Source organism: Camellia sinensis, chromosome 15, assembly GCF_055761805.1.
Source record: "Camellia sinensis isolate YWXY chromosome 15, ASM5576180v1, whole genome shotgun sequence".
NCBI classification, from domain to species: domain Eukaryota; kingdom Viridiplantae; phylum Streptophyta; class Magnoliopsida; order Ericales; family Theaceae; genus Camellia; species Camellia sinensis.
Genome location: NC_138975.1, coordinates 8,648,955 through 8,721,043, shown reverse-complemented (window position 1 = coordinate 8,721,043; position 72,089 = coordinate 8,648,955). Strand labels below are relative to the sequence as shown.

The window sequence follows — 72,089 nt, the reverse complement described above, 5'->3', positions numbered from 1 at the left end:
GTCTATCATACCAAGCTCGAGGGGCTTGTTTCAATCCATACAAAGCCTTGTCTAACTTGTAGACATGATTAGGACATTTAGGGCCCTCAAACCCTTTTGGTTGCTCAACATATGCCTCTTCTCTCAAGTACCCATTCAAAAAGGCACTTTTCACATCCATTTGAAACAATTTAAAGCCAAGAAAACATGCAACACCAAGCAAAATACGAATAGATTCGAGACGTGCAACTGGGGCAAACGTCTCATCATAGTCAACACCCTCTACTTGTGTGTAGCCTTGAGCAACCAACCTAGCTTTGTTCCTAACAACTGTACCATTCTCATCAGATTTATTTTTAAAGATCCACTTGGTACCTATCACATTCATGTCTCTAGGTCTGGGAACTAGAGTCCAAACTTTGTTACGTTCAAATTGACCTAATTCTTCATGCATAGCATTGACCCAACTATCATCTAGCAAGGCCTCTTTAAAATTTTTAGGTTCAATTAATGAAACATAACACATATGTGATACCTCATCCCGAATCTGTCTTCGGGTTTTCATTCGATCCGAGACACTTCCAATCACCTGTTGAGCTGGATGATTTAGTTTCACCCTAGCTGATGGTTTAAGCTCAGGACTTGCGGTGACAGGGGCAACAGGAGTGATGTCCCTTGGAGCACTCTTTGGACTTGACCTTACCTGTGAAGATGGTTCTGTAACCATTTCTTGTGATGGGTCCGCACCTTCTCCTTGATTTTGTGATTCCGTATCCAAGATTGGAGACTCATCATTATCATCCTCATTTGTTGCTGGAGTAGGTGCACCTGTGTCATCTATAACCACATTGATAGATTCCATTAAAGATGAAGTTCGCAGGTTATAGACTCTAAAAGCCCTACTAGTGGTTGAATACCCTAGAAAAATACCTTCATCACTTCGGGAGTCAAATTTGCCCAAAGGCTCTCTATCTTTGAAGATGTAACACTTACTTCCAAAAGTTTTGAAGTATTTTACATTAGGTTTCAAACCCTTCCACAATTCATATGGAGTTTGTAAAGTGCCGGGCCTTAAATACACGCGATTTATGACATACACAGCAGTATTTAAGGCTTCAGCCCAAAACTTAGGAGGAAGTTTCTTACTAAGGAGCATGACCCTAGCCATTTCTTGAACAACCCTGTTCTTCCTCTCAACAACTCCATTTTGTTGTGGAGTAATAGGAGCAGAAAATTCATGCTTGATTCCATGCATATCACAAAAATCCGAAAACGAACTATTTTCAAATTCACGACCATGATCAGTTCGGATTCTTATGATACGCCCAATGGAAACACCCTGTTCATTTTGGATTTTAGGGACTAAGGCCTGGAAAGCATCAAACGTATCAGATTTTTCCCTTAAAAAATTTATCCACGAAAATCGAGTAAAATCATCCACAGTTAAAAAAATGTATCTTTTACCTCCGATGCTTTCAGTGCGAGTAGGACCCATTAAATCCATGTGAACCAATTCAAGAGGACGTTTGGTTGTAAAGCTGTTCACCTTTTTATGAGGAGCACGGGTTTGCTTGCCAAGCTGACATGGTCCGCACACATGGCTCAAATTCTTACCTAGTTTAGGTATTCCCCTCACAAGCTCTTTGTTGGCTATCTTAGTTAGGTCATTGAAATTCATGTGACCTAATCTTTGATGCCACAAGTCAATGTTACTAATGATGGCAGAGTGACAAGTGAGATCATTAGTAGTAACAATCCCATAGCAGTTATCAGATGTGCGAACCCCATGTAAGACAGTATTTCCCTTTTTATCCAAAATTTCACATTTATTTTTTGAAAACAATACTTCATGATGGGAATCACACATTTGACTAATGCTTAAAAGATTTGCTTTAAGACCATCAACTAGTAGAACATTATCTATCTTGGGAAGACCAGCAACACTTATAGAGCCCTTACCAATGACTCTCGAAGTGCCGCCATCTCCAAAGGTAACAATTCCTCCTTTATATTTTTCAAGGGAGGTGAAGTAGGATTTGTTACCGGACATATGACGAGAACACCCACTATCAAGATACCACATGTGTGAGTCACGTGCTTTTAGAGCAGTGTGAGCAACAAAACAAGTCAAATCCTCTTTTCTAATCCAAATCTTTTTAGTCTTGGTGTTCAGCCTAGACATGTAAGGTTGTCTCCTAACCCAAAAAGTATTAGAATTTCTACCCTTTTGAGACACCTTACCAAACAGTTCAAAATAGTAAGGACGAATGTGGCCATACCTACCACAGTGATGACAAATAAAAATCGGTTTTACCTCCTTTTTGTTGATTTTACCAGCTTTAGGTAGACGGAGAGAGAGATCAGCCTGGTCTACCTTCAATTTTCCCTTTGCTTGAGTCTTCTTGTCATGTGAAGTAGAGGCCTGACCCTTGTGAGCTGTTGCACCATAGCCTAACCCGCTTTTGTCGCAACCCATTTGTTGAGACCCGAGGATGTCTTCTAAAGATTTGGAACCTTTGTTCCACATGGCAATAGTGGCTCTAGCAACCCGAAGCTCTTCATCCTTTTGACAGACTATCTCTTCCAATCTGGCTTGTGACAGCTCAAGACTTTCAAGCTTTTCTTCATATGTGGAATACACCTTCAGAAGTTTATTCCTTTCAGTTTCACAGGATAGTAATTTTCCACATAAGTCTTTCCTGTCACTCGAGATCTTGACGATATTCTGCTTTGCTGCTACAAGCTCTCCTTTCAGCCTGACATTCTCACTCTCACATGTCTTGAGCTTGAGAGAGAGTTTGTCGTTGAGTTTGGACAAATTCAAAGATTCCTCGTACAGCTTTTCGTAGGCTTGTTGTAGTTCATCGCCATTGATCTCATCATTATCCTCAGATGTTTCATCATCCTCTTTTTGCTCTTCATTCTCCTTGACCTCATCCAGTCTAGCAACTAAGACAGGAAGGTTGCTGGATGGTAGTGAAGGCGAATTTTCTCTTTCATGGAATTGGCTCAAAATTTCCCATGCCTCTTTAGCCTTTGTGCAATGAACAACCCGTTGCTGTTCTTCAGGAGAAATTGTCCCACGAATAGTGATCAGGGCTCTCTGATTGCTCGGATTGTCAGCCCTGTCTGTATCTTCTTCAATGGCCTGCCAGCCTTCTGGATCAAAAGCTCTCAGAAAAGCTCTCATTCTGATTTTCCAAAACAGGTAGTTACTCCCATCAAAGGTAGGAGCATGATGCAGGTTCTGACCAAGAGCTAACTCTGCAGGCTTTGGAAGAGTTTGAGAGAAAGTGGACCAAAACGCCATGAAAGCACTATCCCCATCTTCACCGGATTCAGGCTCTTCGGGTTCTTGCTCCGACCCGCTTTCATCATCCCAAGTTACGGTGTAGACTTTCTTCCGATTCTTTTTCGAAGGGCATTCAAGAGACATATGGCCAAACCCTTGACATTCATAACACTTGACCCCTGGTCCCCTTACAAACTTTTTTTCAGTAGTTTGAGCAAATTTTGGTGGAACAGTTTTGGGTTTGTCATTACTCTTATCTTTTGAAATAGGGGCTCTGAAATTCGGCTTCTTTTTCAAAAAAATTTTAAACTGTTTTGTAAGCATAGCCGTCATCTCAGACTCTAAATCAAATTCAGTCTCCGGAGGTTTTGCAGTCTCATGGGCACTCGTAAAAGCTATATTTTCTTTTTGATTTTTCTTAGAAATTTGGTGGGCTTCATAAGTCTGCAAATTTCCAACCAATTGATCGAGCTTGAGGGTATCAACATTCTGAGCCTCCTCAATGGCTGTCACTTTTGGTTGGAACCTCTCGGGAAGGGACCTCAAAATTTTTCCAACAACTTTTGCTTCCGGGATTTTTTCACCGAGAGTGAAACAAGAATTCACGATATCACTGAGTTTTGCATAAAATTCATCGAACGTCTCATCGTCGCGCATAAAAAGGGTTTCAAAGGCAGACATGAGACGTTGAAGTTTTGACCTTTTGACAGAGGTAGTACCTTCGTGAATTGTTTCAAGAATATCCCACGCCTCTTTTGCTATTTCACACGTGCAAATTCGACGAAATTCTTCAGGTGTGACAGAGCAGAAGAGGGAGTTGAGAGCTTTGCTGTTCCAACTCGAATTCTGGTAATCGGTTGTGTCCCATTTATCAAGGGGTTTAGGAATATCAATCCCATCAACGGTGATTGTAGGTTCACTCCACCCAAAGATTACGGAGTGCCAAACTTTCTCATCGATGGATTTTAAAAATGCTCTCATACGAGCTTTCCAATAAGAATAGTTTGTACCGTCAAGTAATGGGGGTCTATGAGTCGAGTTACCTTCACGAATAGAATCCATGATACTAATCACACAAAATCACACTCCTATAGTTTTGAAAAAACAAAGAGTGACCCGCTCTGATACCAATTGAAAATCCTACGTGATTTGTGATTAGATCAAGATAAACTTATTCCAAAACCCAATTAATTCAAAACTCTCAACCTAAAATCATCAAACACTTACGAGAGTGATTTTAGTTTGTTTGTTTTTGAGAATAAACAATAAATCGACACAAACGATTTTTTATGTGGAAAAAACCACAATTGAAGAACCTTCAATTGTAATAAAAAACCACGGGCGAAACGCCACTATCAATCCACTACTGAAGAACAAAAAGATTACAAAGATACAATACAAATTACCCAACCCAGTCAATTTGTCTCTGAATCTTCTGTAACTCTTTTCACCACACCTTCGTCACGGAATTAATCCTGAAGTTGATTCCACACCACAACTCCACTTGTCGAATTAACGACTGCGTAGAATCAAACGCCTTTTGAATTCTACGCTTTAATCTTCGGAATCCTCCGAAGAGAACTTTCTTGTAACTTAAGAAGCAACCTCCTTGATGTATGAATCTCAATGCATAAGTTCAGAACTCTCTCAAGAACATCAAGGAAAACTATGAAAAATCTCCAAAGAAAACTTTAAATACAACCCTAGTTCGTTTAGATCAGATCTAGGAAAACCTACTTCACAAAAACACCCTTAACAGCTTTAAATAGGAATCTGGATCCGCGATCTCCGCTCGAGCTCAACACATCCCGCTCGAGCGGACTGACCAAAAACTGCGTGCGAAACAAACTGAGATGCGCTCGAGCGTAGGAGAATCCGCTCGAGCGGAAAATCACACCCACCAGTATTTGTTGCTTGCCCTGACAAACTACTGAGACCTGCTAATATACGCTCGAGCTCACAAGTCTCCGCTCGAGCGGACAGAACAAAAACACAAAAAATTACATTTGAATCAACACAATGTTTTGTCTCCGGATTTGACAACATAGGGACCTAACAAGAATGACAGCCCAAATAAGAAGAAACCAACCGTGGTTTCACCAGAAACAGAGAGCAAAATATCCATTTGGAACAAAAGCCAAGTAGAACTTATGTATTATTTTTAGTTATGCTCAAAACTAATCAATGCAAGATTTTTTAAAAGCCAAGTATAAATCAAATGCCAAAAGTTGTTATTATCATCATCAGAGACATTTCCTCATGAGACCTACAAAAGGTTCTATCAAATTAATAACCAAAATCAAGCATTGAAATCTTCCCCTAATAATCAATTTAACAATCTACTTCACAAAAAAGCATTGAAATCATCCCCTGATAAGGTAACCATTGCATGATGTATGAAAATATAATGGCTTTATCGAAGCTATTATACTATTTCAAAAGAGGCAAAGAAACTTTATGATATACAAATTTAGATAACCACTGCATTCAGGCAACCACTGCATGATATACAAATTCAGATAAAAATAAACTTTATTATAGAAAAAGAGGCAAAGAAACACAAAAAGCCACACCTGGGAGATGATGATAGGACCACCTTGAGACTCAAACAACTTCTCATCCTTCGTCATTTGGATAATTTTTTAGATTAATCTTGAGAGAGAGAGAGAGAGAGAGAGAGAGAGAGAGAGAGAGAGAGACCTTGAAAGATTGCTGATGCTTGGAACATACTTCAACCAAACAGGAAAACCCCTAAAAACAAAAAAGCAAAATAAAATCAAACATTAAAATAAAAAACTTAGCAGCAGACCATGAAACAAACTCAAAAACATCACCATTTACCCCAATCAAAACATTACTAATTGGAAAATCCTTACCACCCATTCAAATGTGCAACACAAAGCTCATTGTCACCAACAAACTAAAAAAATTTCTAAATCACCACAAACCCAACATCAATGGAACTTAGCGAATGAAAAAAAAAAAAAAAAAAACACAAACATACTGAGAAAGAAAGTAAGAGAGGCAGACACAGAGAAAGATAGATACTCACATCGATTGTGCCTTTCTTAGCAACGTTGGTCCAATCCTTAGCAGCCACACCAGTCTTCCAATCAAAATCAATGGTGATCGTAGACTGTGGCTTGTGATCTAGGGCCCAAAAGCAAGTCATGTAATCCTCAGCCTCAGCCGCTTGAAAACAAAACCCCAAAAAAAATCTGGTGAGAAAAATTAAAAATAGGCCGTTTGTGAGAAAATGGAAGAAAGTGAAAATGAAAAGATACCCTGACAGTGATTTTGTGAGATTTGGAGAAGGGATGGGATCGTTGGGGTTGACTATGGTGTACTTGGCAATAGACATGGAATTGGTCTTGATGTCTTCGGCTATGCACTTGCTGTGACCCGATTGGAGATCGAATCGGAGTGATTGGGCGGTGTTGGATATAATCCCTAAGAAGATCAGAAGAAGAAAAGAGATGACTGTGAATCCATGAAGAATAGAGAGGGAGAGAGATGTATCTGTGAAAGAGAGATGAGAGAGAGATAGAGAGGGAAGGTGGGTAGGTGGGAAAGAGACAACGATGCTTTAGGGAGAGAAGTCTTTGGGCGGGAGATCTATTGATCTCAACCACTGACATAAATTTGGGATTAATCTCAGCCATTGGATCAAAATGCATCTCACATACATTTTATACATTTTCAAAAATCTTCTTCCCTTATTATATAGATATATATATATATATATATATATATACATATGGACAGGTGGCACATAGGGTTGGAGATCTGAGTGAGGTAATGGGTTGAAAGGAAAAAAACAAAAACAAAAACAAAAATGAATAATATAACTAAGCAACAAATAAAAATAACAAAAAAAAAAAAAAAAAGAAAGAAAAAGAAATGGGTTAGAGAATAATGGGTTGCACTTGCTGTTAAGCCCATCACGTCATGATGAATCCGATTTTTTATACTCGTGTCAATGACTGAATTTTAGATGATGATTACTACATAATAATAGTTGTCTTTCTAGATATTAGTAGTCTTAATTAATTTTTAATGATTATTTTTGAATAAAAAAAAACTTATCATGAACATTTGCTTAAATGGTGATGCTAAAAACATAATATAATATTTAGGAATTAAAATTGGATGGGGTGGATTAAAGTAGTACACTTTTTTTTTAATCTTTTTTATCTTTTTTGAGTTATATCATTTCTCAATTTTTTTATTTTTTATTTTTGTAAAAAATTAAAAAATACACTTATTTAGATCATCTCAAACAATTCATAAAACAATTGAACAAAGATCTTGCATGCCATTATTTCTTGTTTGTATTGAGACTTTATCCCAAATCTACAAACTTTCAAGTATGAAGGATGTTGGATTTATAAAGAACTCGAATAGAATATTCAGTTATTTTAAATTTAAACTGAAAATTTTAATAAGTTTTAAGATATATTTATATTTAATTTATTTATTTTTCATGTCAATTTCAAATCAGTGTTAATTAAGGGGGATTTTTTTTTAAGGTCCCGGTATTAAGATTTTATAGCATAAAAGACACACAATATTTTCATAATGTCTAAGGTCCCTTAACATTAATCCAGAGAAAATTCGATTCTCTGGATGAATTTTCTCTGGACTTCACAGAGAATTTCTCTGGTCGAATTTTCTCTGGACTTCACAGAGAAATTCTGGTTGACAGAGAATTTCTCTGGTCGAATTTTCTCTGGACTTCACAAAGAAATTCTGGTTCACAAGGCATCATTATTATTGAGAATTTCTCTGGACTATAAATCTGAATTGTTGAGAATTTCTCCAGACTATAAATCTGTAATTTATTGTAGGGTGCATTTACAAGGCTTCATTGTTATTCAGAAGCAAAAGAGAAACAATAATTATAAGAAAACCAGAGAATTTGAGAAAGATGAAAAATGAAGTTGGAAGAGAAGAGAAAACAACAATTTTCTCTGGTTGCCTCTTTAGGTGCTGAAAAAACTTCAGGGGCCTTATTCACCACAAGTTCAGGTTGTACTGAGACCTTTGGTTCTTGATCATGCTCTCTATCTGCCTCCTCATCACCTTCATCAAGAATGTCTTTTTCACTTCCACTTTCCTATAATTCAATATCATATTTGAGTGATAGTTTTCCAAGACTCGTCAATTTTTTGACCAACTATTAATATAATGTTACAAGTGAAAAACATATAAATCCTAAACTGTTCAAAACCAAGAAAACTTCACTCAACTCAATGAGTCTTTGTCCCAAATACTCAGGGTCCCTCAACATCGATTCGGAGAATTTCTTTGGAATTCAAAGAGAATTTCTCTGGTCGGATTTTCTCTAGACTTTATAGAGAAATTTTGGTTCACAGAATTTTTCTGGACAAATTTTCTGCATCAGATACAAATTCTATTACACGGCAAATCTCCATCTCTTCCAAACCAGGAAAGTATTAAAAGATAACAAAACAAAAGAGAACGAACCTATTAATCAAGAAGTAAAGTTACAATTGATATAGAGAAAATTGCAGTTCTCTCGTCTCTTTCAACTTCATTCATTATCTTTCAAACTAGAGAAAATTGAAATTTCTCTGAGTACCAAAGAAATCCAGAAAAAATTGTGTAGAGAAAATTTGTGTGGCTTTGTGTGGCTCTATCCAGAGAAAATTGTGTAGAAAAAATTTGTGTGGCTTTAAATGACTCTATTAAGAGAAAATTGTGTTATAAAAAATTTGTGTGGCTTTGTGTGGCTCTATCCAGAGAAAATTTGTATGGCTCTTTTCCAATTTTCTCTGCTTTTTTGTTGTTTAATTTTTTCTAGACTATAAGACATTCACTCAACAACCAACCAGAGAAAATTGAACAACCACCATTTTGACCAATTTTCTCTAGACTGTAAGACATTCATACAATAACAAACTGGAGAAAATTGAACAACAAAAAATAAGAGAAAATTGAACAACAAACTAGAGAAAATTTAACAACCACTATTTTGACCAATTTTCTCTGGCCTGTAAGACATTCATACAACAGGAAACCAGAGAAAATTGAATAAACACCATTTTGACCAATTTTCTTTGGACTTTAAGACATTTATACAACAGCAAACCAGAGAAAATTGAACAACCACCATTTTGACCAATTTTCTTTGGATTATAAGACATTCATATAGCAGCAAATCAGAAAAAATTAAACAACAACAAACTAGAGAAAATTGAACAACTACCATTTATCCAAAAGCAGAATAAATATATAACCAACAACAGGCAAGAAAATTGTCAATTGATACAAAATCTCAAAGACTAACTTGCTGACTCATGAATGGCTCTCTCAATTTTGATAGAAACCAAACAGGACATCAACCAACAGAAAGGTGGAATTTTTTTTTCCAAGAAATCAAATCAAACTCGCAATACAAATCAAAGCTAGATAATTTTTTTAAGGTATGGCACATCACTAGTCTTCCAAGAAATCAAATCAAACTCACAATACAAAAATTAAGAAATAGATAAACAAATCACATTAAGAATAAAATCTTTCTATTGATTCAAAATTGTGTTTTAAGGTATGGCACATCACTAGTCTTCCCACATATTGAGTTCAACGACACATGCACAAGTTGACATATGTACAAACATGTATGTAACCATATATGTACATATATTCAATTACAGTAATCATTTTACCCCTCCTTATCACAAAAGTTGGAGAGGCGTTGGTAGCCATGAAAATTGCATGTTTTCTGCAGAAAGGTGGCTACTGGAACCATTATTAAAACAACTGCTGTAAAGCTACTGGGACTACAGATTAATAACCACCCATGTGAGGTTTGATGTAACAGATCATTGTTTCATAATAAAGCACCATGATCTCTTGGTAGTAACAGTGTAGTAGTACTAGTTTTGAGCTAGAGTTTCAGATTATTGTTCTTTAACCCCCAAGCTCATAACATCACAACATATCAAGAGATGTCTGCATTTATACAGTACTTACCAAAATGGCTGTCAAGAGATGTCTAGAGAGAGAGAGATCTTCACATCAAAGAATAATTTATTTTTTTATAAATTTATGTACAGCAACAAATAATGACACTTGAAGAACTACAAGAATCCCAATCAAAAGCATAAAAACAAATTGCTTTCCAACAATGAATATATGTTTTCATGCAATGTTTTCATATCCTCAGTCCCTACAACAGGGCACTTAATCTAATTCCAGAGAAAAACAAGTTTACCTGTAATCTTTTTGTAATCAAAGGCAACATTTGTCATCTGGGTCTAATTCAGAAAACTCGATTGTACCATATCGAGCAGAAATATATCATACTTCATAGGCCTAGCATGCCAGAGAAATGTTGTTGTACTTTCTTTATTCTCTGTTGTATCTCGAGATACCTCTTTTATGGGGTTGAAAGGAGTTTGACACCAACGGCGACGGCAAGATCTCGATGACAGAGCTCGTATCAGTCATGAAAGCTCTCCAATCCAATACATCGGAGGACGAAGTGAAGCGGATGATGGAGGAGCTCAACACCGACCTCAACGGCTTCATCAATCTCAAAGAGTTCTGCAAGAGTGATCTTGTCTTTTGAGATCAACGAGAGAGAGAGAGAAGAGCAGCGTGACATATCAAATTTCTCTGTGATAGATGGGTGTGGAGTTTAGGGACTTTAGATATTAAAAAATAATATTATGGATCTCTTCTATTACTAAAAATAGGACAAAGACCTTACACTAATTTTCCCTTAATTAAGTGAGTAATTTGATTTTTTTTAATGCAAATCAAGTCGAGTATTTAATTGTTTAAACTTAACTTGATAAATTTTTTAAAAATAATTTAATTTATTTACCTAATAAGTTAATTTTAAATAAATTTTTAATTAATTAATCACCTTGCTTGAGTAACTTAATTCTACGTCATGCGGGCGGACGGTGGATTTGTTGGACTCCCAGTCCAAATGACAAGGCATACGCATGTAACTTCTATAAAAGAGTAATATTATATAAATTTATAATTTTTTTATTTATAAATATAAAAGTTATAATATTATTAAAGAATTTAATTTTTAAAATTTTATTATTAATAAAAAATTATAAAATTTGCTATTGTGTGTAATAATTTTTTATTATATAATTATACTATATAGGAGTAAATTACATTTTGTTTCTTTTTAATTTTACCATTTTTTTGAAATTTTATTTGTTTCCTCATTTTGATTATAAATATTATTTTTTATTTTTCTGAATTCACTTTAGCAGATAATCTTTGTTTAAATTTTTTTTAAAAAAATTTACATTTCATAAAATAATTACATATACATGAAAAAAATTAAAATTTTAATTATTAATATTTATGAAATTTACTATTAATTTAAATATATTTTTAAATATATTTGTTTTCTTTTTCTAATATTCGTGATCATGATGAGACGGTGGACCATCATGCTAATGCTGGGACCAACGTAGAGTGGAATTTTTTGAAGTTTAGGAAAATTATATTTCAACCGACTTGGTGGTCCAAATTCATTTAACGGCCCGAGTGATGGGACTAGACCCAATCACCAATCAATTAATATTGTATTTGGTTAAAAAATTAAAAAAAAATTAAAAAAATAAATAAAATGTGAATAAAATATACTTATATTTTATTTAATTTCATATATTTTTTTCCTTTCTCTTTATAAATTTTTTCCTAAATTTCTCAACCAAAAACGGTATATGAAAAGAAGTTAGGACAATTGTCCCATTCGTTTTTGAAAAATTTATATGTTATTTAATATATATATATATATATTTATATTATTGAACTAATTAAATTTTGAAATTGCACATTTAAATTAAAAATATTTTCATTTATAATTTTAAAATATTATTCAATTTGATAAGTGACAACATGTTTCATTTGGTTATGATTTAAAAGTAAATTTATTAGTTAAAGAATTTATTTTATTATAAACTCATTTATGTTAAAAAGCCTAATTTAACTACTCAAAAAAAGTTAGACATGTTTAAGTTGAATTTTTTGGTCATCACTTGTTATCTGAGTGGATTCTGAGTACTGAAAATCCAACGTACATTGAGACATTGATAGTGGATCGAGCTGTTAAATTTGCGACTGAACTGGGCTTGCACCATATTCATTGGATTCTTTGAAAGTGACATAAAATTAGGAAAGTGAAGCCCTTTTTGTGATATGCAATATCAAGCAATTTCAATGTTTGTTTTGGGATGTCGTTTCATAACTTATCCTCTACAAACTAGGAGGGAAGAGATCCCAGATTTACTTTACTTGTGGCTTTGATCTTATTAGATGATTCCGTTTGATGACCATTTTCCAATCTTAAAATAAAAAATTACTCAAAAAAAGTTACTCAGGTTTAGGAAAGTAAAAAAAAGTCAAAATATGTTAAATAAATGAATGTTTTTAACATTTTTTTTAATTTTTTTTTCTTTAATTTTTTTTTTTATAAACAAATTCTTAAAAAAGCCTAAATATTCAATGATGGTATCCCCCTACCGGAAATGGTTGTCATGTAAGTTTCGTTGGGTTGACTTTCGGCCCCTTACATACAACACATTCATGTTTGGTTTTTCTTATCTATGTTCTATTTTGATGGAATTTTTTTTTAAAATATTTTTAGAGGTGAGAGGGTAATTTTGGTGAAAATTAGGCCGAGCTATGAGATGGTCATAGTGGTCCACAATACAAAGGGTTGAGTAAAAAAGGCCGTAAAAGTTACTCCGACCCAAAAGAGGTATAGAATTTCTCCGGCCCAAGATACATATAAAAGTTACTTCGGTCCGGAAGCAACTTGAAGTTAGACCGGTCTTGAAGTTATACCGGTCGCGAATCGTTAGTTCGGTCTAAACCGTACCATGAATTGCACATGAAAGGCCGAAGTAAGGAGTAGAAGGAAGAACTAGTTCGACTCATTCTACAGCTATGCTTAGTCATGTTTACTTCGGTCGTATTAGAGTTCGGTCATGGTAAAAACCATCTCACTTGGCTTAAGCAGTGAGGGGGTGTTAAAGGATAAGCATTATCCTACAGGAGTATGAATCCTAGGAGGACTCTGCATGGAGGAATAGAAGTCCTACTAGGATTGTGCCACTCGAAACATATAAAAGCTCACAAACATCACCTTTGGGGAGGTAACACACAACTTTGCTTTCTGAATATACAGAGCTTTGTCTATTTGTCAAGTTTGCTGACTTAGGCATCGGAGGGGTTTCCGGCACACACCCGCCGGCTAGCTCACGTTTGTGTTTTCAGGTGACAAAGCGACGTCGTACGGAGGAGCACTGACTTAGTCAACAGGATTATACGAGAAGGTGTATTTCTTTCCCGTACAATTGGCGCCGTCTGTGGGAATAAAAGACAGAACAAAACCTCTTGATTAAAGCTTCTCCTCTTTTCAAACAATGGCACACATTGAAGAATTGCCGCAGTCCGCCGTCGATGGGCTAACTCCAGATGGAGGCGCAAGGCGTGAAGGATTACCTTCTGTCCCTCCCATGGCCGACTTGGAGTCCCAGCGACATAACTCCAGGAGAGATACTAGGGGAAGACGGACTCACAGCCCCCGTCAATCTCATTCTCAAAGTCCTGACAGGCAAAGGCGGAGGATTGACCCTCAAGCTTTGGAAGATCGCGTGAAAGAGCAAGATGAATTGATAAGAAAGATGGCGGCGGACATGGAGGCCTTGAAAGGCCATATGAAGAAAAAAGAAGTGGCGACAGGAGAGGGGCGCAAAAACAAGACGCTCCCTCGCCACTCAGAAAATCGTAGTAGGAATATTACACCCTCGCAAGGAGAGAGTAGAAGCCTCAGGACAGGCGATACTCAATCTTGGTCTTCCAGAACTCGTCACTCCAGGCCTGAGAGGACGAGATCTGAAAGGTCATACACTGAAGGAAGCACATATTGGCCCTCACATTAGCATCAAACCAGATCTAGACAGACGGAGTTACCCAGAACATCCGACTTACGAACTGTGCTCGAAGAAAAGGCACGATGCAAGGAGGATGCCAGGGCAAGGGATCCACACAGAGTTTCTGCCTTACAGCGGTTGGCTCCTCGGACGCATGGAAGCGTCGAGGTTGGAATGCCAATACCGCGCCCCGCCTACGAACCAACGGACAAAGCATTAGCAAGGCTGCAGACTTCGCCGTTTGTTCCGGCGATTGAAAACGCGCCCCTACCATCAGGCTTCCTTCAGCCGAAATTCACTACATATGAAGGAAAGACGGATCCCTACTCACACTTGAGCCACTTTCGCCAGGTCATGGCTGTGTACAGGCGAAACGAGGCCTTAATGTGTATACTCTTCCCGTCAAGCCTTGGCGACCTAGGCTTGACTTGGTTCGAGAAACTTCCAGAGGGCAGCATAGCCTCCTGGGCATAATTGGCAGAAACGTTCGTAACGAGGTTCCGAACAAACACTAAAACCCCGGTGGAGATCGACCAGCTACTCTCCATCGACATGGGCGATAAAGAGACCCTAAGATCTTACAATAGTCGCTACTGGGAGACATTCAATCAGATTGGGGACTGCCCCACCAATCTCGCCATTGCGCAGTATAAAAGAGGCCTTACAGTCGGAAACAGACTAAGGGACTCAATCACCATGACGCCACCCCTCACCATGGAAGCCCTGATGGAAAGAGTGCATCAGCACATCAGGGTAGAAGAGGATGGCGCACGTGCCAAAGCAAAATCTGGGGCAACCACAGTACTAGAAAAGAAGACCTCAGCAAAGGTCAACACGGTAGATCGAAGTAACAGAAACGGGCGTGGCAGACGAGATAATGGAGAAGACCCGGATAAAAGATGGTTGAGAATCCGCACTGTCATAACCATGGTGTTCAAGAAACCGATATATCGGATTTTGAGCGAAATAAGAGATGAGCCTTTCGTCAAGTGGCCAACCAAACTAGGGAAAGCACAGAAGGACTATGACGAAAGATCACGGTGCACCTTCCATAAAGAAAAAGGGCACCGAACTGAGAATTGCACACCATTGAGGTAGCACCTGGAGGAGTTGGTGGCGGCAGGTCACTTGGATAAGTACATTGAAGGAGGGACGCAGCCAGCCCCCCAGGACCATAATAACCCCAATGGGATGCCAATCGACGCCCCGCCTCAAGGCATTATCAATGTAATACATGGAGTTTTTGAACCTGAGCGTGTATGCGAGCTCAGGGGATCAATCAAAAAGGCTGAACACTTTAGAGAGGTGCTAAGTGCCCAACCTGCCATCAAGAAGGGGAAGACAGAGGCAACAAACGTCATGTCTTTTTCGGATAAAGACTTGGATCGAATATACTGTCCCCACAATGACGCCCTAGTCGTCACTCTCCGAGTCAAGGATTTTGACGTCAAGCTGATTCTGATTGACCAGGGTAGTTCATGTGAAATCATGTACTACGAAACATTTAAACAACTGAAGCTACAAGACAAAGACTTGGCGCCTGTTGTATCACCCCTAATTGGATTCAACTCTATGCCAGAATGGCCCGTCGGCAAAATAATTCTTCCAGTTAGAGCAGGAAGCGTGACGAAACAAGTGGAGTTCTGAGTATTGAAGGTCCCCTCCACGTACAACATCATCTTGGGCAGAACATGGCTGCATGACATGCGTTCGGTGGCATCATCCTACCACCAAGTAATGCGGTTCCCCAACGACACCGGTATAATTGAAGAAGTCTATGGAGATCAGATCATGTCAAAGCAATGTTTCGCCACGGTGAATGGCAGCCGCGCTGCCAAAGGATACGTTCATTCGGTGGAAGAACCTGAAAGCAATGAACTATTCGCGGATGTCGGCAAAGAGGCTGATCAGAAAGCAGTGGAGGACTTGGTAGAGATAAAAATAGATGAAAAGAACCCGGATAAGTTCTTTTTGCTCGGTTCGTCGTTGTCCAGCACTGAGAGATTAGAGGTCTTGGAATTCTTGACCTCTAACATCGAAGTGTTCGCCTGGACACCCTACGACATGCCAGGCATTGATCCAAACTTCATCAGTCACCAACTTAATGTCCACCCATCCGCCAGACCAATCATCCAACGAACACGCAGATCGGCACTCCACCATGCCGAAATAGTGGCAGAAGAAGTAGGTACCTTGCTGGAGGCAGGAGCAATTAGAGAGGTGCACTGCCCGAAATGGATCTTTAACACGGTCGTAGTGCCAAAGAAAAATGACAAATGGCGTGTCTGCGTCGACTACAAAACAGTCAACAAGGCATGCCCAAAAGACAGCTTCCCTCTACCACGGATAGATCAACTGGTGGACCTAACGGCGGGGCACAACCGACTTAGCTTTCTGGATGCATACAGAGGCTACCACCAAATTGCCATGCATGAACCAGACCAGGAGGTCACGTCCTTTACGACTCCAAGGGGACTATACTGTTACAAGGTCATGTCCTTTGGCCTAAAGAACGCAGGGGCGACATTCCAACGAATGGTCACCAAGATGTTTGAACCATTGTTAGGCAGAACAATGGAGGCTTACATCGATGACATGGTGGTCAAAAGCAAAGACGAGAATGACCATCTCAAGGGCTTAGGAGAGATGTTTGAAATCTTAAAGAAACACAAGTTGTGCCTCAACGCATCCAAATGTGCATTTGGAGTAGGATCTGGCAAATTCTTGGGCTTCCTGGTGACCAACCGGGGTATAGAAGCAGACCCCTCCCAGATCAAAGCAATCCAAGATTTGGAGAGACCAAACTCTGTAAAAGAAGTGCAGCATCTCATCGGCATGGCAGCTGCACTCAACCGGTTCATAAGCAGGTCGTCAGACAGACTATGACCATTTTTTCATGCCTTAAAGGCCAAGTTTGAGTGGGATGAAGAATGCGACCAAGCTCTGGAAAGCTTGAAGGAATATATGTCTTCCCCACCACTGCTTGTTACCCTAGTACCTGGTGAAGAACTCTTCTTGTACCTGGCAGTCTCTCAGCACGCAGTTAGTGCAGTGTTGGTTCGTGCAGAAGGAATCCAACACTTGCCCATCTACTATGTCAGCAAGACATTGCTGGGAGCCGAAACAAGGTATTTGCCACAGGAAAAACTGGCATTAGCCTTGATGATGGCCTTCAGGAAATTGGCACACTACTTTCACGCCCACACCATAGTCGTCCTCACAGCTTTCCCACTAAAAGCTTTGTTTGAGAGGGCGAACTTTTCTGGGCGAATTTTGAAGTGGGCAGTAGAGTTGGGACAATTCGACATCAAGTTCCAACCCAGGACCGCAATAAAAGCCCAATCTTTGGCAGGCTTTGTCGCAGAGTTTACTCCTGGAAGTCATCATATCTGCCCAATCGACCTAACTGACACCACCGAATTAGGGATGGAAGTTGACGCCGGAATAGTGCAACCCCTAGTAGAAGGTACTCAGTCAGACTCCAAGGCAGACCAGACTAAAGACAGCAAGGCAGAAGCTACACCAAACCAAGGCTCTCCAACACAAAAAGACTTGGTACAATCAGATAGCGAGGGACAGACAGCAAGTATGGACCTTGAAGAAAGCACCAGCAACATTCTTGACCCCACGACATCATTTGACCCCTCCACTTGCTGGAAGTTATTCGTTGGTGAGATGTGGAAGCTCTTTGTGGATGGAGCATCCAACCGGCATGGTGCAGGACTCGGCATAGTCCTCATCTCGCCAGACGGCCTAGTTGTAGAGCAAGCAATCAACCTTGGCTTCCCAGCATCAAACAATGAAGCCGAGTACGAAGCACTTCTCGCAGGACTCAAATCAGCATACTACATGATGGCTACCGAACTAATGGTCTACAGCGACTCACAGTTGGTGGTAAACCAAATTTCTGGCGACTATGAAGCAAAGGATGATAGAATGGCCAAGTACCAAGAATTGGTCAGAACAGAGATCAAGAAGTTTGATGTAGTAAGGATAGAGCAAATCGGCAGGGAGGAAAATAGCAGAGCAGACGAACTAGCAGGCTTTGCCTCAATGGCAAATACATCCATCGCTCATCCATTATTCATCGACTACTGTCACGACCCAAACCCGGCCCTATGGGTTTAGCACCGTAACCGGCCAGTAATCCGAGATTACCGAAGGCCTGCTGAACAGTAATACAGTAAAACAGAGTACAGGGCCTGGCGGAAGCCAAAACAGTAATTAAACAATGTCCAATGAGCTGCGACGGTCTGCATGCCAAAAAGATTTTTCATGCATTCATACATACACAAACAGTACAGTCTATACAGAATTTACAGTCACACAGTACAGGGACCTAATCCCTTGATAACAGTACGGTAAACATTCAGTCTATACAGGACAGTTAGACAGTATGAAGACAGGCGAGGGAAAACAAACAAAACACCCCCAAGCCATAGCATGGCAACTCGGAACCTCGCAGTGAGGCACAAAGGCTGGCTTGACAAAACTGGAGTTACCCTGACGCTCCTAGCTCCGATCTGGTGCCTGTACACCTACATATATATATGAGCAGTGAGCTAAAGCCCAGTGAATAACATAAAGCGTAAAGGGGTTTAGAATGAATGTCCTTACAGTAATGAAAACAGTTCAATTCAATCAGTATTTCAGTTGTTCAGTACAGCAAACAGTCATATGTGGTACATCCATTAGCATAACAGTAACAGTAGGTCTTAAAAGACTGAACAGTAATGATGGCCATCAGTCAGTAAACAGTAGTGGTTCCACGAGGGAACCGACAGAGATCTCTGTAACAGTAACAGTAAACAGTAGGTACTAAGGATGCCACAGTACAGTTCAGAAATAAAGGACATACATTCATTCAGTAATACCAGTTCAGTAAACAGTTCAGTTCAGTATTCAAAAGATATCAGTTGAACATATCTTTACACAATTGTTACTCACAGAGTTTGGGCTACAGTATGCTAGAGCGTGCCTCCCCAGTCGCCAACCCTACACAGTTAACAGATTGAACACACACTAAGCTACCCAATTGGGAACGGTAATAACTTAATTCCTAATGCCTCGGTGTGTTCTACATCTATATCCTCAACAAGATGCCTTAAACTAGGCCTAAGAATGCCTAGAATGGAATGAGGATGCAAAGATGTACATTTAAAAGCATTTTCAGAAAAATAGGGTCCCGCTCGAGCGCATGTTTCCCCGCTCGAGCGGTCACGCAACAAAGGTACACGCTCGAGCGTAAACTTACCCGCTCGAGCGTACTGTAAAAGTACTGGATGGGTGAAATCTCCGCTCGACGCCCGCTCAAGCTTGAGACAAGACTCCGCTCGAGCGCCCAATCCTCCGCTCGAGCGGACTGTAAAACAGTGCAGAGAGATGCTGGATGCTCGAATTCCACGCTCGAGCGGCATCTCACCCGCTCGAGCGGAAGTGCGAAATCTGGAAAACCCAGATTGCACCTCCAAGCTCAAAACCAAGTTCAAAAGCATCAAAACTCGACCTCTTGGGCTAAATTTCCAGAAAACACATGTGAACTCATAGTTAAACATGGTTCAAAACTCAATTTGAGAAATCAAAGCCCAAGGGTGTTTTATTCAAACCCAATTTCAAACCAATTTCAAGAACAATATGAACATGCAACATGCATGAATTCAAACCATTTTGAAGCTCCAATGTGATGCTCTAAGGAGCCAATTCTTTTCAAAACATGGTGAAAACATGGACCATTACAAAATTATGAACATGCATGTAACCTTTTGCCATGAACTCAACTCAAAATCCAACAATACTAACATGCATGCAAAGATTGAGCTTCAATTCACCATTAATGGACCAATTCATGACTTAGCTCTACAACTAGACACGAACCATGCAAGAACCAGTTCAAACACAAGAATGAGAAGATAAAATCCTTACCTAGAGCTTGTATTCAAGGTTTAGGAGTCCAATTAGGCAAATCTCCTATGATCTCTTCAAGCCTTTCAAGCCAATTCTCTAGAACAATTCCACTCTCTCACTTCCTCTCTCTCTAGTTCGGTGGTGTGCTCAAAATATGGCTGAAGAAATGTTTTGATAAAGCATACACAAGGCTCAAATATGAGTAAACAAAGGCCTCACTAGATGGCAAAAGTGTAATTACGTCAAACTCTTTAATTGGCTTATTTTAATCTAATTTAATCATACCTAATCGGTTTTCAGATAATTATACCATAAAATTACATTAATTATGAGGATCATAAAACACTGACCAATTCAGGATTCGGCCGCCGATAAGGCCTTCAATTAGCAGTTTAAACATATAAGCATGAACAGATAATCATACAGTCAAACAGATAGAATGCAATTCAAACAGATGTATTCATTTAATTCAGTTTAAAGTTCGGTCAGTCAGTTCAGTACTTTAATCAGTTCAATTATCAGTCAGTTATCAGTCATTATCAGTTCCGTTTAGCAGTAATTGGTGATTATCGGTAATCAATCAGTCATTAATCAGTAAACAGCATGAGGGTTGTTACAACTACTTACCAAGACCAATCATCGAAGACCCCAAAGCAGAGGAGGTATGTTGCGCAGAACTAGGCCCCTCCTGGATGGATCCCATCATCCTGTTCTTAAAAGACGACATCCTACCAGAAGAGAAAAAAGAAGCCAACAGAATAAGAGCGAAGTCGCAGCGATTTTGGCTCTCCTCATCCTTGGCATTATACAAGAAGTCAATCTCGGGACCTTACCTAAAGTGTGTTCATCCCAGCAAAGTGGAAGCATTCTTGTTCGAAATACACGAAGGGGTGTGCGGAAGCCATCAAGGCGGAAGATCGCTAGCTTACAGAGCCATTTCGCAAGAATACTGGTGGCCATACATGCAGGCAGACTCAGAGAAATATGTAAAGAAGTGCGAGAAATGCCAGAAATTCGCACACCAAATACATCAACCAGCTAGAGAACTCCTACCATTAACTAGCCCATGGCCTTTCGCAATGTGGGGCTTGGACATAGTAGGACCACTTCCAACAGCACCTGGCAACAGGAAGTTCTTTCTCGCAGCAACATACTACTTCACAAAGTGGGTGGAAGCAGAAACATTGGCATCAATCAAAGAAAAAGATGTGAAGAAGTTCGTTTGGCAGAATATCATCACTCGGTTTGGCATACCAAAAGCCCTAATCTCAGACAATGGCACTCAGTTCGACGGCAGAATCTTCAGAGGCTTTTGTGAAGAGTACAAGATAGAGTTCTACAATTCTACACCGGCATATCCTCAAGCAAATGGCCAAGCAGAAGCATCAAATAAAGTCGTCTTGGATGGATTGAAGAAAAGGTTAGAGAAGGCAAAAGGCAAGTGGGCGGACGAACTTCCTCATGTTTTATGGGCTTACCGCACCACACCGCGACGATCAACGGGAGAAACACTATTCTCCTTAGCCTATGGAATGGAAGCAGTAATCCCACTGGAAATTGGCCTCCCCACAATTCGAAGCGAAAATTTTGACCCCGACTTAAATGGAGAGGCCATAACATTTGAGCTCGACCTCGCCGAAGAAAGAAGAGAAAAGGCACTAGTCCACATTGCCTCTTACCAACAAGAGTTATCCAGAAAATACAACAAAACGGTGCATCCAAGACAATTCAAGATCGGAGATTGGGTACTGCGCAAAGTAATAGGAAACACCTTGATACCAGGAGATGGCAAGTTAGGGCCAAACTGGGAAGGTCCTTACAAAGTGGTTGGGTTGGCAGGCAAAGGGGCATACCACCTAAAAGACAAGGACGGCAAAGCAATCCCTAGGCCATGGAACACGGCCAATCTCAAGTTATTTTACTTTTAGCTTTTCTCTTTCAAACATGTGTAAATTTTTCTTTCTTTAATAAAACAAACGATTCTTTTCGGCATGAGTTGTTCTCTGTAAAAGTTAGCCTTAGTGAAGTCTAGGTACATTGCAAACACATTATTCTAAGTTGGCTGGAAAAATGTACTTAGAGGTTGGCTGGATTAAACCAACACCCTTTCTAAACCCAGGATAAGGATCCAGGCTGCAGGACGTTTGGTTGGAATAACCAAACATTATTCTAATTTGGCTGGAAAAACTAACTTAGAGGTTGGCTGGATTAAACCAACACCCTTCCTAAGCCCAGGATAAGGATCCAGGCTGCAGGACGTTTGGTCGGAATAACCAAACATTATTCTAAGTTGGCTGAAAAAACTAACTTAGACGTTGGCTGGATTAAACCAACACCCTTCCTAAGCCCAGGATAAGGATCTAGGCTGCAGGACGTTTGGTCGGCATAACCAAACATTATTCTAAGTTGGCTGGAAAAATTAACTTAGAGGTTGGCTGGATTAAACCAACTCTTTGTACTCTTCAGCTAAAGTAAGGGTATGGCCGAAGAGTGGTTGGCTGGATTAAACCAACTCTTTGTACTCTTCAGCCAAAGTACGGGTATGGCTGAAGAGTGGTTGGCTGGATTAAACCAACTCTCTGTACGCTTCAGCCGAAGTAAGGGTATGGCCGAAGATTGGTTGGCTGGATTAAACCAACTCTTTGTACTCTTCAGCCGAAGTAAGGGTATGGCCGAAGATTGGTTGGCTGGATTAAACCAACTCTTTGTATTCTTCAGCCGAAGTAAGGGTATGGCCGAAGCGTGGTTGGCTAGATTAAACCAACTCTTAGCACTCCTCAGCCGAAGTAATTATGTCGGCTAAGGAGTGGTTGGCTGGTAAGCATAGTTTAACCAGCTTAAACCGAGATAACAGATGAAAATATAAAAGATTGTGGAGAAATCATTACAAGTACAAACATACACATCAACCGAAGTAAGAGTTAATGAAGATTTTCATTCATCAGAAAGCAAATACAAAGGAGGGGCCGTAGCCCGGTTACAAGAGTAAAGAAGTAGCAAAAAAAGAAAAAGTACAAAATCAAGAGAAAAGATCTTCAATTTCGGCATCAACGTCAACTAGAACTCCGGTTGCAGATGGAACATCCGTCTCAGTAGCAACTGGCAGAACGATATCAGTCGATGGCTTAACAGTCAGGTCTTCCACCGTTGTCTCCAACCGAGCTGATTGATCGTTAACTTGCACGTTGACTACCGGAATAACAGTTTGTTCGTTCTCATCGTCTGAATCATCTAAATCCTGCAAAAATTGTTCTTGGACCGAAGCAGCATATTCCGCAAGTGAGGTCGGAATGCAGTACTGTGGAGCATTGTAGACCTCGGTTTCAGGCCCACAGCCGAGCTGTTCCACAGCACTCCTCCAGCCACACTTGAAGAACAAGTCTTTCGCTCCCTCGCATTGCGGAATGTAGAGACCCTCCGCTTCTTTAAAACCTTGGGCATTGGCATCACTGATCTTCTTCTTCAGATCCGCTATTTCGGCATCTTTTTTGCCTTCGAGTTTGGCCAGCTCGCGCAAATATTTATCTTTCACCATTATTGCAATTTTTTGTTTTTCAGCTTCAGCCGAGCTAACAAGTCCGGTCAAGCGACCGTTCTCAAACTGTAGCTCGGCTATCCGTTTCTTGGCATTCTCAAGTTCGGCTGTCTTTGCCTCGGCTTCAGCCATGGCCTGCCTCGTCATTTTCCTGAGCTCCAGCACTTTTTTATGTGCGATATTGTTCTTCTGAATGGCCTGACAAAAACAAAGACTTCCCTTTAGCCGAAGTAAAAGTTGAACAAACTACACAGAAAAACGGAGCTACTTACCAAGATCATCGATTTTGTTGAAGACCGGATGGCCTTCAGTTCGGTGTTCAGTTGCTTTTGGTGGTGCTCCATATCTTTGGGGAGGCACACACTCTTGGCCAGGTTGAAGGCCAACTGATGGTCCTTATCAGTAACAACCGAGTCAGAGTCTTGGATATCTCGGTTGTTGAAGGTAAGTTTTGGTGCCCAGCTGCTGGTAGTTCGGTCAGAAGGCTCCGGTTGGGGGCTCGGTGGCGGGCTCGGTGGAAGAACAGTCTCGTCTTCATCAACCGAGCGTTGTTCAGTTTCGGTAGTCCGGGCGCGCTTGGTTCGGTGGGATAAGGATGGTTGTTGCGTAGGAAGCGCCACCACCGCTTCTTGGGTTTGACTTGCTGGTGGTACCTCGGCCCTGTTGGTCTCGGTCAAGAGGGCCCTTACTCTGTTCTTTTTGGCCATCTCCTCTTCAGCAGTTAGTGGAATTAGTCTGATTTGTGGTAAGGTTGGGTCCGGCTCTGGGGCATCTTCAAGAAGAAAATCAGTCACTTTGGCTTTTCAGCGACCACTGTATCTGTAGGTTGGCTCGAACTTCAGCAATTTGGCCCAACTACGTTCTGGATACCGTAGTGCGGCGCGCAATGTGGCTAGGTTTGGGTAGCTGTATGAAGAGTGAAGGTGGGTAGAATCTGCGAAAGAAGACAACTGTTAGTCCGGCTGAAAGATTAAAAAAACTGAAATATCATAAAGCAAGCAAGAAAACCGAAGTAAATTTACCGGGCTCTCATTTTTTTCCAATTTATAGGTCGGCCAGGAATCTGGGCTTGATGATCCTCAAAGTTTCCAGACACCCAGAAAAAGTCGTCGTCATTCAAGTCCTTATCCGGTGTATGTTTTATTATCTTCTCTCGGCGACGTCGTATTCTTAAATAGTAGACCCACCCATCTTCTTTTGAACCAATAGAGTATTGGTGGAAGATTTCGGCCAGGCCAAGGTTTAGTCCGGCTTGACGATTTAGTTCGGCTATACCCATTATAATACGATAGGTGTTGGTGGATAGTTGGGTTGGGCATAGTCTGGTTTGCCTAAGAAACTCGCAGATTAAAGGCTGGACTGGAAATCGTAGTCCGATCTCGATTATGGACAAAAGGGTGAAAGGAACAAAGCCTTCGTTGTCCCAAGGAATGACATCTTTTTTGGCTAAAATCAGTTGGACGTCATCAGGTATATTGTAGTCTTTTCTGAATTCGGCTAGGCCGCCCGGAGTGTCTACTAGATACCTATACTTCCCCATTTATTGTATAAATTATGAATAAATAAGATCGGTGCAAAAGTTGTGCTCAGTAGCTCGGTTGAGCGCACGGAGGAGTGTCTGGGCAACCTAAGTCTGCAAAGTAGAGAACAAAGGGGTTAAGCACAGATCATTGGACCGTGCTACAAATTAAAAACAAGGTAAAAGAGCACTACTTCGGCTTGGTGGACAGGTTCTATCTCGGTTCGGCAAAATGCTTGGTAGCTCGGTTTGAGCAGGGTTTTTATTAGCCACCTTGGCAAGCATCTCGGCATACTGGCTTTGGAAACAATTTTGTTAAGACCGGTTCATCGTCTAGGGGTAGCTTTCTGAGTTCGGTCTAAAAAACTAAGAAAGCTGGTTTAACCCCAAAGGCCTAAATCGATTGAGCCATGAGTTTTGCTACTTCGGTTGAGCCTCTAGGGGCAGCTTTCTGAGTTTGGTTCAGAAAATAAGAAAGCTGGCTTAGCCCCAAAGGCTTAGCTCGGTTGAAAACCGAGGTTCCTAGTTTAATGAGTTCAAACTTCGTTCGGTGAGCTTATCTCGGCTAAAGTGAATCAGGAGTTGATAGCTTGTTGAAACTACTGTTATCTCTACGAGTTCTAGTTCGGTTATTGTCTGAATTGATCTACATATATAGCACAAACAGTCTCCTAGTTCGGTTGGGACAAGATTCTAGATCGAAAGCTAGTTTTCTACAGGATGTATCATACACTCATACGTTCTACTGTTAAAGTTTTTTTTCATAAAAGTACAAGAAGCAAAACAAAAATGTACAAATATGTTTCGCAAAAACATAGAAAGCGAGATACGAAAGCAAAACAGAGGAAGAAAAATGGATTTGCTTACCAGAACGAAGACGAAGAAACACTAAAGATGGAAAAATGGCAGCAAAGTCACAGTCTCTTCAAGTGCAACGGAAGAACAACAAGAACACAGGATGGAGAGAGAAGAGATGTAATGGTAGAGTGGTTAATCCAAAATATAGGAGGTGTTTTGTGTAAAAGAAGGGACGAAAAAGAAAAAGCGGGAACTGTTCAAATTTTTCGTAGTACAAGGGCGGCGTGACAGTTGCCCCCAGCCTACCAGAGCCTGCCACGTGTCATTGGAAAGTGAAGCATTACAGTCGCTATGATTGAAGAGACGTTTTGACCGGACAAGTAGAGCCCGGAGTGAAATAAGCTCGGCCGGAAGGCTAAAGAGTTTTTTAGCTTGGCTGGAGAGGTTAAAGGGTTTTTTTAGCTCGGCTGGAAAGGCTTAAAAACTTCAGCTCGGCTAATTGACAGGTAATCCCAATCATGCTGTGCAGATGGAATTAAGGGGCAATTGAGAGGGTAATTTTGGTCAAAATTGGGCCGAGCTATGAGATGGTCATAGTGGCCCACAATACAAAGGGCTGAGTAAAAAAGGCCGTAAAAGTTACTCCGGCCCAAAAGAGGTATAGAATTACTCCGGCCCAAGATACGTATAAAAGTTACTTCGGTCCGGAAGCAACTTGAAGTTAGACCGGTCTTGGAGTTATACCGGTCGCGAATCGTTAGTTCAGTCTAAACTGTACCATGAATTGCACATGAAAAGCCGAAGTAAGGAGTAGAAGGAAGAACTAGTTCGGCTCATTCTACAGCTATGCTTAGTCATGTTTACTTCGGTCGTATTGGAGTTCGGCCATGGTAAAAACCATCTCACTTGGTTTAAGCAGTGAGGGGGGTGTTAAAGGATAATCATTATCCTACAGGAGTATGAATCCTAGGAGGACTCTGCATGGAGGAATAGAAGTCCTACTAGGATTGTGCCATTCGAAACCTATAAAACCTCACAAGCATCACCTTTGGGGAGGTAACACACAACTTTGCTTTCTGAATATACAAAATTTTGTCTATTTGTCAAGTTTGCTGACTTAGGCATCGGAGGGGTTTCCGGCACACACCCGCCGGCTAGCTCATGTTTGTGTTTTCAGGTGACAAAGCGACGTCGTACGGAGGAGCACAGACTTAGTCAACAAGATTATACGAGAAGGTGTATTTCTTTCCCGTACACTTATCTATGTTCTATTTTTATGGATTTTTTTTAAAAAATATTTTTAGAGGTGACGTGGGCATCACCTAAATGAGTTATTTATTTGTCATAACTTATCATATCATTTTTTTTTTTACACATTTTTTTCGTAATAAATATATATATATATATATATATATATATATATATATATATAAAAGAGTTAAACTACCCAAGAATGAACAACACAAACATTTTCTTTAATTAATAAAACATTAGTATATTTGAAGGTGAAATTTTTTTATGATTTAAAATTTTATTAGCATTACCACCACTATAAATTGCCACCACTCCACCATCACTGCTCTAACATCACTACTATCTCAACCACCTTTACCATATTATTGCCATCACTTCTAACATCATCGCTATCTCAACCACCATTATCATATTATTGTCATCACTATCATCGTTAATTTGCAACTATCACCATTAGAGTCGTTATTACTGGGCAATCATTATAATTTAAATTGATAAAATAAAAAAATTATAATTTGTTGACTAAAACTTTTAAATTTTTTAAATTATTTTAATATTTTATATCCCTAATTAAGGTTGTGCAAAATACCACCCGATCCGTTAAAACCGCACTAATTTGCATTAATCCGTACCGCTTTAATCGCGATTTAAAATTTAAAATTTATAATCCGCAAACCGAACCGAACCGCTCTGCTACGCAATAGTTAATACATATATATTTTTTAACCTCCAATGAAATATCAATATAAAAATGAGTGTAAGAGAGATTTAAGATGTGAAATTTATTACAAATTAGCGGTTATATATATGAAACATATTATGTAAAATTACTTTGTATTGTATATCTAAAAATATTATACAAATTAGTATTATATATTATGCAAGTATATGATAATTAGTTAGAATATTTTTTAATTTGTCAATCTGCCAAAAACTGACCAAATTGTAATTATTCGCCAACCCACCATTCAATTTGTAATTTTACTTTCAAACTGCTCAAATCACACCGCGCACACCTCTATTCCTAACATTGCTCGTATGAGAAAAAAAACGACGTCATTTTTTTTGGACTCAGGCTAGCGCCAACAATAATATGTAGACACAACACAACCGTGAACTCCTTAGCCTTATGATATGATGTCATATATGTCATAAGTTTTACAGAAGTGATTGGAAGCTCTAAATAATAGAGCGCTAATAGCTCTAATGAGGTGAAAATATTCAGAAAAAAAAAAGACACTCATCACATCATGGGAGGAGCCAACTCATTAGTACTTTCCTAGTGTTCCATTTTTAGTATTCCCAAACATTTTTGTAAGTTTTAGAAGCAATGTCTTCTAGAGTGGCCTGGGCTGAGTTGCTCTGGGCTGGGCTGGGTTCAAGTTAGCCCAACCCAAGATCTATCCTCGTTGATTGGCAACATCAAACAAGCAACACCCTAGAGTTCAAAACAAAAAAAAAGGAAAAAAAAAGAAAAACCAAGCAACACCCGTCATGTCTCAAACAAGCTTAAATCTTTAATAGTTATTAGAAGTGTAAATAGAATGATTTGGACGATTTGAAAATATTATAAATTGAATGGCGAATTAATAGATTGACAGATTGATAAATTATAGTTTAAATGGTTTTCAATGGATTGATGGATTGAAAAATATTCTAATCAATTATTAAGCCTTTGTATAATATATTACACAAATTTATAATAAATTTCTCATATATAACATAAAATTTTCATATATATAACATAAACTAATTTTACATAGTATTTTTTATATACATAACTACTATTTTATAATAAATTTTACATATTAAATATCTTTCACACTCATTTTTACTTTGATATTTCATTATAGGTTAAAAAATATATGCGGATTATAAATTTTAAAGCTTAAACTACGCTTAGCGGATAGAGTAGTGCAAATTAATGTAAATTGGTACGATTTTAACAGATTGAGCGGTATTTTGTAGTGCTCCTAGTTACTATTATTTACTCACTCCATCCCATTTTATTTATCAACTTTTATATTTTAGTCGGTTGCAAAATATTTACTCAATCATTAAAATATAATGATTGTATGTCTCCTTAATAAATTAGATTTTTTATGGACAAATAAAGTGGGACGAGGGGAGTATTTATTTTTATTTTTTTAAGCTTTTACTTACTTTTTTTAAAAAAACAGTTAGCCATTAATGTTTGGTTAACCTATAAAGTCCCATTGTATGAAATGTTGGAAGCTCAAGTCATTTTTTTAAAAATAAAAAATAAAAATCAACAAAACGTTGGATTTTTTTTCCTTTTATCTACGTATGTAGAAATCTGAAAAATAAATTAAATTGATATGAAGTGACAAATTTTAAATTTTTTGTGTTTCAAGATTTAATTTTTTTTAAAAACTTTTATTATACAAATCCGTTTTGCATTTCTATAATCTGTTCAACGAGATCTATCAAATAATATTTTTATTGAATATGAAATAATACATAAAATAAATAAATGAATAATTTTTTCACACTTTTTTGGGTCTCAAAGTGTGGAATTTCATAGTGTGAAGGTTCACACACAAAGTGTAGAATTTCATGTCTTCGGATGTCCAATCCTTAATTTCGACAACACTGAATTTCATAATTTGACAATGTATTGGTGTGAAATTTCACATCTTCAAAAGTCCAATTCTCAATTCCTCACAACAGCGTGAAGTTTCGAAGTGTGAATTTCACATTTTAACAATATACAAGAGTGGAATTCCACTTTTTCAAAGGTGCTCTCAATTCTTGCTTTTACCGAGATTATTTCATTTTTATCCTTATATTTTTATACGATTTTCAATGATCCCCCAGACTACTTTTATTTTTACGCGTACCTCTATACTATTTAAGTTATTATCAATTTTGCCCCTGCTGTCATGTTTGAAACGGAAAAAGTTAAAAAAAAATTACATTTTGGCCTCAAATTTCAAAAGAAAGATGCAAGCCCACTCTTTCTTATACCAGCAAACCACCACCATCAACCACTACTTCAAACCCTTCTATCTCATTCGTCACAACTCTATTTCGCATCATTTTTATATCGTTAGATTCAACTCACGGTTTAGTTTTCATATCACATCTCATACGTCTTATTCTTCCTCTTTTTGTATGCTATCGGAGCTCTGAAAGTTGATAAAAAAAAATAAGACTTTTCTTCTCATTTTTTGACTTTTCTTCGAGCCATCTTTCGGACTTCATATCTTTTTCGATACTTGACGCTTCTATTTCATTCTTTCGCCATTCTCTTCATTTTACTTCTTATTTCGCCCTACACTACCTCGCTTTTTCACTTTTTTGTGTAATGGGCAGTTTTGGTAAGCCGAAAGTTGTCCGAAAACTAATTTTGAAAATTTCGTCCAGTAGAGATCACCATCTTTTCCTCCATTTTACCCAAATTTTCATCAAAATTTCAGGGCGAGCACAAAGAATTTTCACATTAAAGATACATGTAATGTAACTAACAAAAGCCTTTCAAATTTTAGAAATTTTTAGAAATTTCAAGAAGGCCTTCAAATGTTGTGTCAAAACCATGAAGAAGAGCTAGAAAGTGTTTTTTTGGAAACACTTAAGAAGTGCAAACACATATATAAGCATTCATGGTTTGGATGGTTTGCTATAGGTGTAGATATTAGTATGAACACACATTTGAAGACAGTGAAATTGATAGTGAAGGGGAAAAACCTAGTTACTCTTGATCACCTAAGGTGATGAGTAATAACATCCGCTACTACATTCTACCTGATAGAAGAGACACCCCGAGTCAAACACAAAAAGCCCACTGCAGGTATTGCACATCGTACAGTTACTGCCCTTTGGTGCATGGTGTTTACTAGTTTCAATCTTTTCATTTTTTTTAATTTCAGGAAAGCATTTGGGCCGTGGCTGGGGGCTGAGGTCGTGGTCGCGGACATAGACATGGTGGCCAATAATTGAGTCGCTCTGGTTTTATTCATTTGAGCACCTGGCTATGCGAAATCAGTATGTTGTAGGAGTGTTTGTTAATGATCGCCAGACCCAAAAGATGGCATTACAACCAACTTTTTCATTTTACTGTTAGCTCTATTTCTTATATATTGGAAGTGATTCTTTTATATTCTTTGGCCTTGATATCAAAGTGGTCTTCTCTTTATTTGGATGAAGAAGGTTTGGGTTACATTGCTAGCATCATGGGAACTCCTCTTTATTTGGATGAGCCTACGTTCAAGAGAAGCAGACTTGCGTTTGCGAGAATATGTATTGAAGTGTCAGCAAATAAAGAGATCCCTAAGTCTTTCAAAATAAATCTTGGTTATGGTGACCCATATGAGATTCAAGTTGAGGTTCCATGGAAGCCTCAAAGGTGTGATGGTTGTAAGACTTTTGGTCATACCACTAATTTGTGTCCTCAGAAGCCAAAGACCTTGAACCCTCCATCTTCCAAACAAGAGTGGAGAGTCAAGGAGACTAACATACAAGTTCCAACAAAATGGGAAATGGTGAAGAAAAAAGGGAGAGATGGTGGGCAAGGTTCAACGACAGTGATAAACAAAGAGATAGAGACACAGTGTTTCACCCCATCAACATCTAATGCTTTTGATGTCCTTGAATCATGTGATATGGGAGAGTTGGGAAATGGAGAATTAAATCAAGAGTTGTTGTGTCAAACAAAGAGCCTACAAAGTAGAGGGGGTCCATCTCCAAGTGATCTCATTAATGAGGAGACTACAAAGGAGGATAATAGAAGAAAACTCAAAGCGAAACTTTATTACTTGAAGAGTGCTAGAGGGAAATTTTGAATCCTTTGTTGTGCTTGGTGTTTTTGTCGTTTATAGGCTTAGTTTATTTCTTTTGAGGGAGTAGTTTATTTCTATGTTTATGTTTGTTCTCCCTACAAAGGATGTGTATTGAACTTCATTGTATATCTATCTTTTTTGGTTATAATATGACTTACTTATCCAAAAACAAAAAAAAAACAAAAAAAAGTGGTCTTCTATCTCATGACTTGAATGAGCTTTCTACGAAATTATTTGTTTCAGCTAATCTGTTCGTAATGTCGTGGTCTATTTTATCCAGTAGAGATCACCATCAGACTTATGTTAAAAGTTTTTGGTCATATAAATGAATGTTTTGAAATTGTCAAAATTAGTTTTTGGACAACTTTCGGCATACCAAAACCGTCCATTACACGAAAAAAATGAGAAAGCGAGGTAGTATAGGGTGAAGTAGGAAGTGAAGTGAAGAGAATAGTGAAAGAATGAAGTAGAACTGTCAAGAATAAAAAAAGATATGAAGTTCGAAAGATGGCTTGAAGAAAAGTAAAAAATAAGAAGAAAATTCTTATTTTTTTTAATCAACTTTTGGAGCTCTGATAGCATATAAAAAGAGGAAGAACAAGATGTGTGAGATGTGATACGAAAATTAGACCGTGAGTTGAATCCAACAACGTAAAAATGAGACGAAACAGAGTTATGACGAAGGAGATAGAAGGGTTTTAAGTGGTGCTTGGTGGTGGTAGTTTGCTGGTATAGGAAATGGTGGGTCTGCATCTTTCTTTTGAAATTTGGGGTCAAAATGTAATTTTTTTTAACTCTTTCCGTTTCAAATTTGACAGTAGGGGCAAAATTGATAGTAATTTAAATAGTATGGGGTACATGTGAAAATAAGAGTAGTTTGAGGGTCATTGAAAGTTATGTAAAAATATAAGAGTAAAAATAAAATAATCTCAATTTTACCAGTGTGAAGTTTCACACATCATATAGAGAAGTTTCATAATGTGAGACTCTTCTACCAATTATTGAGAGTTACGAGTTCCATGATGTGCAAAACAAATTTTCAAATGGGAAAGTGTGAATTGATGAGGCAAAGTATAATTTTTTTTTTTAAAAAAAATTTGAACATAAATTAATTTTAAAAATAAATTAAAAAAAGCTTATAACATAAAGAGTTAAACTCAGAAAAAATAAACTAAATAAAAAATGAAAATAATTAAACATAAAAAGGACAAAGTATAATTTACCCTATGCATTTAGTTATTCTCTACATGTCTTATTATTTCTGTTTCTAAAATTATTTAAAAAAATGAGTTGTAAAGTGTAAATTTAAAATTAATAAAATATAAATTATATTAGATTAATTGTGATTCATAAATTTGTTTTATTAATCAACCACAAAACATAACAAAAAATATTGTAATCAAGTTATAAATTTTTACAACATCAATCACAAAATTTTAAATATTTTGTTAGGTCAATTTGTGGTTAAGTTATTCATTTTATAATTGATGTTACGAAATTTTATAATAAAATTATATATTTTTGTAATAGGATCCATATAATATACACTTTATAACATTTAAAAAAAAATGTTTAAGATCCATAAAAAAAACCTTTATATTATACCCATAATAATGTGATTATATATATATATATTAATTTTAAATTTATTACACATCTAATCATATTGAGGCTAAACCTCTTACTCTTTATTGTGAATAAATTTATATATTTAAAAAGTGTGATCGTTAGAAACGAAAAGTGAAAGAGAGAGAGAGGAAGGAGACAAGTTATTTGGTGATCTTAGGTACAATTACGTGTTACTTAGAACTATTATGATTGATGAAAAAATTTAAAAATTACGTGTTACTCAGAACTATTATGATTGATGAAAAAATTTAAATTTTATATTGAAGGATTAAAAAACGGATGGTGGTGTTGTTAGAGATTTAAATAAATTATCAAAAGTCTCATGGGTATAGGATTCGCGTAATGTGAGAGGTTGAATAATTTATTTAACGTCCATGACATTTTCCCGCGTGAAATTTGGAGAGAGGGTCCAAGAGCAAGGCGATACCGGTTGAAATGATGATAGCATGCGCATGGGGTTATTATGGGGACTATAACAGCAATCTGTTACACGTGACCTTACCGTACCCCTTCCTTGCCTTGCTTCATCAAAACATACAATATAAAATCATCACCCCAATTCCAGCCATTAATGCCGTAGACCTTTCTAGACTTTAGTCTTCTTCTTCTTCTTCTTCTTCCTCTTCTTCTTCAATGGCCACTCAAACCGACAACAAGAACAATCCTGTTCTCCCTCCTCCGTTAAGGTACCTAATTGTTCGCCCCCAAAATGGCGGAATTCGAGACCTGTTCCGATTCCTTGTCTCCGCCGACCAAGCCAACGCCGCTAAATTCATCCAGACCTCCGACGAGGTGGCGGCGGAGTTGTATGTTGGCGGCGGTCTGGCGGCTGATCACCGGTGGGTCATATTTGTGTCGATTGTAGTTCGGAAACTCATAGCCATGTTTGGTAAGCCTATGGAGTGGATTGGATGCTTGATCGACTTCTTTCTTAATCTCCTCTCTCATAATGGTGGACTCCTCGGTTTACTCTTCAACCTCCTCTGTGGTAACTAATGAAGCTACACTTTTTATTTATTTATATATATATATATATATACACGCACACCATCTGTTTATGTTTATGTGTGTATGAGTTCTGTTTACAAATGGAAATGGTGTTCTTGCTGCTATTGTGTGTGTTTAATCCTATTTCATATGTCATAATTGGAAGCTATGAGTTTTTTTGCAAGGAAGAGGTTGTTTGGAAGGACGTCTAATCCAACAGTCACCTTCAATTTAATATAAACTACTCCAATCCTTTAATTAAAATCTTTTTAGAAATTTCACTCTTATTCCAAATTTCCCTTTTCATCAAATTTGATGAAAAGAAATAATCTCCAATGCTTCATCTTTTTAAATTTTCATTTGATAAGTTTTCAATTTGATGGGAAAAAAAAAAAAAGACTCCTTTGATTTGATGAACCTTTAATGAAAGGATTTGAGATGATTTTTAAAAGATGAAGGATTGGAGATACTCTTACACTGTATTAGTATAGTCCCACAATCATTTGAGTGTCTGTAATCTATTTTGTGTTTAGTTTCTATGTTTCTAGTATTTTTGTTTCAAAGTGCAACTTCAACTGGTTTGTTGTAAAAAAGTTTAAAGTTGTGTTTAAAGCATGACTTTACCTTAAAGTAGTGTTCAACCTGGTTTGAGAAATAAGTTTAGAACAGTTTGGCTTTGAGAATTTTGTTTCAAAACAACTTGCATTTGGTATTGGGTTTTTTTTACCAAATGAAGGTGATTTTTTCCAAATCCAAGGGAATATAAACCACAGAGACAGAGTACTTCAATAGCAGTCTACTGTGTGCATGCTTGGTTTGAAATTGTTGTGACCCTGTTGGCAGTACTGAAGGAGGATGTGGAGGTGGGGGCTTTCACCATATATACAAACACACATGTATGTATAATATGATATATAAACTACCGAGGTTAGTCAGTATTTGGGCGTCCCCTTTGAAGGCCATGAAGATGAGGCTGTCAACTTGTTTTCTGCAATAGAGGAATCCTGGAAAGGGGGCGTTCCTTTGGGAAAGGAGGTGCAAACTGAAGGACAGAAACAAAAGAATTCTAGGGAGTTGCGTAAGTTAGAATGTTTTATAAATTATGATCGGAGACACAGGCGGGGAGGGGAGGGGTGGTAGAACGGGCCGTGGAACTCCGTTATTGTTGCCATGCAGTTAAAAATTTTGTCATGGAATGTGCGTGGATTGAATGATATAGGGAAAAGGGTCTTAGTTTGTTCTCTGTTGAGAAGTGCTAGGGCAGATGTAGTGTGTCTTTAGGGAGCTTTTGGGGGGGGGGGGGGGCGGGGACGCTTTGTGGACTGAGCTTTTTTACCAGCTTTGGGGGTGGCTGGGGGTGTCTTTCTCTGTTGGGACCGGCGGATGGTGGAGAAGGAGGATGTGGAGGTGGGGGCTTTCTCGCTTTCTTGTTTGTTTCGGTGTGTTGCGGATGATTATCAGTGGGCTGTCACCGGGGTTTATGGCCCCGTTAGACGGTCGGAACGGGTTACGTTTTGGGAGGAACTACAGTTTATTGCTTTTCGGTGGGGGGTTCCTTGGTGTGTGGGTGGGAACTTTAATGTGGTGCAGTGCATGGAGGAGAAGCATGGGGCAAGCTCTGTGTCTGGATCTATGTGAGTTTTTTCGTCATTTATTGATGCGATGGATTTGTTGGACTTACCGCTTCAGGGGGGTGGTTATACTTGGTCGGGGGGTAGGGCGATGTCCCGTATTGATAGGATTCTGGTGACTGGAGATTGAGAGGGGCATTTTTCCCAGGTGACTTAACTCAGGTTGCATCGTCCTGTTTCGGATCATTGGCCAATTTTACTGGATAGTGGGGGGATCAATAGGGGACCGTCGCCATTTTGATTTGAGAATATGTAGCTTTTGTTTGAAGGCTTTGGGGAGAACGTGAGGGGGTGGTGGGGCAGTTATGCAGTGCTTGGGAATTCTAGTTGTCGTTTGGACCAAAAATTGAAGTTTCTCTAGTTGGATTTGAGACAGTGGAATAGGGAGGTGCTTGGGAGGCTGCAGACTCAGAAGGTGAATATTTTAACAGTATTGCAGGGGCTGGATGAGAAAGAGGGCAGGGGTGCCTTATCTGAGGAGGATCTGGCTCGACGGGATGCGATTCGCAAAGAATTTGGACACGTGGCTCATTTGGAGGAGATTAGTTATCGTCAAAAATCTAGATGTTTATGGTTAAAGGATGGGGATCGGAGCACGAGTTTCTTTCACTGTAGGCAAATGCGCATCGGCAAGTGAATCATATAGGGAAATTGCGGGTGAATAGGGTGGTGTTATCATCCACGGAGGAGATCAATGGGGCCATAGTGGGTTTTTATGAGTTTTTATTTCGGCCTGATGAGGGAGTTTGGAGATCGACTTTGGATGGGGTTCCATTTGATGTTATTTTAGAGGCGGATTGTTCTTTGTTGGAGAGGGCGTTTATGGATGTAGAGGTGTTTGAGGCTCTTCGGAGTATGCCTGAGGATAAGGCGCCTGGGCCTGAAGGTTTTTCTATAGCTTTTCTCCAGCATTGTTGGGGAGTGGTGAAGGAGGATGTAATGGTATGTTTGAGCAGTTTCACCGGACGGGCCAATTTGACAAGAGCTTGAATGCCACTTTTATTGTGTTGATTCCCAAGAAAAGTGGGGTAGAGGATAATCGGGACTTTCGCTCTATCAGCCTTTTGGGTAGTATGTATAAGCTATTGGCCAAGGTTTTGGCAAATTGGCTGCGAGTGGTGTTGGGAGGGGTGGTGTCTGAGCCTCAGAATGCCTTTGTGGGTGGTAAGCAAATACTGGATGCAATTTTGGTGGCCAATGAATGTGTGGATTTGAGGTTGAGGCAGAGAAAGATGGGGATTATGTGTAAACTAGATATTGAAAAGGAATATGACAATGTTAGTTTGGAGTTTCTATTTCATATAATGGAGAGGATGGGTTTTGGGGCTCGATGGAGGCACTGGATTCATTTCTGTATATCTAGTGTGCGAATATTTGTGTTGGTCAATGGCTCTCCAGCAAGATTTTTCCCCACATATCGAGGCCTTTGGCAGGGTGATCCCTTATCCCCGTTGTTGTTTGTTTTGGTTATGGAGGCTTTGGGGCGTTTGTTGTCTAGAGCAATTCATGGAGGTCTGTTGCAAGGCTTTGAGGTGGGTTCTGGTCCCAATTCTTTGGTCGTATCCCATCTTTTTTATGCGAATGATGCTCTTATATTCTGTGATGCTGATGCTGGTCAGATTGGACATCTTCGGTGTGTGTTGCTTTGTTTTGAGGCTATGTCTGGTCTTCGGGTCAATCTTTCAAAGTCTGAATTAATTTCAGTAGGTGAGGTGGCTCGACTTCCGATTTTGGTGGCAATTTTGGGGTGCAAAATGGCTTCTCAGCCAGTGTCGTATCTTGGTCTTCCTTTGGGAGTTTTTTTCAAGGCACTCAGGGTGTGGGACAAGGTAGTGAAGCATGTGTAGTGGCGGTTGGCCGGGTGGAAGCGACAATATTTATCTAAAGGTGGGAAGATTACGTTGGTCAAGAGTGTCTTGTTGAGTATTCTGACTTATTTTATGTCGATTCATGTGATCCCGGTGGCAGTTGCGAAGCGGATAGAGAACTTACAGCGGGATTTTTTCTGGGGCAATGAGGGGAGGGTTCTAATTCTCATTTGGTGGCATGGGATCGCATTTGTCGTCCTAAGGAGCAAGGGGGTTTGGGAGTTAGGCGGTTGGTTATGTTTAATTTGGCGTTACTGGGTAAGTGGTTGTGGCGTTTTGTAAGAGAAAGGGAGCATTTATAGAGGAAGGTGGTTGTGGCCAAGTTTGGTCTGGGCAAAAGGGGGTGGTGTTCATGTAGGGTGGGGCAGCCTTACGGTTGTGGTGTCTAGAAAGGAGTTTGGTCGGGTTGGGAGGAGTTTTGGCGGAGGAGTCAGCTCAAGGTAGGGTTGGGAGATCGAGTCTGTTTCTGGCGTGATAAGTGGTGTGGGGATATTTCTTCGGAGCAGTTGTTCCCTCTGATTTTTGGTATTGCGGAAGATTGTGAGGTTTTGGTGGGGGTGGTTAGAACGGGACAAGGTCCGGTGGTGGTTTGGAATGTGCGGTTGCGTCGTGAGGTTCAGGATTGGGAGGTCGATCAGTTAGTGGAGATGTTGGGTTTCTTATATGGGCTGAAAGCTGGGAGTGCAAGGGAAGATTCTATGGTTTGGGTCTGTCCCGGCTCTAAGGGGTTTTTTTCTGTATCTTCCTACTATGGTGCGCTTGCTCATGTTGATGCGGTTTCGTTCCCTTGAAAATGCATTTGGGTGTCAGGCACGCCATCTAAGGTAGCTTTCTTTGTATGGACGGCGGCCTTAGGACGTATTCTGACGATCGATAATCTGATGCGCCATGAGCATGTTCTGGTGAATTGGTGTTGTTTGTATTGTGGTGATGCTGAATCGGTGGACCATGTGCTCGTGCATTGCCTTATTACATATCGGCTTTGGATGCTTATTGTGGTGACTTTTGGTGTGCTTTGGGTGTAGCTAGGTTCGGTGTTGGCAGTTTTGCAAAGTTGGGCTGGGGGTAAGGTTGGGAGGAGACATCAAAAGGCATGGATGATTGTCTCTCACTGTTTAATGTGGCATCTTTGGTTGGAGCGCAACAGGCGTGTTTTCCAAGGGGTGTCTCACTCGATTTCTTGGCTGGAGAGGCGGATGTTTATGGTGTTATACAATTGGGTTACGGGGTTGGTTGATTCAGATGTGTTAGCTTATGTTAATTTTGGGGAGGATTTGATAGCTTAGCTTTTTTCCTTGGGGGTTGGAAGTTTGTATTCTTTGCATCTTCTTGATGCTTTTCTAATAAAATTGCTTATTTATCAAAAAAAAAAAAAAAAAAAATATGATATGTAAACAATATATACACATAAAAAAATTCAAATCCTATAAAAGTAATATTTAATAGGATAAAAAAAAATTTTTGTTAGAAAATAAAAAGAGAATGTGAGATGGTAGAAAAATATGATACATCTTTTATACTGAAAGACTATTTTATTTATAAAATAAGATATATATTTTAAAAGTGTTAATGGTTAATAGAATTTTCACAGAAACAGGAAGCCATAGCCCCCCATAGTCTTCTCTGAGTTCCATCCCTGCATGATTCATCAATATTTAAGATTTGTAATAAAATTATTATGAAAATATTCAAAAAATAGGACCTTATTGAAGAGTAAAAGGTTTTCAAAAATGTTTCTAAATTTGTGACCATTCATCTGAAGAGGAGTTTAGTGAATTCATTCAATTCAATACCTTATAAATTTGTAAATCATGTAACTTGCAAACCGTCTACAATTTGTCTTACCTGGATTATGAAAGGTTTAATCTATACATGATATGAAATCTGCTTGCTAAATCTGGATTCCTCTATATCGTCATGGAAAAATCTTGTATTATTTCCATTGAAATAATTGCAGTAACAATGGTCACAATGTAATGTTCAGGAAAGGTGGTGATGCCACAGAGAGGCTCGGAGACTTTTATAAGCACAATTGGGCATTTAGACGGGCGAACAGATCTATACAAGAGCAACTCTTTAGTGGACAGAACAGGTGAACCTGCTTCTGGAGTGAAGGACTTACAATTAGAAATTGGAAACCGAGCTCTCACGGACCTCTGTATGATGGCCTCCAAGTTGGCCTATGAAAATGCCAAAGTTGTTAGAAATGTCATAAACCTACACTGGAAGGCATGCTCTCCACTTTCGTTCTCCGTCTCTTTAAATTAACTGACTGTAGCAGTACAAACTTCTTCCCATAATGTATATTAATCTTGAATCACTTTCGGAAAAAATTATGCAGATGCATTTTGTGGATTTCTACGACTGCTGGAATGGTAAGAACAATCTTTTTTTCATCGACTATTAACCTTTTAACGCATGCCTATTGTGATTGGGAATTTGTTGTTTGTGTTTATAGATTACCAAAAGGAGAGATCTACCCAAGTTTTCATAATGTGTGACAAGCCAAAAGATGCAAACTTGATATTGATCAGTTTCAGGGGTACAGAGCCATTCGATGCTGATGATTGGAGTACTGACTTTGACTATTCTTGGTATGAGATACCAGAGTTGGGAAAGGTTCACATGGGTTTTTTAGAAGCCATAGGTTTGGGCAACAGAGCTAAAATCTCCACCTTTCAAAATCTTCTTCAACTGAAAGACACAAATTTCAGCTCTTCAAAAGGTTCTGAATCTACTGAATCCGATGCAGAGAAAAGTGGATCGGATCAATCTTCTGATACTGGCGAGAAGGTGCTCATTCCAGAAATGGTGGAGATGACAGCATACTTTTCTGTGAGAAGTAAACTCAAGAGCTTACTTGAAGAACACAAGAATGCGAAATTCATAGTCACTGGACATAGCTTGGGAGGGGCACTTGCTATATTGTTCCCAACCATTTTGGTGATGCATGAGGAGAGGGAACTAGTGGATAAGTTGTTGGGCTTGTACACGTATGGACAACCACGGGTTGGTAACATGCAGTTGGGAAAGTTCATGGAAGCCCATTTGGATTCTCCAGTCCCCAAGTACTTCAGGGTAGTCTACTGCAATGACCTTGTGCCAAGGTTGCCTTATGATGACAAAACCTTCCTGTATAAGCATTTTGGGGTGTGCCTCTATTATAACAGCCTCTACATTGAACAAGTATGTGTTCTGGCTTTCCTATTTACACTTGCTTCTTTTTTTTTTTTTTTGGATTTGGTTTTTCTCATTTTCAAGTATATCAATATTACACTACCATCAAATGAAAAATTGACTTGATGTGAAGAAAGATGCTGAAGAAAAAGAAAAGAATTTGGACTATTTTGTTGTAGAGTATGTCAAATAGGGCAGCAAATATATTAGTAGTTATGACAATAAATGTCAGTCTTGGAATTGTCATTTGAATTGATGAAAATAAATATGCTGAAAAAAAGAAACTGTTGAAATTGATGTATTATTGATTGATATATATTGATTTTGTGTATATTACAAATGGTGAGTGGCTCATTATATAGGAGAGGGTGAGTGTAGTAGGTGAGGAGTAGGTGGTAGTGGTGTAGTGGGTTAGGTTTAGTGGAGTAGGTGAGGTGGTAGTGGTGGTAGGTTTATTGATAAATTTTAACAGCCCCCCGCAAACTCAAGGAGGATAGAAACTAACCAACTTGAGTTTGGAGAGAGGAACAAAACAAGAAAATACATAAAAATAAAAGAGGATAAGAGACACTATATGGTCGTGTCAGACCATTGGTGAAGACACTGGATGGTGGTGTCATAACGTTGTAGAGGACACTGTATGGGGGTGTCATAACCATGTAGAGGACACTGTATGGTGTTGTCATAACGGTGTAGAGGACACTGGATGGCGGTGTCAGACCGATGTAGAAGACAGTTTATGGGGTCATGTCGGACCGTTGTAGCAGACAATGTTGTGATAGTTGTTGTGACAGTTTACGGAGTCTTGCTGGACCCTTGTAGAAACTAACCGGAATCAATGTCGGGACAGTTTACAGAGTCTTGTCGGACCCATGAAGAAGCTAACCGGAATCAATGTCGGGACAGTTTACAGAGTCTTGTCGGACCCGTGTAGAAATTAACCGGAAACAATGTCGGGACAGTTTACAGAGTCTTGTCGGACCCTTGTAGAAACTAACCGGAATCTATGTCGGGACAGTTTACAGAGTCTTGTCGGACCCTTAAAAAGTCGCACCCTCAAAAGGTGTGCCCAATCTTTCAGAAGGCGTGCCCAATCCATAAAAAGGCGTGCCATCAAAAGGCGTGCCCAATCCATAAAAAGACGTGCCATCAAAAGACGTGCCATCAAAAGGCGCGCCCAAGTTGTCGGCGAGCGCCGAGCGGCGCATGATGCGCGTGTCTGCCTCTTCGTCAGGGTCTTTATAAACTGAAGCGGAGGCTGAGGCTTTGAAGCAGAGACAAAAAACCTGCTAGAAAAACTCTGAAAAACTCTTCGTTTTCTGAGAGAGATTGCTGAGAGAGATACTCTGTAACACTCTGTTTTCTGAGAGAGATTCCTGAGAGAGACACTCTGTAACACTCTGTTGTCCAGAAAATGGCTTCGTCTTCCCGTGGTCTGCTCACTCTCTTTCCAGACCTTAACGAGTCAACAAGAGAGATAACGGGTGCGGGGGCCAGTGAACCTCAACCAAGCGCCCCAGGGTTTGCTCCGTTGAACTTTCCTATGCGGTCGGTGGAGCAAAAAATGGCAGTGCAAACTGACATTGAAGCCAATCAGTATACTTTGAAGTCCTGTGTGGAGACGATGACGGCAGTCACAAACTTGTCGCACCGGCTGCAGAGTAGGACAAATGAGGTGCAGCATTTAAACGGCCAACTGGCTCTGCTCCAGCGCATGTATAAGGATGCGCGAGCAGAGATAAGTGTGCTGAAGGCGGAAAACAAGGAGCTGAAGCGGAAGGCTACCGTGATGTTCCGATTTGGAGGTCCACCATATGCTGTAGTGGAGGAGCAGGGTGGAGTGAACGTGCTCGGTGGAGTGGGAAACACGGAAGCAACACCGTCAAAGACCGCCCAGGACGGGGGCAAGAAGAAGAGACCGGCAGCAGAGTAGAGAAGAAAAATCCCGCCTGTGGATGTGGTTGTTGTGGGTTGTTTGTTTGTTTGTTTGTTTTTGTTTTTTTTTGGTGTAAAATTGTGATCGGGGTTGATCCCCTGATATGAAGAAAATAAATGTGTTGTGCAAACCCGATGGTAGAAAGAACATGCAGAAAAAAAAGGGTTGAGAATGTGTGGGAGCAGACGGCGTGGTGTAAAGTGGATGAAAAGAAAAGAAAAAGATAAATAAATAAATAAAGATTGGTTTAAAAAATAAAAAGGAGTATGGGTGTGTGCAAAAGGTAGTGAATGATGGGATAAAATAAAATAAAATAAAAAAATGATGGGATTTCAGAGAAAGAGAATGTAGGTTGGGGTTTGTGCCCTGCAAAAGAGATATGGTTGGGTCGGTGCGTGGTGGTAAAGGAAGTAAAAGAAAAAATAAAGAAATAAGAAAAGAAAAGTAAAATGGGATTTGTGATGTCGAGAGAGATTTCTCAATTTGTTCAGCTCATCTTTCTGGATGCCCCAATCCAATTTCCCATCTGGAGATCCCCAATCCGAAAGGTTAGAAGGCATTACATTTGCAGAAGAAGCAGGCAAAGGAAGCCCAGAGAGATGGTTCACAGTGCTTCTATCGATGAAGCTCTGGCTCCGCTTTGCAAAGGCAGCTGCCCTTGAACTCAGAACTGCTGCAGCTGCTGAAGCCCCAGATGGGTCAATCCCCATTGATGACGATGCACGGGCTGGTGAGGATGAAAGGCTTGTAGGATAGGTCGAGCGGAGCTGCTGGTTCATGTTCTGGCGCATCTGCATTCCAGTTGGAGACTGCGCTTGGGATGCGGAGGCATCTAGAGAAAGTCCCTGGAACTGAGGCAAAATTGCAGGATCAATAGATCCGAAAACATCATCAAGGTTAGTAGGTTTCACACCTCCGAGCCTATTGAAATCCCCACTTCGATCAAAAGACGAAGCTGCAAAAGCTGCAGCAGTAGCCAAGTTACAATTCCAACTGGTTGGGGAGGAGAGACTTGACATCTCATCCATCAACTGTTGCTGCTGCCTGCGACGATGACTTTCAAGCCCAAGTAATTCAGCATCTAAATCCATGTCTTTGTGGAGAGAGAGAGAGAGGCGAAGGAGGCAATGCGGCAGTGGGAAGGTATGTGTAGAACATGAAAGATTGGTAATGAGAGAGAGTATTTGTGCAATGATGGGAAGGTATGTGTAAAAAATAAACGGAATAGGTTAAGGTCCGGCGGACGGCTAAGGTGAGGTTGCCGTCCGCCGGTGAAGTGAAAAAATTATAGGTTCTAAACCTGCTCTGATACCATGTTGAAATTGATGTATTATTGATTGATATATATTGATTTTGTGTATATTACAAATGGTGAGTGGCTCATTATATAGGAGAGGGTGAGTGTAGTAGGTGAGGAGTAGGTGGTAGTGGTGTAGTGGGTTAGGTTTAGTGGAGTAGGTGAGGTGGTAGTGGTGTAGTGGGTTAGGTTTAGTGGAGTAGGTGAGGTGGTAGTGGTGGTAGGTTTATTGATAAATTTTAACAGAAACATATGAGGTATCATAATTAAACAGCGAAATTTTAACCCAGTAGCTGAAATTCAATTGTTCAGCATGTTTGAAGACGAGGCGTGCCAATTTAATTTATGTCCTTTCTTTTTGCTTTTTTGGATTTTATTTCCAAAATTTAGGATCTATCATTATATGGAGTTTTCCTAAATGTATCAACCTTAGAAAAACTCAGTTCGAAATGAAGAACTTTAACCATTTGATTCGTCAAACATTTTTTTCAAACTTTTTGAAAGTATTTTCAACAAGATCATTTGGCTCATATGGTTTAATGATTCTAGTATATGTAATCTTTTACAGTGAGACACATTAAATAGTAGCCTCACATTTTCACAAAATGTTAATCTTCAAGGTCTAAACTCTGATAATTTTTACTAGCTCTTGTTCATATGTATAGTCTGAGAAATTTTCGTCAAAACATTTGTTCGTCTCAGTAGCACTGAATTGTTTTTTTGTTTTTTGTTTGTTTCTTTGTAGAAAGTTGAAGAGGAGCCAAACAGAAATTTCTTTGGGATCTGGTACATGATTCCAGAGTATCTAAATGCTGTTTGGGAGTTAATTAGAAGCTTGATTATGGGTTATACACATGGACCAGAGTACAAGGAAAGTTGGTTATCTGTATTGCTGAGGATAGTAGGATTGGCAATGCCCGGTATTTCAGCACACAGCCCCACAAATTACATCAACTCTATAAGGCTCGGAAGGAACAGCGCCATCCCGATGTCCTCTCTATGAAAGGCTCATCCTCCAATAATGTAGCTCTCAATGCTGTTGTGGGACTCAGATTTGCAATAGCATTTTAGTTCTGTTTTTTGGGTAGTTTTGATCTGAATAAAGTTTTGTTGTTTCCATGTTTTGAGTGTAAATTGTAGTGTGTGCCTCGGAAATGGACTCCTGCTACAAACAATTGTTTGATTGTGTTGTTTTCTTTTGGGGGCATTTGTCCTAGTAAAATTTTTGTTGTTTCCAAATTTGAATACAAATTCAGAGTTGTAGTTGAAAATGTGGTGACATTTAGGATCCAATCTTGTTTCCTTTTGCATTGCTTTTACTAAATTATAGGGCAAAGCTTTTCTCTTTCTTCCTAGACTAAAGACTACGGATGGAAATAAGGGTGTGTTTGGAATGGGCATTTGGGAATGACTTATTGTCCATTTTAAGCCTCTATTGTAGCGTATTAAGAAAGCATTTCAAATGATTCCTACCTTTATCTTCTCCCTCCACAAATCCATGTATAAATTCAAGAAAATTTCCTACCCCAATTTTACCTCCACACAAATTCATAAATAAATTTAAAATCCAAATACAACCTAAATGAGAATTGTTCAAGATCTAAACATTTGGCTAGGCAAAACACATGGACCATGCTGTAGTGAGTCCAAAATATACTCTCCAAAGCCACACCAGCTAGGTATCTTTTTGACGTCCAGAATAGTCCATTGATTACACAAATATCCCTGCAATCAGAAACTAAAATCTCGAAGAACTCGCCAAAAATAGTCTGGCTCTCTATAAAAAAAATGTAATAATACATAATAGGAAAATGGAATGATTTATTAGCAAAAGGCTCATTCCAGATGCACTCCAAATCTCTGGAATCCGAAAAAAAAAAAGAAAAAAGAATTTGATTCACAGACTAACATCATTTCCAGCAACGCCGTGGCATGTCTCTTGCAAATTGTTTCCAATTTCATCATGCCAACAAATACAGTAGTGTTTATCTTCTCTAGAAAATTGTACAAGACGGGCTTACTATGTCATGGCTTTAGACCGTATGAGCTGTCTGAATTGATCTCGTGTCCAAATTTTTGAGCCTCACCACCGATTCTACGTGTCCTCTCAAAGTGTGCAATTCTCCTAGTCTGCAAAGTAGAACAGTCATATAACCAAGTTTTCAACAAGAAAATATGGTTTTTTGAGAGAGGCTATGAAAAAATGTGAAACTATTCATAAAGTACATGACATTGAGCAACAAAATCTACAGAAGAAAATTATGAAACAAAAAGTCTATGGGCATAGAAAGTACATGACACAGAATGCAAAGATGTGAGACAAAATGTTCGCAATTACAGATGGAAACAAAATGTTGTGAACATTTTGTCTCACATTTGTGTTCCATTATGTGAAATTCTTCTCTGTTCCTAGCACTGTTAGATTATGAAAAGGTTAGACAGTATTATGGGTGAAAGTCTTAACATACCTAGCTATTTCAGCACGACGCCTGGCTTGTTCAGCAATCAGGTTGGACCGCCTTCTACTGATCTCCAACTCTCCAGACATCAATCCTTGTAGAGTTCTTTGAGAAAGTACCCACTTAGCCTCTCTGTCTTCCTTCCCATAATCTTTTTTGGATGTGAAAGCCGTCTGATAAAGAAAGCAAGAAAGAACAAAGAATGTTCTCTAAATAAGGAATACACCATACCAAAAAAACCAAATATAAAAAGAAACAATGGAGAAATTATTTACACAAACCTTCCTATCAAACAGTAGATTCCAGGCTTCTCCACTCAAAGCATAGCGAACTGCAAACTTGATAATATCAAGGGGGATGTAGAAGATCACACTATATAGCCATATAACACCTGCCCACCCCCATCCAATGCCACTAATTGAAGCAAAGCTAATAGTTGCATAGACAGCAATTAGGGTAGCAACCTACATGTCCAAAACAAACAGAAGAAAAATTCAATCATCTGAACTCTGCTTTCTTTGCTCTGTTCTTTCACAATCAAGTTTTAACTTTGTCAAGGGACGGATCCATGAGTTTAACATAGCAGGGACGAACATATATACTGACATAAATTTTACTACAACATCAATTTCTACCAGCGTAAAAGTAAAAAATAAGATGAAAATGTATAATAAGCATGTTGTCCTGTATCTACGATAAGTTACAAAAGATGGCAAATGTAAAACAATCAATCTATGCTAAAGTGAGGAATCTTGAGTAGTGTTCATGTAACTTACTGACTCCTCCTCCGCCTTCTCTTCTTTGCAGACTAGGGATTGTAATCAATACTAGTTATGAAAAACTAATTTATTTTCTTATATAATTTTCAGATTATATATATATATATTTTAAAGCCCATGGCATATATAAGTCCATCCTTGACATTATATTAGTGTAGGTCCAACAATATGCCAAGTCCAATCTTAAGTTGAACTAGAAGTATATGGGTGTGCTTGAGTTTGGCAGTTACAGATCTGTAGATATGGTTCAATTCAGTAACTCCAGGAGGGCATTTTCGAAAAACAAAGGCTGTGACATCCACACCAAGTCCAGCCTTTGCTTTATATATTAGTATAAAAAATAAATAATTAGGTATTTAATCTGGCATATTTACAAAAACACATTAAAGGTCAAACATGTGAAAAAAAGAGGACCATGCAATGTGTGGAGGGTCTTTCCTAGTTGAATAAACCTTACCAATTGAGCCACAACAAATGCACACATCAGGAGAATCCCAGGCCTCTCCATAAATGACCAACTTTGACTGCGGGTAACAAATATAAGAGCTTGGCTGATAACGCTGACTTGAAGATACATAGCTGATGAAATTTCTTCAGTACTGGATAGAGACTCCACACCAAAATGGTTCTGCAGCCAAATCAGTAATTTAATAAGCCTGATTTCAGGAACATAAAACAAATTCAAGATTTGTATTTTTATATTTTTCCTCGGAACTTCTTAACAAACACAATAAAGAAACAATTCTGCGATTATGGTACCTCAAAGAAAGAAGTGCTTCCTACAACCCAGTAAAACAAGACAGTAATTAAAGCAAGGTAAGTGCCAATGACAACACCGGTTGCAAATATTTCATTAAGCTTCCAACTGTCGGGTTTCGGAGATGGCTTCACCCTGTCTTTTGAAATTGTCATGATGGTCCCTGTTTACAAAGACAAAGAAACATATTTTAGTACACATTTTACACCAAGTTCTTTTTTATTTTTTATTTTTTCCCAGATGGCTAAGCATCACAGTTTGTATATTGTAAAACAGAGTTTTCAATTGCAATGGGAACTGATTTTTTTAACTAACAAATAAGAATATTTTTTTGTTTTTGGCTGAGCAGGGATATTTTGCCCCCTACACCGCAAAATTAAAATTGATATTATCACTTCACAGGCAAGTTAGATTTTAAAAAACTACAATTTGGTTTATTGTACTTTGAAATATTTATATTTACAAAAAAAACTTAATACATAACCAGTGTAAACTTATTTAGCACAGAGCCAGGTAAAAGCAAAGTCAAACTAAGACTAAGCATTTATTTTTCTTAAAAAGATCCCATTTATCTCATTCCTAAATGTCGGGGAAAAAATTAGTGGCTCAAACTTCCATTCAAAATATTAAAGCCAAGCCAGGCCAAGCCACATTGCTTAATTTCGAAATTTCATTTGTTATTTTTCTTGTTTCTTCATTGTTCATATAAAAAAGAGTTCCACACTTGAAACATTACCATCATTCAATATTGCTATTATCAGAACCATGAAAGGCGGAAAGTCGTACTCCCATATCAATGCTAGGAGCATAAAACCAAGCTGCAAGAAGATTAAAATTCAGAAATTTTGTGAGGTTTAAGAGACACAAGAAAATTTCTAACTTGATTGGTATATTTCAGACTTGAAACAAAAATTACAGTACATAGGATACTCCCAACGTACCACAATCCGAATTGTTATGGAGACAGCATATATCTGCATAATCACAAGTAACCCATGAAAGTATTGAAACATTAATCAGAGCAAGAATTACAATAAGGACATGTATATGTGGAAGAGTGCATTGGTGGTCCTATATGTTCTCTGATGTGCCATGCATGCTTATTGATGTTGGCCATCAAAGACTCAGTGCACCCACAATGATAAAACATTTTCTTTCCCAAAATATTATGAAAAAATATAACTCTCATGCACATAAACTTCTGACTTCTAAGCCACGAAAAGCTAGCTCGTTGCAAGCCATATGGCAACAGTTTTATGGAAAAGAATCACTATTAGGTCAAGATGTATTTTGGGTACATTAGTTTTTTGGAGATGATTTGTTGCTCTCTAGCATTCATACGAAGGGCCTTATTTGAGTAAACTTATGGTACCATTTTATGCAAGAAGAGAATATTAGTACTGAACTGTATAATTCTTCATTCTTTGGAATATAGCACGGCTGGTTAAAACAGCACTGATAATCACACTTAATCCTGGCTCTGTCAAGACAATATCAGAAGCACTCCTTGCTGCATCTGTAGCATCTGCCACTGCAATTCCAATATCTGCTTTCTTTAAAGCAGGTGCATCATTCACACCATCTCCAGTCATTCCAACGACATGCTTCTTTTCTTGTAGAATCTTCACAATCTCATACTTATGTTCTGAAAATGGCATGGCAATAACAACTAGAATCAGACTGGGAAATGGAACAATAAAAAAATGTTCTGAAAGCAATCCCATACCTTAGCAGTATCGTTAAGGACTGAATTAACAATGAACAATGACAATCATTTAAGACAATAAAATTAGTGACTTCAAGGATATAGTTTCAGAGCAGATGCTATGAATTTTTTCTGAAGCTGAAAAGTAGTGTTGCAAGACAAGTTAGTGTTTCTCTGGGTATCAAATGCAGGACACCTACAGCTAGATCCCTTAACGAGTTGAAGTAGATATAGCACTTGCCTAGTGCCACTAGGTAAAGCTAATAGACACACATTGCTTTCAAGCAAATATGTATTGAGACTCATATGCTTTCAACATATGTTTGGAGCCTAGACTAATATTCATTCCCAGTATAGATTCTATCTTAGATCTGTCTAGTCTCATGTTGACAACTTGACATTTATTTGTATGTTGAGGTACATTGAAGCCAAATAGCATAGAATAGGGGTCTGGAGTCGATACATATCAAAGATAAAAGATAAAGAGATGACAAAAGACTAAACAGTACACCCAGCATTGAAGAATTGACTGAAGGATTGGATTCCCAAATAGAATTAAGACTTAAAGGACAAGACTCCAAGTTTACAAACACAGATGACGCAGATATCCATTGAAAAATATATTCAAATATTGAGAAAACTTTTATGAACTGAAAACATGCTTTTCCCCTCACCTGCCAAAAAATCGCCGCCTTTAAATTAATTAATATAAAATAAGATAAATGATTCTACAAAAAAAGAGAAAAAAAATAAAAAGAAAAGGACGAAATATATGTCAGGTAATGTTTTCATGTCATGAGATTGGTAATGTATTCGAGTACCAGGAAATACACCAGCAAAGCCATCTGCCTTCTCAATGAGCTCATCCACCGGAAGAACTTCGTTTTCATCCCTGTTACGGCCCAACAATGATGAAGACGGGTACATATTAGTTCCCATGCCAAGTCGTCGACCTGTCTCCTTTGCAATTGCCAACTGATCACCTGTATTAGCACATAAAATAAGTTGATGTACAGAAGAATGTGCCAATGATATGCGTTCATCATGACCATTTCTATATGTATATGACTACAAATTCCATTCGCAATCAAAAACAGATTATAACCTTTCTTATTATCTATGTAAAGGTTCATCCCCAAATTAGCTTTTTGTTGTAAATGGTTCTTAAGATGCATACTTTTTTCCTTCCACCACTTCCATGTGCCTAATACTATCTTCTGAGCATTCATATCTATCAATTTTCTAGTCTTTTATTTATTTATTTAAAATTTTCATTTCCAAACATTTCTCAGATATCTGAATCCAGTTTTGTGGATCAAGCAAAATGTAATATTGGGCATTGTTAACTGATGTCTGGTATAAACTTACAAGAGATTTCCAGTTCAAGCTTCACAAATACATGATCAGAACACTTTAAACTCGTATGTAAGCTCTAGATGGATGGATGATAGTAACCTTTGAACAATTGTTATTGTTTTATGCCCCATCTCTTGTTAATCTTCATGTTCTACATTGCAAATAATGATCTCCTTAAACTTTATTTCCTCTCAGTAAATGATTCCCCTTCAGGCAATAAATGGAGTACACTTTGAGATTGTTGGATGACGAGAGCTGCTCCCAGATTTGATAAGTTAAATCCTACTGATTTAAAATACATCTCATTTTTTCACTTGATATCCCATTTTTCTTCTTATTTTGGTCTTAACTAAGCATTAATGGAAAGTAATCATTAGTACCAGAGTTGGGAGATAATTCGAAGTATAAGATCGATGATAGCTAGTAATCATTAATTTGAAACTGGAAATTAACAGTGAGTTCTAACAGAAAACCAGATTTAAAAAAATAAAAAAAATAAGTAAAAAAATTCTGATTACCTGTAATCATCTTAACACAAACACCAAGGTTAAGTGCTCTACGAATGGTCTCAGCACTATCATGCCTTGGAGGATCAAACAAGGGCAGCAACCCACAGAATTTCCAAGGACCCCCAGGACCGTCCTTTGATCTTTCTGGAACTTCCTGCAAGGATAATTGAAAAAAATGAGCAACTTCGCCAGACATACAATGTCCAACAATTTGGGTTCTACACGAGCATAAATTGTAACAATATTAGCATGCTTCAATTTGGTTTACAAATTGGTTCTTTGCCTTGAATATCCTAAATCTTGGACACAAAGAAGTGTATAACTGTGTCTAGCTAATCACTAGCACTTTAGGATGCTAATAGCATCCTCTTAGACAAACACACTATTCTTGCACTCACATTCAGTTTTCAATCAGCAAATTCATCAAACCACAGTTTTGTTAGTGACATGCAACAAAGAAACTAAGACACTGTTTATCTGGCCGCCAATTCCACCTTCAACCCAACAGAAGTAAAATAAAGAAAAGCTACTGAAGCCTTTATACCTGAAGAGCAACCCCAAGGGACCGCAAGCCACGTTCAGCGAACTTGTCAATAATGGCATGCACTTTTCCAGCGATCTCTTCTCTCTCTTCAGAGAGATTTAGAATCTGGATTTATGGAGGAGAAAAAAGAAAGCATGAAATGATGGTTACTGTGATACAGTTTTGGAAAAAACATGAATCATTCTTATGCCATACCAAATAAATAATTGGCCCCATAAGATGGTATTGAATAAAATTCGCAAACGTGTTTATTGGTATTACTTATTTTTTTCTCCCCTTCATAGTAAAGGATTGAAAAGTGCTCAAAATAGGATCTTCAAGAGCAATATTTATATAGAGAGACCTTGAAGAATTTAAAGCTAAACTTAAACTATCAATTTAAACAACAAATGTTCATGTTTGGAATGTAAAATTCACTAAAAGGTGAGGCAAAGTGTAAATCCTAATTAATAAACTAGTTTAAATGGAACATAAGTGGCACTTAGGATCAATGTAACTCTGGACACAAAGAAGCGAAAGTAAATAATATCATTATATGTGATAAAAGGGTAACGTCAATCATGGTACTTATGTTGTAAAATAATTTTATAAATTCCAAATATCACGGTCCCTGATCATGATCTACAAAGATTTTAATGAACATTTCCTAGTTTGTGTCGGGAAAACTTAATCCACACAATCTTTTGTGAGGTTCGCAACCATATGTGCCAGAAACAATGTGATTAAAGAATTACAGTGATTGTTTCTTTATAGTGTGGTTACCTGTTCAGGAGATCCTTTGCTGGCCCGATACCAGTTGCCATCAGAATCAATGTACGTAATTGCAGTGCGTTTGTCCACTGGATTGAAAGGAAGGAAATGCACTTCTGTGATGTTTGCACGTGCCTGTAGACAAAACGATTTTTCCCTTCTTGAATAACCTACAAGTGAAAAGAAAAGAAAGAAAAAAACTAGAAACTTAAGAGCAATATATTTTTCCTCTAACCTCCTTTGGATCAGCAAGCATGTTAACAATGGCTGTATCAATGGCATCCTGATTCTCCAGTCTTGATGCTCTGGCAGCAAGCAGGACAATCATGTCCTTGTCCATATCTTTGTTAAAAACCTACAGAAGAAATTTATCATCAAGTATGTATTATATACCGACATGATCAGCACATACTTGTTTCTCGGAGATCAAGTTAGCTTAGGGAAAATGAGACTTGATGAAGTCGACTTTCCATACCTCAATAAGGTTTCGATCGACAGTGAGGCGATTCAGGGTAAGAGTTCCAGTTTTATCACTACAGAGGACATCCATTCCAGCCATTTCTTCAATTGCTGTCATCCTCTTCGTAATGGCACCCTTTAGGTAACAGAAGGAAAAAAAGGGAAAAATTAAAAGAATAAAGAGTTGTTATGTAGTCAGCATTGAAATTTGAGCTTAAGATTCTTCTGTTATGGCTCTTACATGAATTATTTTGAGTTTGTATTAATTATTTGTGTGTGACAAACAATGGTGTCTCAATTAGGAGCTGTACCTGTTGAGAGAGTCGATGAGAACCAATTGCGAGCGTGACAGATAATACTGTTGGCATAGCTATAGGTATTCCTCCAATCAATAGAACAAGGAGGTTGTTGATTCCATCTCTGTATGAACGGAGCTGTATGGGGTACATGACAATGATTTCTAGAATCATCCCCACAGCTATAGAACAAATGCAGAAATTCCCAATGGCAGTAAGAACCTGCAGGAAAAACATTTTACATTTCTCACAATGTTTGCCAACCAGGTTTTGTTTGAAATTTTGATGGAAACTTCAATACTCTCATAACTTATTTATATTCAAGGAGTTTTAATTGCCAACAAGTTTCAGGTTGCCTTGTCCTGGTGTGAAATTTCTTGCATTTTACATAGTCTTAAATTACTTATGGAACTGTACTCCATGTTGCAGTATTTCTAAGTTGCCATGTACAAGGCAAGAGGCATAGCTCAACAATGATAGATTTCTTAATCACCTTCTGGAAATGACCAATACTTTCAGTGGAATCGACTAGATGTGCAGCTTTTCCAAAGAAAGAGTGAACTCCAGTTGCTATCACTACAGCTTCAATCTCTCCTTGCTTACATGTTGAACCAGAAAAAACTTCATCACCTGTCCTCTTGGTGACAGGAAGTGATTCTCCAGTAAGAGCCGACTGCACAGAAAAAAAAATAGAAATCAGATAGTAATACCACTTAACTAATCGTATAAAATTTATTTAGAACAGACAAATTTAAAAATTGCATAACTTTCAATGCAATGCCAAGAAAGAGCTACTCAAAGAAAAACAACAAATAAAACTACCAAAACTAAAAAACAAATAAAATGTAGCACACTTCTTTAGTTTATCAAGAGTAGTTGCCTGGTCAATTTTCAGTGGATCACCCTCAAGCAGGCGAGCATCTGCAGGGATGATATCTCCAAGCTTTATGCTGATAATATCTCCTGGTACTAGAACAGATGCATCTTGCTCTTGCCAACGACCATCTCTAAGGACCTGCACAAGAAGATGGTCAGTTGATTCCTTTTTGGAAATGCAAAATAGGGTAAAAGGGTAATTACTGAATACTCTAATGTGTGATTTCCACTGTAAGGTTACAATGGTACCCCCTTTGGGGAAGGTTAGGTAGCAGTGCAAAGAATCTGTTTGGGAAATGTAAAATATGCTACCCTCTTGTGACATTATTGACCCAAAGAGAGTGAGAGAGAACAGTAAGATCAGTGCCTGCCTACTCAGAGAATTTCATTGAAAGTATCAGAATCATCATTAGCCCTAAAAATGCTGAGAACTTTCAACAGTTCTTTGAGAAACTCCATGATGTATGTAGTCCATAAGAAGAGCAAGAAAAAGTAAATTTCAGAAAGCAACAAAAATTGTAAGTTGTTATGATTTCAAAGCAGATCAATTGGTTTCAGGTGTAATCAATTAAATTTAAGGGAAGTGACAAAAATTGTAAATTGTTAAGAGAGTCAGATGCTTGGTGTTTCCACATAGTCAGCCTGTTTAAACACAATAACAGCGATGTGCTGATAAGCAAAAGAGGAAATAGATTTTCATGTTCTTCTAATGACCTCCTTTCCATATTTAAATCAAGATGCACACCTTTGTTTTTGGAGCTAAACGTGCCATGAGGGCTGCTGCTGCATTGCCAGCATTGTTTTCCTCTATAAAGCTAATTGTTGAGTTTATTATAAGAAGGCAAATAATCCCCGCAAAATCCTGCCAATCAGGACCCTCCCCCTGAAGCAATATTAACAAAAATATGGTTATAAGACAGATAATGCACATCATATATATTTGGCATTGTGCAATAACAAAGAAAAAATATGATGCCCTAAGAAAAAGGAAATATATGAAAAACAATGGCAGGGTTCAATGAACTCACTCCACCATTAGCAAGTGCAATTGCCATTATTGCTGCTGCTTCCATAACCCATGACAAGGGATTCCACATGAAACTGAGAAATTTCAAAAATTTGTTCTCCTGCAAGAGAAAAATAACAAAAGGTCAAGATGGGCCAGTCTGTCAAAAATTGTTTTCAATGTTGTTAACATAAAAAAATCTTATGTTCTGTCCATGTCTATTTCTTTGCTTCAGAGTTCAAACCCTGATGCTTAATGAGTGCAAATAAGATATTATCAAAAATTTGATGCTTTCTTACTGTTTTTTCTTCAAGCTTGTTTTGGCCAAATATCTGCAATCGAACCTCTGCATCTTCGGAGCTAAGTCCTGCTCGTGATGTCTTCAATTGCTCGAAAACTTCGTCTAATGGTAAGCGTTCCTGTTCATCCAGATTGATTTGGCATGTTTGATTATAATCATATGTAAATTTCAAGATGTTGACATTGCATTTGTGTTTGCTTCATGTCTCACCAGATCAATACCATCCCGGTTGAAATTCTCAGGACCCAACAGTGGCTTGTCCAGTTCTTCAGCCATTTTTCAAGCTTCAGAGCCTGGAATTAAGACAAGACTAAATGTTTCTCAAAAGCATCAAGCAGGCATACGCAAAATAATGTGTCAAATGCAATTTTGTTCTTGTACAGTATTGACACTACACTAAACAATGAATTCCATTTGCGTGACATCTCTCTATATGTGATTCCTAACTACAGAAGAACAAATGCATTCAAATGATATTAAAGGTTATGGGGATAGCATCGTAATTGCAAACATACATTTAAAGGGACTAATGGCTGACAGAAGATAAGAGATGCAAAAAAAATTAACTCTACCGATCGCCACAAACTTTTAAGAAAAGCTCACTAGAGAAAATGCATTGATTTGTTGACCCGAACCACATGAACCTTAGTGTGGTTCAGAACCAAATTTAAAGGCTCAATGGTTTTTGCAACAAACTCATTACCCAGAATGCCCCTTAAAATAATCCAATTCCTCATACCAACTGATCTAATCCAACATTCTGCAGGTGGAAACACCAATCCTTGTGACAGTTCCTTCTCATCCATTATGCATATAACTTTGCTTCCTGTTGGCAAAGTGATTACAATTCCAATATCCAAAGATAGTAATTGGAATGCCATATTGTTGGGGTAAGTACTGGACACTAACCACTCGACCACATATTCAACTTGTGACCCATTGCCCTAATTCTACGTATATGTAGTTGAGGGGAGCAGCTATCTCTGGGTCTCTTGTGTAAGCTTTTCTAGTTTTGGGATGAACCACGTAAAGTTTTTCATGTCTCACCAATACAGATTAGGTGTTATGGATTACAAGTACACATTTGTATACTAAAGGCAGTTGCATAAATCTATTGCTGAAAATCAAATGCACACACACTCACCAATCCTAAATATGAAAAAATGAAGAATTCACCTATTATATCAAAGAATTCAACAATCAGACATCACCATTCATCCTGAGATCAGCACATTTTTACCAGCAAAACCCCTTTTCTCATCCCAAAGCAATCTCAAGTCTAAATGTGAATTTAAGTTAAGGTACCTCGAAAACAACATACAAAACCAGAAAATACACTATATGTATGTGTGTATATACACACAAACATATTTATGAGTTATTTCACTTTTATCCCTTAAACTATTTCCATATTTTTTTATATTTCATGTCTAAAGTATCAATTTTTTAGTCCATAAGCTTCTGATTTTAGTTTATATAGTCCAATTGGAGATGCTCGTCCCAATTAGTAATGCTAGAAGCCTAACTTAGTGGGCAAAAATATAATTTTAAATCATATAACTAAACACCCATCTTCTTACTCACACTATATTATTAGACAACTTACACCCTACAACCGAACATCCATCTTCTTATTCACCCCTCCCCCTCCCTCATCCTCTCCCTTTCCGTGCCCTCACTTAAGGGTGATTTTATTTGCACACCACACTTTGTCTCAATACACACCATTTGTGCCATTTGGATATCAACTTCCGAACAAAATACAAATGTTCGGATATCTACTTCTTAACATAATACAAATGTTTGGATATCAACTATTGAACGGGATTTTCATTCAAACAATTGATTTTTGTTTAGAAGTTGATATTTGAACATTTTGTTTGGTTCAGAAGTTGATATCCAGACGACTCAAATGGTGTGTATTGATATAAAAGTATGGTGTGTGAATACAATTACCCCTCACTTAAATTGTTCATATTCAAAAATGACATTTTTACCCATCAAATTAGACTTCAAATCGTCAAAAAAACTGAAATAAAAATAAAAATAAACTTTAAAAACTAAATAGACGAAATTCATAGTTTAGTGAAAAAAGAAAAACAACAATAGTTCAAGTATAAAAAGTGAAATTAACCCTATACATATATCAATGATATGTACATATCATTGATTCAGTTACTTACTTGAGTGAGAAGGGTTTCCAAAAATGCAGGAAGGCTAGTGAGTGGAGGGAGTGGAGTGACCCAATTTCATGTGAATTTTTAGGGTTTACAAAACAGAATATTAAAAGAAGAAGAGCAAAGGGTGAGGAGTTGGAGCTATAAAAGGGAGTAGAATATGAATCGGTAGTTGACCACTGGAAATGGTACTGGTAGGTGATTCGTAGCGAACTAATAGTCGAGATTGCGATTGAGATCTCAAGATTTTGTGTCCCATTTTCGATATACAGAGACGGTCGGGATTGAAGACCACGAAGAAAATGAAGAAGACGAGTAGTTGTGTAACTATCTTTCAAAACTAAACCTTCAAACCTAACGGTCCACTATCTGCGATCGCGACACGTGAGAGGAGCAGTTAGGGATCAGACGGTGGGGAAGTATTTTATTTTTTATAAACAAAAATGCTTAGACGCTCCAAAAATTCTACCAAAATTTTTACCAAATGTCTCACATGGTTATGAAATCCACATGCATCCACATTATGTGGGTCCCACACCCATATAAGATAATAAAACTTTTGATAGAATATTTAAGATTTCTAAGATTGCTCTTTTATAAATGAGTTCAAGTTATTTTGGAATCCAACCAATTTATTAGACAGATTGAAGAGGATTGGACTTTCCCTCCTCCCTCCTTGCTAGCCTTCATGTTTTTCTTGTTATTTTTTAGCTCATTTATGCGGACTTGACAAATATTACTACTCTTTAAATTATTAAAAAAATTATCACTTTACTTTATAAATTATAAAAACATATAAATAGACCCTTAAATTATAAAAGTGTATAAATTGGACCTCTTAATGGATTGGTCAAAGTGAAATACGCCAATAATTTAGGGGTCTATTTGTATACTTTTATAGTTTAGGAAATAAAATGATATTTCTCAACAGTTTAGAAAGTTTATTTGTATGTTTTTATAATTTAGAAGTCAAAATAATACTTTTTAATAATTTAAGAGATTTTCGTGTAAAAATGCTTATTGTTTTTATATGAAAGGAAAGAGTTTCAATTTTTTTTAATAGAAAATGGCATTTTTCATATTTTGATTGGTTTTATTTTTAGATTAATTACACTATCATCTCATCTTCCTCAATTATTTTTTTACTTTGTCATTCATAAATGTAGGTATTTTGATTGGTTTCAATTTTTTATTTATTTATTTTTTTTATGTATTATAAAAATACATAAAAAATTATATACCTTTCTGTCCTACAATGCGGTGTAATTGGATTTCTTCTGTTCAAAAAAATTATAAAAATGCATCAATTTTATTTAGTAGACAAGCCTAATATTTGGGTGAAGGCGGAAAAACTTATTATCCACTCCTTAAAATAAATGTACAATTGAATTTTCAAAAATAATTGTATAATTAGTAGCTTAAAAGGATATGTCATTTTTTATTCTTCTTCTTCGAATCTATCTTCACAGGAAAAAAAATAAAAATGTAATACATAAAAATGTAAGAACTGGACTAAAGTCTGGTCCCAAATTTGTCGCATAGTGGAAATTGAATAAATATATTATAAGATTTATCTATAAAATGAATTTAGACCCACATGTTAATATTTTGAATAATTTTTTAATTTATTATACTGCTGATTAAATGTATGAAGATATAGGTGTTCTGGATTGACCAGCTAAGATAAACAAGGGGCAGATCTAACTAGCTAGTTAGCTGGGTACCAACTCAATAACAACAACAACAACAACATACACATGGTCAAATTTGCCAATCTGATAGAATCTTATATGCTTTTTAAATACACACTCATTCAATGTGAAGGTGTCATTGCATTTCCACTTAAGATATTCCCTTCTATTATCTGTCTCTCACAACAGAAATTAAAAGGCACATATATACACATAGCAAGCAAGCATGTAATCATTGAGTTGATGACTCAATAACCATATGCAGATAATGTGGCGTTTTTAATGAAGTAGGGGCAAGGGCCCAACTTGCGCCCTCACAACTTAGAGCAACTCAAATTCAATTAGTAAAATTTTAGATAACATTATTTTAAATTTAATTAGGACTTGGATTAAGATATACAAAGCTTATCCGTTCTAACAAGGGTTCTCACAATTTGAGAAGCTCGATTGATCCAAATCCTACTGTTAATATATGTATATATATATATTAGTGATTCGGAGCACGTGTGTTGCACGTGACACGTGATTTTTCATCAACTATCACTACAAGAATTAACACTTTAGCCGACCAAAAAATTGGTCGCTAAAAGTTCATTTTTAGTCGGCAAAAGTTATCTGCGACTAATTTTTTTGGTCGCTACTTTGGTTGCCAATTGAGGGTTGGCAAAAGTAATTCACGACCAAAATTTTGGTTGGTCGGGAAAAGTTGGATTTGCCGACTAAATTTTTGATCGCTAAATTGGTATGTAATATGTATACAAAGTAATATGTATATTAGTACTGTAATTATGCGTGTCTCTTAAATTGGTGTGTAATATGTATACAAAGTATAGAGATTCGTATAAGTAAATTGATTTGTATCCAAAATACAGCTAAGTAAGAAATTAATACATATTCGGATGAAGAATTTAAGTAATAAATGAGAAATTTTATAAACATAAATATTAATTTATAATTAGATTGTTGATATCACAATTTTATCTTAAACAATAAATAATAAACAAGTCCTTCAAATATATAGTATTAAATATAGGGAAAATTAGTCTAGGGTCCCTCTCCCACTTTTCGTAATGGAAGAGATCCACAAAATTATTTTTTGATGTCTAAGGTCCCTAAACATGTATTAGAGAAATTTGACTCTTTGTCTCTCCTCTTCTACTGTAGAGCAGCACTTTCTCTCTCTCTCTCCTCTGTATTCCCTCTCTCTCTTCCTCATCTCTTTCTCTATCTATCTGTTGATTTCACAAGCCTATTTTTTTTCTTCTCTCCCAGATCCTCAACAAAATGCCAAATCAAACACCAAAAATACACAGTTAATCGATCTGTGTGTGTTTGAGATTACCATTACACTATAGCACTCACTCTCAAATCTGATGAGTGAGTGATATATATACATATATAGAGAGAGAGAGGGAATACAGAAAAGAAAGAGAGAGAAGCGATAATGGCAACCAGAGCTGCTGGAGGAGGCGGCGAATGCAAAGTTGCGGGAGATTTTGTTGTAGATGAAGATCTGGTGCAGACTTGGTGCAACTAAGACGACAGCGATTCACGGCGACGGTTGAGCTTCGCCGATCTGACTTCGTCCCCTTACTGCGCCAACGACCCTGGTGAAGCATTTGTTGTTGGGCTCAATCCACACCACGGCGTATGGTTTCAGTCTCCCGTAACGCCAGTTCACGTTCTTCAGATCCTTCGCCGACATCACGTTCACCTCCATTTCGTAACGGCAAGCCATTGGAAAGAAGGGATCAGTGATTGATCCGGATAAGCTGATGATTTAAATGGGGCAATGAGGTTTTGAGAAAGATGATCAAACCCAGTGAAATTTATTGAGACAAGTCAGTGAAATTTCAAAAAAACAAACTCAGAGAAATTTGTTTAATATATATATATATATATATATAGGTTGCTATTTGTTGCTTATTCACTCAATGAAATGATCTTCTCTCTCTGCTTTGAACTGAAATTTCTCTGGATTGGTGAAGAGAAATTTTCTTGTTTGAACTGAAATTTCTCTGGATTGGTCCAGAGAAATTCTCGGGTTTAAACTAAATTTTCTCTGGATTGGTCCAAAGAAATTCTATGGTTTGAACTGAAATTTCTCTGGGTTGATCTAGAGAAATTCTCTGGTTTGGATTGAACTAGTCCTCAATGTTGTTCAGAGAAATTTGGCAACCTCTTTTTTTCCAACTTTCTCTGGATTTCCAACAAGAGCAAAGGTTGCTTGAAGAAAGAGTTGCTACGTTGTCTGGAGAAATTTTCAAAATTTCTCTGGACCAATTTTCTTTGTGACGTGAATTTTCTTTGGAGTAATTTTCTCTGGACCAACTTGAGGGACCCTAGACATTATGAAAATATTAGATGTCCTTTATACTATAAAATCTTAATACGAGGGACCTTAAAAAAAAAACCCTTAAATATATATATATATATATATATATATATATATATTATCAATTTTTCACTTCAATTTTTCATAATCCGTACCTGTAATACGATTGAATGTCTAAAATTAACTGTACAATTATACAATTTTGTTTAATAGTTCATCTCATAATATAAATTCATTGAACCCGCTATTGTATATTATTTACATACTATTGGTGTAAGAATGCATTAATATCAATATGTAATATATTTTTATACATCAAGAGTTGTTGAGTTTCATTTTCTGTGTCACGAATATCTTGCATGATGAAAAATTTAATATTAGTCATTAGTATACAATTGTTATACAATTGTTGCGAAAAAAATAAATAAATAAGTACAATTATTGTCGTGATGTAAGTGTTTTGTAAAGTCTTAATTTGATATTGAAAGTGTTTGTTATAAACACTTGTTTGTATGACATGTATGTATATATGTATTGAACATAAGTTGACAGGAAAACAATACACAATTCCGAAGTTTTTTCCTAGTAAATATAACTACATTACTAAAACGATACATGTTAGAAAATTAAAGTATCCGATGGTAATATAGAATAATAGATTGACAATGTATGAATACAGTAACATATATAAATTTACATTTATATATTTTTATGTATGTATATATATATAAGATATCACAAAAGTAATATGTGAAATCTTTTGCAACAATATAATATAGGCAACAATGAGAAGTTAATTATTCATAATTAAATAGTTAGTAATAATGTAGATGTTTGGTGTTACATTTTTGTGTGTATGTACTAATTTTTTAATTAGATTATTAAATTCACATAAAAATTGAAAGAAATTTATAAATAATTTGTGTACAATTTAAAAAAATAGAAGTTTATAGTGTTTGGTTTGGTTTGTTTTTTTTTAAATTTTGTTTTGAATATTTTTATTTTTATGTATTTTTGTCTTTCATACTTTTTTTTTAATAACTCTTTTATTTTCTTTTTAGATTCACTTAATTTACTATTTTTTAAAAAAAAATTTATTGTTAGATTTAGATTTACTTAATCTAAATACACTTAGAAAATAATTTATTGTGTATTCTTTTTTGAAAAAAAAAAGTTATTAAATAAAATAATAATAATAATAACAACAACAAAAAATATATAATAATAAAAAATTAGCACATGTTTGAATTTATAATTTTTTTTTACCAATATTTTACTTTTTAATTCTATTTAGATTATTAGATACTAGATTTTTATGTAAAAGTATAATTTAAATATAAAATATGAAGAAATTTCAGTATCTTTAATCACCAAAATTGAAAAAATATGAAAAATAAAAAATAAAAAAATAAAACCAACAAAAGTGATTCTTATTTAGAATTTTGACATCATACCTTGGTTATTATAATACCATGTAAAATCTTACAGTTCATAAAATATAATTTAAACCAAAAGAAAGTGTATGAAGATAACCTGCGAATTTTTAAAATGCAATACAAATCTCTGTTTTAAAAACGCATGCTTTTTCTTTGTCTATATTTGAACGAATGCATACAACTTTTAGATTTAATCAAAATTATTCACAGTGATTTGATCTATGATAGACAATTATAAATATTATTTATATATGTCACGACCCAAACCCGCCCCTATAGGTTTAGCGTCGTAACCGACCAGTAATTTTTGGATTACCAAAGGCCTCTTAACAGAATAATATATAAATTAGGGGCTGTGGAAGCAACTAGCAATTAAGCAATATCTATTGAGCTGTGCAGACTTATACGAGACATAAAAATTTTAAACTTTATATACATACATTTACACATCATCATATACATATAGAGATAAGACAGAAAGGGACTTGGCCCTAAATACAGAATAAACAAAAACAAGAAAACAAAACTTGAACTTTGACATAGCCGGAACCTCCACGGAACGCACATAGGTTGGCTGACAAAAACAGATTCCAGGCAGATGCCTCTAAGCCTGGTCACACACCTGATTACCTCTATACATAAATAATACAGTGAGCTGGAGCCTAATGAATAATAACAAAGTAAAGATTATCAATGAATGATGTCCATCACATAGTCAAAAATAGGAGTTTATATCAAAAACAGGTTCTTATCAGAAACAGAGTCTTATGAATATTCAGATTTCAATCAGAAACAGATTCATATTCATATTCATATTCATATTCATATTCAAATCATATACCAAAATTAGATTCATGCTTAATCTTACATGGTGCATTCGTTAGCGCTAACAGATCACGTACAGAGTATCAAAAATCATACTTGCCAGTTCCATAGAGGAACTTCCGGCCGGGTACGAATAACTTGTCAGTTCCATAAAGGAACCTCCGGACTGAGAACAGATAACTTGTCAGTTCCATAAAGGAACCTCTAGCCGGGTGCAGAAAACTTGTAGTTCCATAAAGGAACCTCTGAATTGGGAACAGATAACTTGTCAGTTCCATAAAGGAACCTCTAACCGGGTGCAGATAACTTGTCAGTTCTATAAAGGAACCTCCGGACCGAGAATAGATAACATACTTGTGTCACAAATACTTATCAAGATTTGGACAATCATTCATAGTACAGAGCATAACATTTCATAAAACAGATCTTATTTCATATACAGAAAATAATTTAACTTGAACATAGCTTTACAAAATTATTACTCACAGATAACTGTAGAAACAAATCAGACAAACTGGACAGATAAGATAAATCAGGCAGAAAATAGAGCGTGACCTATGCAAGCACATAACATATACACATTGAAATACAATATCAATTCCTTGATCAAACTTGACTTTTCTTGTCTTTTTCTGTCTACGTAGTCCGAAGTCCTACTATGCTTATTCTTTCTTATTCAAATGAATCAGGTTCTCATTTTACATATTCTTTCATTACTAAATCATTCTTTTCTAAATAAACCAGTTTCTTACTTGGCTTCTTAATCAATTACTACTAAGTCAATAACTTATTCTTTAACCAACTAATTTATGTTGATTGGTAGTTTATAAATCGTGTTGAGTCATAATTCTTGCCTAAGAATGCTTGGAGGTGAAAGAGAACGGAAACCAAAATATGAAACAACTTTTCAAAATTTTTTGAAACAGGACTCCTCGCTCGAGCGCAACATTGGTCGCTCGAGCGGACTCCCTTGGTCTGCAAAAATACTGATTGCTTGCGTTCTACGCTAGAGCGACAACTTCTTCGTTCGAGCAATGATGACTAATTTTGAGTTTCCCAGAATGTTGTTTAAACTTCAAAACACATTACCAAGGCCCCAAATTCAAGCATGACTCACTTTGAATATGCAAAAACATTCTCAATTACATATATTTAAAGTTAATTCCACTTATATTTCAAAAGTCCACGATTTTAATTCAAATATAAACCTTGGATTTCATGTTTAAGAATCATCTTTCAATTCTTTCTTTGTTTTATGGAACTTAAAATTAAATCTATAAAGCCCATTTCAAAACATTTGCATGTAGGAAATTTAAATCAAAATTAAACTAATTTTTTATTCTCAAATATAAATTACAATTTATTTTCACATTTGTCCAAATTTAAATTTAATTCATTTTCTTCATATCAAGTCCAATTTCAAATCCACAAATACTAAAAAATGAATTGATCTTCCAAAACTCATGCAAAATTCTTCAAAACATGAAAATAATTATGAGCCATGATCAATCTTCAATAAACTTTTTGTTGTATGTAGTTTATGGAGTTTAATTTAACAATAACTTTCCAAATTAAACCCAAAACAATTAATTTCTAATTTAACTTCATAAACTTGATCTTGACTCCAATTCTTCATTTTCTTATCAATTTCCAGCAAACATTGAATATGTGTAATTCAAATAAAACTAACTAATTTAATATATTCCAAAATTTGTTTAGATCAAATAAAACTCTTAAATTACATTACATGAATGGGTTAACAATCAAAATCAAAATCTATATTTTCATCAACTCATGGTTTCCAAATTTTTCTTCAAAATCAAATGTATAATAAACTTGCATAGCTCAAATTCTTTCAAAACTCATGGTGCATGCAAATATACATCTCATATATATATCAAGGTTCATAAATCCAAGCTCAATTGAAGAATTCTTACGATCATTTCATATTTATTCTTAATCCTTCCAAATTACATGTATGTAAAAAATAGACCCAAATCCATGCAAGATATTCAACATCAAACAAAAAATAAGCAATTTCCATAACCATGAACCTAACTTTATTTTTTTTGTTTAAACCCATTTCCTTACAAATTCCATGAAATTGATTCCAAAACTTCCCTAATTTCAACTAGAATATGAAGTTCGTATATGAATTAGGCATAAATCTCTCACCTTAAGTTTCAACTAATGTGTTGATTTCCTTTATTTCTTTTTGTTCTTCCTTCAATTTTCCAAGTCTTGAGCACTTCTCTCTCTCTCTCTCTTGCTCTTCGTTTCCAACGATGAAATTGATTGAATGAGGTTTACTTCTCTCCTTCACACCTTTCTTTCTGCTACACCACATGTGCACACATGCACACATACACAGAATTCTCAACACACCCAGAATTTCTCTACACACCCACACCCAAATACATCCTCAATTCCAGACCATTCCATTATTCAATTTATGATTAGGATTAATTTAATTAAACAACACTTAATCTAAATAAATTTTGATTAACACATAATTAAATTAATAATAACTAATCACCAATCCCATATAATTTAATTAGTTTAATTGACTTCCATTAGAGCCCAATTTTATTATATTTAAATTTATCAGTTTGAATTAGATTTTTAATTAAACTCCCACAAGGGTCTAAACATCAAATTAAACTTATTTCTATCATCAATTTTTGGTTCGTTAAATTAGTAAGGTCTTCAATTTCAAATTAAACGTCAAAATCGTTGCCAATAAATTACATACTCAAGTGAATACCTCAATTGCATGCCTTATAAATAAATTTAATTCATCATAATCTTAATTCCCAATTCTCATAACTTAATTAACTCCAATTTGGACTCAATTAATCAAATCTTAATTGTACAAATCTGAATCAAATATTCAATTAAACTCCTATACGGTCCGATACTTAAAATTAAAATGATTCAATTCACCATTTGTACTTTCTTGAGCCATTTAAGCTTTCAATTTCTAATTCCAAAATAAATCCTCAATAGAGTCATATACGAATCAATCTCCATAATTTTCATATATCCCAGATTAAATTAGAAAAATTGGCAATTAAAATTCAAATATCTTTAATTAATTAAATGCCAATCATTATACGTGAAAAAGTAATTATTTTTTGTTCCTCAATTATCATCAATGTAAAATGTAGGAAGACCTTTTTTTTTTTTTTTGGATAAGACGGGAGACGGTTTGTTTATATTTATATAAGACTCACTACAACAAAATGCACATTTGGCGACTAAAAAAATTTTAGTCGCCAAAAGTTATGGAATTGGGGACCAACATTTTTTTTAGTTGCCATAAGTAAAATATTTAGCTACTAATTTTTTTTAGTCAGGTTATATTCATTATTGGTGACTAAAAAAAAATTTAGTCGCTAAAAATGCTAGAATTGGCGACAAATCGCTGTTTATTGACTTTTGGCTACTAAAATATTTAGTCACCGAATGGGAAATAAAAAAATTATTTTTTCTCTTTGGCGACTAAAGTTTTAGTCGCCAAAAACTTACTTTCAGCGACAAAAAAAAAAATTAATCGCCGTATATTGACTTTTGGCTACTAAAATATTTAGTCGCCGAATGGAAAATAAAAAAATTATTTTTTCTCTTTTAGTCGCCAAAAACTTACTTTCAGCAACAAAAAATTTTTTTGTCGCCGTATATTGATTTTTGGCTACTAAAATATTTAGTCGCCGAATGGAAAATAAAAAAATTATTTTTTCTCTTTGGTGACTAAAGTTTTAGTCGCCAAAAACTTACTTTCAGCGACAAAAAATTATCTTAGTCGCCAAATAATTTTTTATTTTTTTTTATTTTTATCTTTGGTAACCTATTTTCAACGACTAAAATTTAGTCGGCAGATATGTTCAAAATTTTACTGGGAAATATTTCATATTGGCGCCTAAATTTTTGCCAAAATCTATTACTTCTTCACACGATTCTTTCTCTCTCTTGCTCTCCCTCTGTCTCTCTTTGTCACACAGAGAATCAATCACCATCGCCCCTCATCTCAGCATCGCATACGACCAGTGCCCGTCAATCTTTTACCATCAAACTTCGCCATCGCAGCTCACCAGCCTCATCTTCTCCTCCGTCTCCCAGATCCGCGACACCCATTGGTTCTGGGCCAGCTCCAAAACCCCTTTCCAATGGCTTCTCTGTTTCCCTCTCGGCACCCGCCCTTCCGGCCGCGTCTTCTTCTGGTCCTACCTCTTCTACCTCTCCCACTTCCTCCACACTTTCCGCACCTTCTTCTCTGTCTTCCGCAGCCGCCACCTCTCCTTCTTCCACCTCTTCAACCACTTCATTCTCATTTTCATGTCCTTCCTCTGGCTCGAATTCTCTCAATCTTTTCAAGTTCTTGCCATTCTCATTGCCACCTCTGTTTACTCTCTTGTTTATGGCTATAGATTTTGGACTGCCATTGGTTTGCCCGGTGCTTGTTTCCCCTTTGTGGTCACTTGTCAGATTGTTCTTCTCGGTTGTAATGTTTTGTGCTATGTGGGTGTGCGCTTTTGTTTCATTTTTTGAAAGGTGGGTGTAATGGAATTGGGGCTTGGGGCTTTAATTCGGTTCTCAATGCTGCCATTCTCTTGCTATTTCTTAATTTCTATGTTAAGATCCATCTTCGGAGAAGAAAGGTTGCTGATTTTGATGCCATTACAGATGGAGATGTAGGCACGAACATGGCCAAAAACAAGGATATTTGAGTGGTGGGTTTTTCTTCTCTCTTTCTCTCTCTCTGTGTGTGACTTTGGATTTAGGGGCAATAATATAGTGACGAATTTTATCAGTATATATATGTTATACACATGAATTGTTAGGAGATAGACAGATTATATACAATAATTCTTAGTAATTTTTCTTTTGATTTCTTGTTTCCAGAAAGAAAACTAGTGCTAGTCATAGTATTCTTTTAAAATTTTGCGCATATTGATTACTGAATTCATAGTCAAATTCTTTGCTAGTTCAATCTTTGGAGAAATTTTTGTCTTTTATTGTTTGGTTTATTTATTTTAGCTTTAACAGACTTGATATTGTTTAGCTTCAACCAAATTTTCAACAAAAAAAGGGAAAAAGAAAGAAGGGTGGATATAATAAAAAAAAAATTCAATTAGCTGTATGTATTTTATTTTAAGAATAATACTAGCAATTTGATATGAGTAAGTATAGTATATTTTTGAAAGCTAATCAAATTTATTGGTTGTTGAAAAATTCATTCAGACATTAAAATTTGAACTTCCTAGATTATTAGTTGGTGTTTCTACAAGTCAGGATAGCAACCATAGAAGGAAATTTCTCTCTTTGTATGAGTAGCAAATTCCTTGAAAGTTATAATTTAGTGTACCCTTGTTATGATTTTACAAGTGAAATGGTTGTTAGTTTAGATCATTATTAGCTTTAGTTCAATAAATTTGCTACAATATGATGCATATTTGTGTGATCCACCAATGATGTATTCTCATTTATTAAATACTCAATACTTGAAGAAAATCTATTTGCATCTTATATGGATGGTTGATGTTCACAAAAAAAGCTTGTCGGGTTGAGATCAGTGAATTTGGTGATTTAGAATTTCTTTTTTTTTAAATACAACCTTCACAATATCTTTTCAAATTGAATGAGTCCTCAAAATTTGACTCCGTTCAATTTGGATGATGACACCAAACAGTTTCAAACTCGCACCTCACCTGCACACATACATGTATATATTGTCAAATTATCAGTTAATGTAGAATGAAACATCAAATGCTTTGTCCCCATAGGCAAAGCCTTATTCATATCAATTATAATAGATCTACTATGACAAAAGCTGCAAAATGTTTTGGATGACAAATGGAATCCCAGTAAATTATAGTTTGGCCATGGCAAGTGAGATTTTGTAAATCTTTTTTCTTGATATTTGGTTGATAATTATAATATTGATGAGGACTCTGATAATTAATTGTATGGGCCGTCTAATATGGTTAATTGTAACCATGTCTTTTATTTTAGTGATATGAAGTTTGAGAATGCTTCATCAATTTAATTTCATTGCTATAGCCTATGTTTTTCCTGATATGCTTATTGCTTACATTACATTCATTATTTCTTGCATTTCGTAAACACCAATAAAACACTTCTTTTTTCATTTTTTTAAAGTGAAGCACCAATATTTTTGGTGTAAAATATTGGTATTTCACTTTAAAAAATTGTAACTACTAATACTTGTAAAATATTACTGGTTGCCTAAGATATGTATTCGAGTTTTCAAAATTTTTATTTAATATTTATCCGAGTATGCAAAACTAATGATTAATTTGAAAAGATTACTTAATTTTGAGTTTTATATGTTGGTAGCCAAAAATATGTAAAAAAATTTATTCTATTGGCAACTATTGAATGAGATTTGCAGATTGAATGGTGTGGTCAATTGTGGCGCACGACATGAGCACATATATAAGAGAACAATGCTACTGACTGAGCAAGTTAGAGTGAGCAAAGGAAGCCCAATTGTTACTTGTCTTCTAGAAGGTCGAAGTGGCAGGTAAAAATGCATTGGTTTCTTGTCCTTATTAGCTAATGATCATTTTCTAAATCTTGTTTGTTTTGGACAGTGGTAAGACTACAATGGCAGCTACTGTTGGTATTGACAGCGATTTTCCCTATGTCAAAATAGTAAGTAATCCTCATAGCCTGCCCTTCATCCTTCTCTTTCTCTCTCATGTTTTGAAATTCTACTTTTTTGCCTATGACAGATATCCACTGAAACAATGATTGGGCTTAATGAAAGCAGTAAATGTGCTCAGATTGTGAAGGTATTTAAGGATGCTTATAAGTCACCATTAAGCATTATTATCCTAGATGACATTGAAAGGTAACTTCAGCTTATTCTAAGTTTGTGTTCTGCAATATGTTTGTCCTTACATTCCATTAGTAATCAGTCTTTTCAACATTCATTAATGCAGCCTACTGGAGTATGTTACAATTGGACCTCGATTTTCTAATTTGATTTCTCAAACATTGATGGTCCTTCTCAAAAGGCTTCCTCCCAAGGTTTTTCCTTTATTCCATTTCTGTATTGGCTGAGTTATTATTATGGTTAAGTTACATTTATTTTGTTGAACTTTAGTATGACTTAAACTTATCCAAAAAAGGGCGATAAGGGGGTGAAAATGGGAAACAACCCCCGAACCACCGTACGGATGTCACGGCCATCTTTCCCGTGACAAATAGGACCTGTCACAATAGACGGGATGTCATTAGCACACGTAGTTTGGGAGTTAGAGTTG

At 37.0% G+C, this 72,089-nt stretch overlaps 3 protein-coding genes and 1 pseudogene across 3 annotated transcripts; 2 read left to right on the top strand and 2 right to left on the bottom strand.

Moving 5' to 3' along the window:
- The first annotated feature begins 34,034 nt into the window (after positions 1-34,034).
- LOC114277522 (alpha/beta-Hydrolases superfamily protein) lies at positions 34,035-45,778 on the top strand. Its single transcript, XM_028219424.2, has 5 exons — positions 34,035-34,631; positions 40,114-40,358; positions 40,471-40,504; positions 40,588-41,315; positions 45,285-45,778. Exons 1-5 carry the CDS (start codon positions 34,277-34,279, stop codon positions 45,540-45,542), a joined length of 1,620 nt encoding a protein of 539 aa, XP_028075225.2. The 5' UTR covers positions 34,035-34,276; the 3' UTR covers positions 45,543-45,778.
- LOC145813595 (zinc finger CCCH domain-containing protein 33-like) lies at positions 43,489-44,370 on the bottom strand. The gene has a single exon (XM_082909256.1). It carries the CDS (start codon positions 44,331-44,333, stop codon positions 43,575-43,577), a length of 759 nt encoding a protein of 252 aa, XP_082765382.1. The 5' UTR covers positions 44,334-44,370; the 3' UTR covers positions 43,489-43,574.
- A 507-nt stretch (positions 45,779-46,285) lies between the features above and the next one.
- On the bottom strand, positions 46,286-58,952 carry LOC114277521 (ATPase 10, plasma membrane-type). Its single transcript, XM_028219423.2, has 22 exons — positions 58,520-58,952; positions 56,547-56,629; positions 56,335-56,454; positions 56,058-56,156; positions 55,775-55,912; positions 55,034-55,168; positions 54,647-54,826; positions 54,169-54,375; positions 53,874-53,993; positions 53,634-53,753; positions 53,411-53,533; positions 52,649-52,753; positions 52,114-52,258; positions 51,061-51,222; positions 49,941-50,179; positions 49,476-49,508; positions 49,271-49,352; positions 48,537-48,697; positions 48,235-48,405; positions 47,280-47,462; positions 47,008-47,171; positions 46,286-46,669 (listed from the first exon to the last, which is right to left on the bottom strand). Exons 2-22 carry the CDS (start codon positions 56,610-56,612, stop codon positions 46,573-46,575), a joined length of 2,850 nt encoding a protein of 949 aa, XP_028075224.2. The 5' UTR covers positions 56,613-56,629; positions 58,520-58,952; the 3' UTR covers positions 46,286-46,572.
- A 2,696-nt stretch (positions 58,953-61,648) lies between these two features.
- LOC114277495 (fatty acid elongase 3-like pseudogene) lies at positions 61,649-69,527 on the top strand (annotated as a pseudogene).
- The last annotated feature ends 2,562 nt before the right edge of the window (positions 69,528-72,089 follow it).

Bases quoted from the DNA above. Each gene is read 5' to 3' on its own strand.
- LOC114277522 (XM_028219424.2), top strand. From the start codon at position 34,277: ATGGCCACTCAAACCGACAACAAGAACAATCCTGTTCTCCCTCCTCCG. The intron at 40,359-40,470 runs GCATGCTCTCCA...AAAATTATGCAG, and splicing joins TCATAAACCTACACTGGAAG to ATGCATTTTGTGGATTTCTA. The intron at 40,505-40,587 runs GTAAGAACAATC...TTGTGTTTATAG, and splicing joins TTTCTACGACTGCTGGAATG to ATTACCAAAAGGAGAGATCT.
- LOC145813595 (XM_082909256.1), bottom strand. From the start codon at position 44,333: ATGGATTTAGATGCTGAATTACTTGGGCTTGAAAGTCATCGTCGCAGG.
- LOC114277521 (XM_028219423.2), bottom strand. From the start codon at position 56,612: ATGGCTGAAGAACTGGACAAGCCACTGTTGGGTCCTGAGAATTTCAAC. The intron at 52,754-53,410 runs GTAACCACACTA...CCATAAATCCAG, and splicing joins GCAAAGGATCTCCTGAACAG to ATTCTAAATCTCTCTGAAGA. The intron at 47,172-47,279 runs GTTTGTGTAAAT...TTTCTTTATCAG, and splicing joins ATCTACTGTTTGATAGGAAG to ACGGCTTTCACATCCAAAAA.